Below are 72,089 nucleotides of genomic sequence, written 5' to 3'. Positions count from 1 at the left end.
CTGCAACTGATTCAGAAGAAAACAAAGGCTTAAAGCAATAAAGCAAAAATACTCTAGGTAATTGTGAGTGAAAGAATGAAATGAAACATCGAAGAAGTTGCTCGAAATGCCTGCCATCGCTTGCAATGCAAGCTTCAGTACGACGTGCCCAAGAAAACCGAAGTCGATTCAGAATTCGAGCGGCGTTTTAAACGTAATGAGACGGTGCACCAATCATGAAGGTATCACATTTTTTGTCGAATTACTAGAGGAAGTTCCTCGAATAATTCTGGCAAAACTTCGTTTAAAAATTGAAGACAACTGTCTACATTCAAACGGCGCGGCGAGGTAAAACATAGGGACCTACGAGGTGATTTTCAACAATCCCAACCCACACGTTAGTTAAAATGACTCCTGGAAGTGACGCTCGCGGATTTCGCCAGGAATGCGGTCTTATCGTTTTGTAGTAAGTATGAATTTTATTAGCAAAGGTTTAAAAATTGGTTGTAGAAAAAATAGTGTTTGTATTTCGTGCGCAAGATGATTGTTTTGTTGGCGCATGAGAATGAGTTTTTGGTCGAGACCGTCAGGTCGAGACTTTAAACTCATTCTCATGCGCCAACAAAAAACAATCATTTTGCGCACTTAATACAAAAATGACTATTTTTCACCAACCTAAAACTACTCTCAGGGTTCAATTTCAAGTTGAGTTGCATCGTCGTAAATCCCTCGTTGCTATGACGACGGCGCAACCTTATGGTCCATAACACAGCGGGTGCAACTTTGTGACTTGCAACCTAACTTGACATCTCTGCGTCAGACCACATTTTACCTACACATCAAACGAAAGATAGTTTTATATAAGTGATCTGACGGCAGTGCATTAACCTGCTTTTTTGTTAGTGCATAAATTTGGAAATATGGTTAAAAAGTGGATAAGTTAATTAACACAGATTTTTTAATTGTTCAACTGCTGTTGCAAACAGATTTTTTTCACTATAACACTGGTTTACAAAATTTCACTTTTTGTCTGTTGCTGCAAATGTAATGGCTAAATATGAAAGCTTTTTAGGCTCTTTTTTATATCTGCCGTCAGAATATTATCAACAGCTCTAGTTTTCGTGATTTTTTCGAAAATTACTTCACATAATATTTCGGTATATTTTGATCACTGATCACTGTGTACGACTATTAATGGAAGTGCAGTTGGTATGAGTTCTTCAAGAAGGTTTTGCTTCAACGATCCGCAACATTTCTGCTACATATGTGGCCAGTATACTTTGGAAAATCTAGGAAAACTATTTCTGATTTTGTCATAAGTGCCTACTTTTTGTACTTTGCCATGCCTTTGGATAAAAATAACAAGTCGTGGGCTCCTAATTGTGTATGTAAATCGTGTGTCGAATACTTAAGACTGTGGAACAGAGGTAAAAGAATTACCTTTAAATTTGAAATTCCAGCAATATGGCGAGAACCCAAAAATCATCTAGATGATTGTTATTTTTGCAGTTTCAATGTGAAGGGTACAAATAAAAAAAAATCGCCATAAATGGGAATATCCAAGTGCTCCTACGTCTGTAAAACTTCCCACACAACGTTTAGATGATGTTTCAGTTCCGTCGATTCCTTTCACTGCTGAGCAAATTTTACAAACTTCAGTAGATGACGATTTTTCAGAAACAAGAAACAAGAAACGATTCTAAATTTGACTATTCACCATCAACACCTCAACGATTTTCACAAAACGAGCTCGATGATTGTTGAGACTGTAACCCCTTTGTTTTGTGTTGGGTTGTTGCGACAGAATTGGACGTTTTGTGCTAGACGTCTTTATTCTTGTCTTGTTGCGAGAGAAAAAAATTACTATCACTTTTGTTGAGCCCTTTATTTGCCTCTTACTGGTTTCTAATCTAAATCTTCTATCTAAGTCTAAATCTCTACTATTTACAAATTTTACACCTTATATACTATATACCTAGTTCTACGAAAAATAAGGGTGGGGATGTAAGCACCCGTCCAGACCTTCGTGGGTACAGTTGGTTTTAATAGAAATGCAACAATGATCTCGCAAGAGATTTGAACCTCTCAAAACAAGTCTCTGAATCGTTAACTTCATGATTGAAAGAGAAAAATCTGCTTGCACTAACAAAAGTATGAGTTATTTGTAACTCAAAAACTAGAGCTGATAATAGAAAAAAACTAGAGGCATTTTCGGCAACAGCAGACAAAAATTACTCGGAAACGGCAAAAAAATCTGAGGCAACAGATACTGTGTAAACTAGTGTAATTAAGGCAATTTTATCTTCAAAAGGAATCGGACAGGAATACTTAAACAGTCCCCTGTCAACAATAAGAAACTTATATTTCTTCCATCATTGGAGAGATTAAAATTTTTATTGTGTTTATGCAGCAATTTGTAATACATTCAATAACATTTTCTAAATCAAATTCGACTCCCGTTTCCGTAGCATATCAATAAAGTTGGATTTTAAAATGCGGAAACTCGCTGAGACTCAAATTTCAAAAAGTAAAAATTACATGAATCAAATCTTGTAATTCACGTAATGACGAAGAATAATGGTAACGTTCCATGGAATGTCGATTTAAAATTATTGTAAATCGCCGGGGTGCCTGTCGACCATATTCTATTCTAACCTTAATAAGTTGATGACAACGCAGAAGTTTGGCAACGTCGCGGTCAAAGTGTAGACGTATAAAATTATTTTCTTTTTACTATTTTCTGTTTTGTAAATTTTCCATAATGCCACAATTGTTTATTTTATTATCCATTTCTTCAGCACTTGTAACTGTGTACGATTTGACGTCGTCAACAGCCTGTTTACTCGCGGTCATGCAATGTTGTCATATCTATTTCAGGTAAATGTCAACTCTAGTCAAATCATGTATAATTTCTAATTTTCATTAAATATTTAAAAATAAAATAATTATGAGTATTGTTGTGATATTAATTCGAGATCATTACTATTCTCCCATTAGAAAAAAAATATGTTTGATTTAAACCATTTTCCCCAAAACAAAATTACATCACACAATTTAGCAAAATGTATACTAAAAAATAAACATTTTATGTATGCATTAAGGCCCATACACAATGGCGTTAACGTTACGTAGATGTTAAAACGTTAATGTTAACGTTAGATCTAGAAATTCAAAATTACATGTATTTCATGGTGGACCGTTCACAATGACGTTATGATGAAAATTAATGTTGCATGATGTTGTTAGCGTTAACGTTAGTTCTAGAAATGTTCTGGCTTCTTAACGTTACATTCTAACATTAGCGAACGGAAATAATTTATACAAAGTACTGAAATACATGTAATTAGATCTAACGTTAATATTAACGTTTTAACATCGACGTAACGTTAACGCCATTGTGAAAGGGCTGTTAGATATTTGTTGTAACAAAAATACAGCGGTGTTAGATGTGTTATCGAAGGAAAAATAGCAAGACTTAATTTTATTATCGGATAAATTTTTCAAATTTACGAAAACTTTTTGCTTTGACAATTTTACGAGTTGAATTTGGGCATCTTAATTCTGGTTAGGCCCGAGAGCTTTAGCTCGAGGCTTTAACCTTTGAATAAAAATGTCCAAATATTAACCAGTAAAATTGTCTAAAGCAAAAACGTTTAAGTGAAAATTGGGAAATTTATCAGATGTAAAAAATTAGGTCGTGTTATTTTTGGCAAGATTAATTCCAGAATACAAACTTTAATGTTAGGTAATTTATTTATAATATAATTAAAAATACAATTAGTAAAAACAATTTGAGAATCTGACAAGAGTAACATGCAATTTTAACCACTTTTGACAGATGACAGAGTAGTAGGATGTTTTTATCGCGATAAACATTTTTAATTGGATGAAAACAAGTGCTCTGATTGGCTGAACACGCACGTTTGATGTAGGTGGAAATTAATCATTGGTGTCAAATAATCGATAGTGTGAAGTGTGACATGCAGAAAGGATATTTTGGTAACGATTGCGTCAACAAAATAAGAGAAAAAAAAACCTGTACAAAAATGCATTATTTTCTGTAGATTTATCTGTAACATTTTTTATTATGTACTTATTTCTTTCAAAAAATTTTGTCCAGTCAAATCGCTGCCATATTTACATTTCTGCCAATGAAAAGCACTTGGCGCCAATGCATAAATATTCATTGTAATTGATGCAAGTCTAAATATGGTTCGATTGAATTTTTTGAAGGAAACAATCGTAAGAAATTTACTCTGTTGAATATTAGCAACTAGCTGACCCGACAAACGTTGTCTTGTCCAAATCTCAATACCTGTCCTAAATTTTTTTGTGATCGTTTTGTGAATTTGTGAAAAGCTATTGGAAATGTATAAACAAAGTAAAAATGAGGAATTTTACATGGGAGATGAATTCTATCGGTAAAGTATTAGTATTCTACATTGATGAAATACTGGAAATGTGTAATGTTCCAATCAGAATTTCATGTCAAACAAATGATTTATTTTCTTCCATTAAATCTGAAATCACAATGAATCTCAAGCAGTAATATTTAAATTTCGATTGCAAGATCGATGTTCAAGTACACAACCCGATTGGTTTGATTCACAATTTGACAACCAGCTGTCAAATGACATTTGTACATGAAGGCAAATAAATTTGTCCGAATTTTCCGACTTCCTTTGTAATTGTAATGTAATGTAATTGTCCCGAATTTTTTTTCGAAAACCCTAACGAACAAAGCAAAAAAAAAGAATTACCCATAGGCATCGTTCGAATCCTGAGTTATGGTCTTGAGTTCATACAAAAAAGCACTTTCAGTTTTTCAGAATTATTTTAATTTACTTTTTTCAGATTTTTCTCCAAATCTTCCAGATTTTTTTTCTATTTCCATCTCGAGAGCAAATCGAACAAAAAAAAACAATCATACATATGTCGTTCCCATCGTCAGTTATAATCGAGAGTGCATACAAAAATTATAATTTTTGCAGTTTTTCCCGAATTTTCCAATTTTCCGGGCAACTTTCCCAGTTTTTCTTTACATAAAAACGTCATTCGGACTATTACAAACATTTTCCAATTTTCCAATTTTCTGCGTAATTTTCTTAATTTTTCGTTCCGTAAGAACCTTCTACGAAGTATTAGAAAACATTAAAAAAAAAAGATGAATGAAATCGGTTAAGTCGTTCTCAAGTTATGCCGTGACCAAGGGAAATAGGGATTCATTTTTAGCTGTCATGACAATTTAATACATATATTTCAAAATAATTTTCCTGTTAAGTGCCACTTTCAAAGACCGCCCAATCAGTAAATAAGTCCAATAGAATTTTTTAAACATTTTTCTGACGTTTACGGTAGTCTCTTCTACACCGTAGTGCACCCTTAGTCCGCTATTTTTGGGACACCTGTATATAGATTTGTATGCGTATACAATGTAGACATACGAGTATATGGAGAGTAATTACTATTTGTGTAGGGGGTAAATTTTTTAATTTAATTATTGAAATATTAACGATATCGATTAATATTTATTTTAACAGATCTATTGGTGCTGGAGAAAATACTTTGTTGTTAGGTAACTTATTTACCTCAAATCACTTTGATTTTACCATCATTGGTACTGTAACATATTTGGCCATTATTATTTCATCATGTAGTATTTCCCAAGCTGCAATTCTTCCGTGGATGTAATTTATTATATGCGACGACTTATGTAATAAAACCTTTCATTCAATTATGTGGGCATTACGTCTAAAAATTAAAAAAAAAACGCTTTTTGATTTTACTTGAACATATTCAAATTGTTAGTAATAAACCAACATTTAACTTAAATATCTTGAAAACTTGTAATGAATTTAATCTTTTCTTTCCGAAAGTGTACTACAAACAGTACTTGCTTGTAGAGATGTTTTATAAGTGCGTAAACCCAGTCTAATCAGTGAAAAACTACAAATAGGAGTTTCATTATGAATAAATAACTATTAACTAATATCAATAAATACAGGGTTATTCACGTAAGATGACGAGCCTGACCAGGTAAAAATGCAACCCAAAATACAACTTATAAAGCTATCTCGATCTCTATTATATTATCATAATGTAGATAGCTTTTAACGTCAGCCTAATAAATGTCAAGTTCTGACAGAAAAATACCTCTCTCAACACAGTATGATTTAATAACAATAATAAACAATTAAAATCACATAAGTAATTGGTAAGTAGGATCATGTCGGTTCTGTCATCGTTCGAAAACATTTTCAAAAACTAAATATGAACGAAAAATGCAATATATACAGATATACCTTTCAAACTAATAGCATACTTACTTGCATTCCTGATTTAATTTTTAAATTTCAAAACACAATGAATGCTTTATAAAATGTATATACAGGGTGATTTTGAAAGTTGTGCAGATATTTTAATCACGAGCTACTGGCTTCATGTACAACTCGGAAAAAATATTTAAAAAATTCTGTCAAAAAATAAAATCACATTTATTTTTGAGCTACAATTTTTGTAATTGCTTTTAGTCTTGTACGTTGTCAAACAACCTCGCAGGTAAAATTTTGGCACATTTTAAAAATACACCCTGTATATCATATTTTATAAAACGTACACCAATGCGGTTTATTTGTTTTAAAGCATATTTCCTATAGGTTATTTCGCATTGGCGTACATTTTATAAAACATGATATACAGAGTGTATCTTTAAAATGTGCCGAAATTTTACCTACAAGGTTGTAGGACAACGTAGAAAACTAAAAGCAATTAAAAAAAATTGTAGCTCAAAAAATAAATGTCATTTTATTTTTTGACAGAATTTTTTAAATATTTTTTCCGAGTTCCCCATGAAGCCAGTAGCTCGTGATTAAAATATCTGCACAGCTTTCAAAATCACCTGTACAGGTGTCCCACAGTTGCGAAAAAGCTCCATAACTTGTTTGTTATTAAAGATATCAACTTTTACTTTTATTCTACATGATAGCTACGCTTCTACAGCACATTCGGAAAATATTGCGGTATACCTATGTACATTGTGTCTCAATATTATAAAAACACTAGTTATGTTTTTTTTAAACGGAACCTACCTAGTTTGATTTTATTTTTGAATTCTATGCGCAAATTATGAATCAAATTTATGCAGGTCGTTTTTACTTATCTGCCATCGTTTTTGATCAGTGGCGCTTTTTTTACCAGAAATTCGAATTGCAGGGCTCCCTTCGAAAATTCGTACCTTCCAGATCGTTGCACATAAATTAAAATGATTGACGTTGTTTGATTTCTCAATGTTTTCCGCATCTGCTGAGTGTTTACTCAACAACATGCTCGGTCGCATATGCCTACTGCGATTTTTTAAACATAACGAACTAAAAATGTCAAAAACTCATTTTTTTCAAATAGCACTCCGACACTGGTCGAAAGGTTTTTTGACAAGCTTTTGAACAATATAAGGTTTGTATAGCCGAATCTGAAAATCTAGGGTGCTATCCTAAAATCGCTAAATTTGGTGCAATTTTTCCGTTAAAAAGACAATAAAGAAATCTAGTAGGCCTAACAAAAGATAATCACACAATATGGTCACTCCATAAAGATGAATCAACCAACAAAACAGTGTTTAACAATTAAACATTTAAAAATTTTAGTGATTTTTTGTGATTTTAAGATAGCACCCTAGATTTTCACATTCGACTATACAAACCCTATACCGTTGGAAAGCTTGTCAAAAAATCTTTCGACCAATGCAATAATAAATGCAGGGTGCCATTTGAAAAAAATTAGTTTTTGATATTTTTAGTTTGTTATACATATTTAAGAAATCGCAGTAGGCATATGCGACTAAGCACACTTAACAAATGCGGCAAACATTCAAGAATCAAACAGCGTCAATTATTTTAATTTATGTGGAACTATTTCGAAGGTACGAATTTTCGAAGGAACCCCTGCAATTCGGAATTCTGGTAAAAAAAGCGCCACTGATCAAAAACGATGGCAGATAAGTAAAAACGACTGTATAGATTTGATTCACAATTTAGCATAGAATCCAAACATGAAATCAAACTGGGTAGGTTCCATTAAAAAAAAAAACATGACTTTAGTGTTTTTATAATATTGGGACATCTGTATATATGCCGCAATTGTCCGAATATGCAGTAGAAGCTAGAGTGTTGGTATATAAGAGAAAGTAGGCTCGAGCGTGGTTCCTAGGGGAGTGTTTGAGAGTTAGATTTCAGTTGGCAACCTGGTTTTCACAAAATTCGTGAAGGTAATTCAAACAAATTTAAATAGTTAACATAATGTTTATATTTTATTTTCACTCTAGAAATATTTTGTTAATGAACAATTTTATTTAAACGCAGATAATGATAATTTTGACAATAAAAGTACAGCCAATTGTCTGAATTATCAATCGAAAAACGCCCCTAGGAACCAGGATGGAGCCAACTCTCTTTAATATACTAATTTTAGTAGAAGCGTAGCTATCATCTAGAAAAAAGTAAACGTTGATATCTTTAATAACAAACAAGTTATGGAGCTTTTTTGCAACTCTGTGATACCTGTATATTGCGTTGCATTTTTTCTGGTTAGACTCGTCGTCGTAAATAACCTTGTATTAAATCAGTATCAAAAAATGTTTGTGTTCGTATTTGTTAGTAAGCTTGATGGCGCTCTACACTAGTCCCAAAGAGCGTTATCCACGATTCCTTGCCTCAAATAATTTCAAATGATATGACATTGACCTAAAATTATTAAAATTGACTGAACAATATAAAACTTATCGCGAAAAATCGATTTACAATAGCCAATTGTAACAATGATCAATAATGTTATTGCCGAGATGGATCGTGGTGGCCAAGCTCTGGTACAAAGTAAACATCACGATTCGAAGTTGATCTCCGAGAGATCTAGGCTCTAGTCTGGAACATCTAGTTAGGTCTTTGGAGAGATAAGTCGGAATGAGACAAGACCATCTGGTGGAATCTTTGTTCCGTCATGAATACTTTTTGGAATCAAAAGAACTGAACAAATGGATTACGGAAAATCTCTAGCAAGCATTTATGGATAAGGCTACACCAAGTGGATTAGTTTCTATAAGTCGCAGATTCAAAATATGCATAAAACCATTAGTTGTGAAAAAAAATCAGATTATCTACATATTTTATTTGGTGCAAACATGTAAAATCATTGTTGCGATATGTCTGCAGGAAGTCGTGGGCCAGATAGTTGAACAACTGTGAGAATCGCCTGCTGGCGGCGGCGGCGGGTAAAGTTCCACTTCCATCATGACGTAATCGACGCTTTACAGAGAATCAACGAAAAGAAAGCAGTTTTGGGCACAGACTTGAACCACGACTTAAAGCCTTCCATACGCGCTCTGGAAATCCCCAGAGGAAAAACTGCGCAGTCCTGGCCTTCTGTCTTTTTGGAATCGGCCTGAATACCCCCTCCGCCATACATGATCCGGAAATTCGATGAAGAAAAACTGTGCAGTTTTGGACTTCGGGAATGCCTGAACGAATTCTCCGCCACCGACTTTTCCAACTACAAGTGCAAACGATTTTAGTTCTTTTCTACGATAAAGCATTTAGTTTATAATTTGCAATTGTCTCCCTTTGATTACACATTTGACAAAAAATTGAGAATAATTAAAAAAGTCCATTAACCTAGTGAATATTAATTAGATGTTTTTCTCAATTTTTGAATTTGCTAAGGCCAAATTCATTAATTTTTAGTTAGAAATTCCCAAAAAAGTAGAACGAATGTTTTATTGCCAGGTTTTTCCCCATGAACTTGTACCCTCGACCGGTAAAGAAAAGCCAAGGCCATCCAGGCACAGATGCACTATTTGGTTCTCTCGTTGTATTTAGCCTGAGGATAGCAGCGGAAGCAGGCAGTGTAACCATTCTCATTTGCATGAATGCGGCAAATGAAGACCATACAGGGTGTTATTGAAAGTTGTACAGATATTTTAACCACGAGCTACTGGCTTCATGTAGAACTCGGAAAAAATATTTAAAAAATTCTGTCAAAAAATAAAATGACATTTATTTTTTAAGCTACAATTTTTTTAAATTGCTTTTAGGCTTCTAGGTTGTCAAACAACCTCGTAGGTAAAATTTCGGCACATTTTTAAAATACACCCTGTATATCATGTTTTATAAAATATACGCCATGACATGAGATTCGATGGCTCCCACCATCCGCTGCCGAATCCCACGAAAACCCATGTCATTCCACCGGTTTACCATTTGACCCCATAAATTTTCTATGGGGTTCAAGTCTGGCGATTTTACTGGCCACCATAAGCGTTGTATGAGTCCGTCATTGTCTTCAAACCATTCATCCAGACCAGACAACGTGCTCTGTGGATAAAACAGTTAGTTATCTTGCACGAAAACAACAGGTCCGTTTCTTTCCTTCTCCTCTATAAAGACGGCAAAAGAATATCCTCCAGGACTTCTATATATTTTCTACCTTGGAGGCGTAAACCGCACTACTTCCCCTGCTCCAGCATGATGCATCCAACCCCAAAAGTCTACTGGTATTAGTTTGTATAACATGTTCAATATTATATGGTGCGTGTTATTTGGCCGCCATAACACCAACTCTTGAGAACTCATGAAAGTCTTCTCATCAGAAAATATGACTTTTCTCCAGTCTCTGTTAATATTTTGTTGGCAAAATTCAACTCGTGCTGCTGCCTGTTCTGGAGAAAGTCTACTTTTCATTCCTGGTTTACGACAGTGAAGTCCACTTTTGAAAGCGCTTCTTATAGCGTCTAGACCACAGTTTAATTATAGTTGTTCTCTAACGACTACTGAATTAATAAAGGGTCTAGTGGCAGCCATGTTTGATTTCTTGAACATTTTCTTCAGACAACACACGAGGCCTTCCAGGTCGCTGCGTTTTTAAATCTTCTTCTTCATTAAAACGATCGATCCATCGCTTCACTTGTCGCTGGAAAAAAATTATTATGATAAGAAGGAAGTGGAAATGTATTGTTCTTGTTTATATGTGGCGTTATAATGTTTAAACCAAGAAAACAAATATCGCCCTCTTATTTAGAACTTATAATACCTTTCGTTGTTTGAACGAAAGTGTTTTGTTCTGGACTAGTCTTTTTTTAGGGACACTTGTATAAAAAATTAGGTTGTGTTATTTTTGGCAAGATTAATTCCAGAATACAAACTTTAACGTTAGGTAATTATTTATTAATAATACATACTGTAATTAAAAATACAATGATTAAAGACAATTTCAGAATCTGACAGAAATAACATGCAATTTTAATCACTTTTGACAGATGACAGAGTAGTAGGACGTTATTATCGCGATAAACATTTTTGATTGGATGATGAACTAAACTCACCGACGCCACGTACACTCCGATCGGCCTGATAGTTTGAGACTGCGCAGTTATTCAGAATCGTTTCTTTTTCTCAACCGGCCGCCTGAACAGTCCGCCAAGTTCGTACAGTTTTCTACCACACACGCTCCGGAAATACGGAAGGGCAGGAGTGCAGAGTTTTTCTTCTGAGGATTTCCGGAGCGTGTATGGGGCACATTACGCGTGCATTGTATTTCGAGGACCAAATTTTCATAAACTGATTTAATATTACCGACAAAATATTTACAGTTTCATAATTCTTAGAAATTAACACATTTATTATTTCAACGAATTCATGAAACATTCACTAGACAACTGTATTTGTATAGATATAAGTCCGAGCTGTTTTAGTGTTGAATTATATTCATGTATTGCTGTAGTAATGGTTAATCATTATTAACTTATACATTCAATAAAATGGTTCTCCTATTCAAAACTATATTTGAATGTAGGGAAATTAATTTATAATGTTAAAATTTTTATCAGTCAGAATAGGGTAGACATGCGCAACTAATGTCAATTCTTTGTCAATACATTTTTTTTTTTTTAATTTTAACCTTTATCCAAATACGAGTGTAAAAATATGGGGCCATTTAAAGTATTGTCAGTCACGAAGAAACGATTGCAAAATGGCAAAGCAAAATTCAGTAATTTCGATTTCATGGATTTAATTCGGAGTTTTACAATAGCACTGTATTTTTTGTGTTTATTTAGTAATTTTTCTTAATCTTCATAAACAAACATTAGAATTTGTTAAAAAAAATACATTTGACCTTTAATTGTCACGATCTTAATTAGCATTAGCATTAATTAGCAACAATTGAATATGTATTAAGAATCAATTTATTATTAATACGTATACACAGTTTCTCACTGAGAGTCCTTTCAAACAATTAAGAAAAATTTTGTGTCATTGAAATCACGAAAACGCCGCCAGTTTTTGAAATTAATGGAATTTGATATTAAAATGCAAAATTTACCAATGATTTATTATTAAATTAGGTCACTTCCACAAAAGAGGTTGTCATGGGTTATTCGTGGTACCTTTTAGGGACTTAAGAATTATTAGAAAAGTTCTCAACAGATGTTTGTTGGCTGTTTACCAACAATGAGGCATTTGTTTATGACATTGTAGAAATCCTGGCCATTTTTCGCTGTTAATGTTAAAATTGGAATAATTCAAAAACTAATAATTTTCTTTTGATGCGAATTTCATGAATGTGTTCTTTGCATTAATTAGCGTTATGAAAAAACATTTTTTACTCATAATTGATTTTTAAATTTTATGGTTCTGAACGAAGTGATACGGGAAAAGTGATTGCCCACATTTGAAGCCTTATATTAAGGGAATGTAACCCTAACGTTTCGTTATTTACAAACTTTTTATAAGTTTTATCGTGCGGACGGTGAAACTTGAATCACCTTGTACAGTTGAATGTGTTCGATCCTGGTTTAAATTTTAGTTCAGCACTGCTTATAAATTACAAAAAAAAATGTTGATAAAGATAGGATTTACTTGTCAAGAAAAACTTCAAAGGAGCGCTGAATTTCATTAAAAAAATGTAAAATCCGTTAAGCTGCTAAATTCTTTGATACTTCAAAAATGCTTTAGTTGCTGGTCCATGATTGGCTCAGAATCAGTTATTCTTGTAAGAAAGACGTAAAACTCCCCAATCAGCTTCAAGTTTGGGTTAAAATGTTTCATGAGCTATCGTGATTTCAGAACTGCAGCGATTTTATGGGAAAGTACCATTGTATAAACGTTAACGACACCGACAATAGGTTTAAACCGCAGGTACAACCCCTAATCGTAAATTTGTTCAAGTACAACCCTGTAAATTGACAGGTTCAGAACAAAAGACGTAATAATTACTATTGCCCTACCATAAAATGGAGGCACTCGAACTGCGCAGAGATTAGGAACAGATACTAGGTAGTCAGGTCATTAGAAGGGTTGCTTAATCCTCAACTGAACTGCGCTCAGTACTTGCTAATTATGTAAATGGTAGAGTTCGACCAGAAATATTTTGCCTTTATGATTTTGCCTTTTAAAGGACTTTACGGTAATCCGCTCATAAAAGTAGGTAAAACCTACACAGCTGCACAATGACAGGAATGGCCAGGATTGTATTTTGTAAAATTTGCAAACAAACATATTTATGGCACCCTGCGGTGAACCCTCATAATCATTGGTAAAAGTTAACAGGGGATTAGAGTCATAACATAAACCCAAAATATCGTTGGGCAGACTTTACATTATCAATTTGCAAAAAGGGCATAACTATCAGGGAGTCAACAGATTAAATTTTTCACTATTGGAGCATTCACACAGGAGGGCCAAGAAGGGCGATAGGCCAATAAAAAATTTCAAAATACGTTTACTAACAGCTGGAAGGAGTGGTAAAAAGTTGACAAAAAATGTAAATGAGTAAGTTATAAATAACTAAGTTATTTGTGAATTTTAATTTTAATAAAAACAAAATATATAATTAATCAACTTAAGTACATAACATTTTTGTTTTATTATACAAAAATTTCCGATAATAATGCGGAATCTGGAAAAGTGCCCCGAATGCTTGCAGCGTTTCCACGTTGAATGGCAAGGGAAATCCTCTCAAAATTTCTTTGATTTTGAATCGCATGATTCCGCAATAAGTCAGTTTCCGATGACATTAATGAAATCAATGGCTTCTTTGCACCAAGGGCCTAAGGTTTCAAAGGCTAAACCTTTAAATATGTAATTTGACGAAATAATTGAACTATATTTGCTATGTTTGCGTGTGCAAGCCACTTCAGCGCCAAAACCTGAAACTTCAGAAGTTTTCAAAACGTAACTGTCTGCAAGTGTATCTACAATAGTAACGTCCCAAACTAAAGGTTTACCTTTAATCCATGGTACTAAAGTCATCCCATCTGGGCGTTTTCCATCATCCCGAGACAGTCCGTTTGGTTCTAAAGTTGAATTAACATGAATAGAAGTCAAAGACCAGTTGATAATAGAATTAATTTCAGTGTGTCTGAAAAATCTACCACTGCTTTATGAACAACTTAGACCGTGGATGGCGATTTCGTCAACTTTCGAATTCCATTTGCAAATATGAGGTGAACAAAGATTATAACCCAATCTTAAACCAATACAAACTTGGAAGGAAGTGTTATCTAAAAGAGTACCAATATTAGGAGAAGGTATTGCATGTAACCAAGATCCTGATTCTCTGCATTGCAAAGCCTTAAAACGAACCAAATCTCTAGGTGAATTAAAGGTTAAGTCATTGTCAATTATTCGTTTGATATTGATATTATCCCAATTCTTCTGAAATTGTGGAATTGTTTCTCTTTCGTTCTCATTTTCTACATCCCAGACTGCTGAAGCTTCATCATAATGGTGAATAATAAGCTCATTATCCTTTGAATTTAATAACAGAAAAACAAGCTTTTCAACACCATGAATTGAAGATAGGAAAGCAGGGAGGCTGCCACGATAATTTTTGAATTTTGGGTCGGCGGTTGGCAATTGTTGCCGGTAGCTCAGTCTTGGGCGGGGTAAGCCAACGAATCAGCCAGACCCGAAAGACAAGAGAGTAAAGGGCGCCAGGATCCTCCGGCACTGATGCTTATGGAGTATCCGGATCCAGTGATACTCCGGGGCCGATACCCGAAATGAAACGCACGTGTCCCAGTTAACAAATTTAATCAACTTATATCCCCTGGTACAATAAATATTTACAATAAGTGAAAATTAAAAGGATAATTTGTACAATTGATTGTTGGTAAAAAAAAACTAAATTACTGTTCGATGTTCGATTGCAGCAAACAAACAAAAAAAATTCAATGAACGGTCCTGACCGGTAACGCACAAATTAAATCTGAACTAAAAATTAAATTCCCGCGAGCCGCCGACGATACTTGTACAAGCTCGGTGCGACCGCAAAACAAACGGTATCGTTTTAAAGCGCAACTCTAAATTTACCGGCGTCGGATTTACAAACAATATTGTCAAAAAAAGGTTTGAATTCCGAATTACACACACACACACAAGACAAAATACGCGACAGAGAGAGACGGTAAAGCGAAAGAAGTTATCTCCCTGCCGAAAAACTGCTGCGGCACGAGCACCCGACACGAGCAAAATGGAGGCTCTGTTCCTGTAGGTGCGATATGATATTCGGGAACGATCTGACCTGAGCCTCCTGCGTCGTCCTTCGGCGTCCTGCGGGGTTTGCCGCTCGGCGGTCCTGGTGCCGTTGAGGCCGCTGCTGACTCCGGTGGAGACGAAAAAAAAGAAGGCCAGAAAAACAGGGAACTCGACGGATCCGCTGGAACGGGTCCAACAAAAGGTCCTCGTAATAAACGATCCGCTCAAAAGACCTCAGTCGGCGTGAGGTATTTTTTTTTTTTGGGCGACGAAAAGCAAAAAAAGTCCGTGACTCCCAAGATCCGGAAATTCCGATAGAGTTGGGGTTCCAAAAGGTACGCTATCCAGCACGAAGCGGAGAACCACGCAACTCTTCTGACGGGCACAGGAGACTTCGTGAAAATCCCGAAAATCGGTGCGATCCACAAAAAAAAACGCTGACACGAAGTTCACCCAGTCACGGTACTTTTTCGAAAGAGGAAGAGTGGCATCGAAACGCGAACTTATCGCCTTGCCCAAAAAAGTCTAACCAGTCTCGGTGAGGGAAAACAGACCTTAACAGCTGTCGACAGAAGGAATATCGAGAACCGACAGGTGCGTGTGTGGTCGAATTTTTGACGCGCGACAGCGGGACCGAGATAGGTTAGAAAAATCAAAACAAAGGGACCAAAAGGCCTACGCCGTCGATCATCGATGAGAACCGTCGATCGAGACCGTCTCCAGGTGTTTCGGGAGATGAAGAGAATAGGACTGAGAGGTCCGTGAAAGAAGGAGAAAAAAAAATGTCCAGGGGCGAGAAGGTGAAGGGAATTTATGGAGTTGGTGTCTTAAAGAAAAGGGAAAGGTAAGTTAACGGTACATTCAGAAGACCTACTCAACTCCGATAAACTCTAGGCCGTGAAGAAAGAAGAAGATAGGAAAGAGCGATTTTTTTCTGGCGAAGGGCCAAGGTTCGCGACCTGACAAACCCGACGGTATATAGCTACCGTCCCGCTGAAATTGTGAGGATAAGGGCACGATTCCAGCTGCCTCTTCAGCTGGGGCCAAACGAAAAGAAAACGAAGAAAAGCCGACAAGGAAAACCAAAAGAAAAGGCAAGGTAGAAAGGATTAACGACAACGACAAGCGAACGGGAGGATGAGGGATCGGGAAGGAAAAAGACACAAACAAAACGGTCGCGGTAACATGCGATTACTCTCGGCCTAACTGTGAGCCAGAGTTTACTGAATTCGTTACTTTTAAGGTTACTTTCGAGGTGTTCGAGTAACGATGGTGCATCCCCAAGCATTAGTGGAACCCATGGGCCTTCCACTCCGGCCAAATCCGCAAAAAAACGAAAAACGAACGGGATGAAATTTTCGAACCGTGACAAGGCAAATATCGGAAATGCGGCGAATTCCAAGACCACCAAATCTAATCGGTAAAGTGGACTGACACCATTGTAAATCAGTTAAACGTAAATTAAGTATTCTTTCTAAAGAAGATTTTAAAAAAGAATCAATTAAATTAACATAACTGTAAAATTTCCAAAATGGAGTTGTTCTTAATAAAAAAATTAATTTTGGTCCGAAAAGACAGTTCTTGATTAAAGTAAAGATTTTCAACTGTAATTATAGTTTTTTCAACAGTGTTTTTGAAACCTTGGTCAAAGATTGGAGAGCCTTAAAGAGATAAACTTCCTCGGTCACAAATTTTAATACCTGGTTCTAAATTTTGAAATTCCTTTATGACTTTTAAATCTGTGTCTCCAGAACAGCAAAAGATCTCGCATTTGTTAAAGTTTAATTCAAGACCAATTTTTCTGGATAAATTGATAACTTTCTTAAAGTCAAACAAAACTACTTCTGAGTAATCAACTAAGGTTCCATCATCTAAATACCAAATATTCAGTTAAGAATCCAAAGATAAAATAACTGGTTGAATGGCAAGACTAAAAATCATAGGACCGCAAGGATCTCCTTGCTGGGCTCCAACAGAAGAAGAAATTAATTTTAATTGAAAGCGTCGTAAACATTGAATAGTTTGATACTGTGTTAAGTCAACGTGGACAGTTATTGTTAATTTTTGAAAAATACAAGTTTCGAAAATACAGAGTGTTAAAAACAAGTGAAAAAACAGTTTGGCAATACACAAAGAAAAATTGTGTGATTGTTTACTTTAGTTACTTGTCGAATTATCGCCTTTTTTCTGGCCAGACATCCTCCTACAGCGTTTCCCACCACTCAAACCTTGTGCAAATGCCCTTGTTTTTCTCTCTTGTTGTGTTTCAAGGTCGCGTCAATGTGTAGTACAACTAAAGGGCAAGGAACATGGAATTGCACAACATTTGAAAATATGGGGGATGATCAGCAGACACCGTAGAACACGTTGGGGCCTATCCCAAGTCGAACGCGACCAGTAACTAAAGTAAACAATGGACCTCGGTTTTTTCAGGAGAAAATGGTACTCGTAATAACAATTTTGAGGATGAATTATTGGTAAGACAAAAAATCTGTAACTCCGTCAAGAGAAAAGCCCAAGAAGATAATTCTGCCAAACCAAGATAATACTGAGCGCAGTTAAGGTGTTAGGAAAGCTCAGGTCAGATAGAGAAAATTTCTTGAGCGTTGAATTAAGGCTCTATAATGGGTTTTGTGCACAGTTCAGTTGTCTCGTATAAAATCACTGCAGTTCTGAGACCACTATAACACCGGAAATATTGATTAGATTGAATTGAACTTGCCGAAAAGATTGTATTAATGATAATTTAACAGGAAACGACTTGTAAGTTCGAAAGTGCAATAAAATTACTGCATTTAAACGCGAAGGAGGTCAAATTTTTTGTCAAAACCTTGAAAACTGGTTGCATAAATGTTACTTTTATACTCATAGCCTTAAAATAGGTGTTTCGTGGTTATCCTCAAAGTGCAGGAATAGTATATTACGAGTATATACGAGGTGGAAAATGTTAGGCTGCAGCGGAAGGATCATGTTGAATGACCGAGACCATCGACATATATTTATATGTCGATGACCCAGACGTGTAGCGTCAAGGTAAGTCAGATCGCGACGCTGGCGCTGGAATGAAACTTGCACCGAGCATATTATGTATACCATTCACGATGTTTTGGCATAAGGGGAGACTATGATTTCATTTTTTAACGTTGGATACATGTTTGATTTCTGTCATCTCTGCTGTCACTAAAGTGCCTGACATGTGGACCCATCAAAATGAACGTAACATGTTACCGAATTTACTTAAGGGCCCTATACACCTAGCGTTTTGTTTGCAGGATTTGCTTGCGCATGCAAGTATGTGATACAAGTTTATCAGAAACACACACTTTCTGGCATGTTTGTCAAACTTGTTTTCGTAAATTCGTATGAGATACAAGTCTTGTCCACACACGAATGAAAATTTGTATGACAGCACACGGTTTGCTCAAACAAAATTTAGTAAAATCACAGTGAGTGACCAATTTTTGTCGGCCGTGATGGATGTTCATACAAGTATAAGTCTATCAAACGTGTTTGATATTTTTGCGGTGTGGCTTAACTTTGGGTGTGCGGTCGAGATTTTAATAATAAAAAATCTAGTTGTCTTTCCATACAAAATAATGTATACAAGAACATATATTAGCCACACACTTGACAGCATGCATGAATAGAATGTTAGTAGTACACATGCGTTTTATCAAATCCTGTAGTATGTAATCATCATATGTATTGGAAACATGAATGCGCATACAAGTACTGCAAACAAAATGCTAGGTGTATAGAGCCCTTTAGAAAAACATAACCTAATTCAACAGACAGCTTTACTGCCAACTTAAAAGCACTTTTTCCATGGCCTCCCCTTATGCCAAAACATCGTGAATGGTACGGAGTGATCAAGAATGACTGAGTCTGTTGGTAACAATGAAATTTGGCAAATTTAAAATTTACCAACGAAGGTTCATTTTTGTAATAGTATAAACATAACCTGCATAACCAAGAATGTTTTTAATGTCATCTCAAGTTAAAAAATTCGGCCAGTGCGTGGTCAGTGCCAATTACTAGACAAAAATCACACGTATTTTCAATTGTTTCATTGCCAACAGGCTCAGTCATTGTTGATCACGCTGTATTACGCATTCACGATCTTTTTTGGACCGAGTTGGCTATGACCTTCTAGTGATTTTATTGGCAGTACCTCGGTGATAACTAAATTCCCTAAAGAAAATTGACACTTTTTGTGTTAGGTTAAGTTGTTTTTAGTTTAGCGTTATATTTGTACATTGTTGCCGGATCTCTTAAATCTGGTCTGTCCTTTTTAAATTAAATTAAATCGTTTAATAGAAATTTTTTTGTTCGACACTGTCAGAATTTGAGAATTTTCTCCTATGTGAACGGATTTTGATAAATGTCACAACTTGTCAAAACGAAACGTCAAGCTAATTTTAAAGGTTTTAAGCGATTTGGAGCCTTTAAGGGGCTCGTCGAACAAAAAAACGTTGTAGTCAACTCGTTCGTCTGTAAATTGGGCCTTTTTTGGTACTCGTGGGCCTTTAAAACGCTCGTTTCACTCGTTTCACCCGTGCTTTAAAATGGCCCATTTTTTATTTGATTAATTCAAATTCAAAGGTAACGTTTAATTTCAATGTAGGTCCTAATCATAAAACTTTGCAATAGTTTGTTAAATATGTAAATAAAGTTTGAGTTCGTGTTAATTACTAATAAATGTCCCACTTACCAGATGTCATTCTGATGTTCTAATTTTTTTGATGTTATTTTTGGCAAAATATATTGCTGTTATTCTGTTGGAAATTCGTCTGACGTCAACACGTCCCATTTAAAATATCAAAATAATAAAAATTAACCTCTTGTAAACGTTGAATTGACAAAATAGTTATTTGTCAAACACTAGAGTGGAAAATGTTTTTTTCCACTCGAACTCGAGCTCGAAGTTTGACTCACGAGCGTAGTTAGTGAGTCATTCGAGCGAGAGAGAAAAACAACTTTCCTCTCGTGTTGGACACAACATTTTTTCTACGACATGTTGCAATTTTTTTCTCTTTTTCGTCTCGTGAATATGGCTTATGAATATACAATACATACTGTCAACTGATGCAGACTAAACACGATGACGGATGACGCGGGCGGCTGACATATATAGTAATGTCAACAAGGCATTACTCCCTAGGTTGCCATAAATTTGGTTAGGGAGGAAGCTATGTGGTTTCTGGTGACAAACAAAAGATATCGTAACCATATCAAAAATGTAAGTATTTAATCACGAAATATATTTTTTTTAAACAAAATGGTAAATTTACAACATTCAATGACAATCATGCAACACTACATTTTTTCCTCTCTAGTGAGGAAAAACCAACTTTCCTCACTATTTTGCGAGAAGAAAGTTGAGCTTTCTGGGCATGTGTCGTAGAAAAATGTCATTTTCCGACCAAGAGATGCAAGTGTTGAACTGTCATTTTCCAACCAAGAGGGCGTTTACACATTATCAATCGCTTACAAATTAGGCAACCAGCAAATAAAGTACATAGTATTGAATTTGATTCCCGACGTCAAAATACTTTCGACGGGGTCGCTCATTTTGACAAAATTATAGCAGAAACAGAAAAATGATACCTAGAACAAAAATGAACTGACACCATCAACGCTTTAAATTAATAAATCTAGTAATCGGCGCGGAAAGTGCTACCAATCTAATTGTAAAAAAAAGTAACTACTATTTATTATTATTTTTTTTTTAATTTTAATTGTTAAATAATTTTGCGTTATTCGTTACAAAAAATATTGTAGAATACCTACCTAACTTTTTTGCGAAGAAATTTCCGGCAGCACTCCGTTTGGTCGTGCTGCAAAATACTCCCGGCGGAAAATTTATCTTCTCCCATATGTTAGGTAATAGTATATTGTTATATAAGTGAGGAAAGGGATGCATTGCTAAACGAGAATGACAATTGGATCACGAGCGGTAGCGAGTTGATCTAATCATTCAAGTTTAGCAATGGACCTTTCCTCACGTATATAACATACTATTTTTTCCAACGTCAAGAGCTTTCGGTTTATCTTGCATAGGTATTATCAATTTATTATTTTATACAAATCAACATAGAAGTAAAATTTGAAAATCACGTTTCCATGCTCACAGTAAACAATAAAATTTAATTAATGAATGTCGAGTCGTGTTTTTACCAAAACTTGAAAATTACTCAGAATTTACTAAACAAATAGTGATGGAAGTAGAAGATAGTGTTGTAAATTTACCAAATACAGAAATTAAAGAAGCGGCGAAGTAGGTATCTTTGGAATTATTACCTATAAAATCTCGAGCACGCTACGGAAAGGAATACAATGCGTTACTGAGATGGAGACAAGTAGTAAGAAGCGCTAGTTTGGCGTCAACGTCAAGCTCTGTACCGACACGTTATTTAGAAAAAAAAAAATCAGGAACATTTGGAGTTTTAATTCGTGTAAAAAATTGTACATTTAATTTCTATAATACTGATAAAAAAGTTAAGTATCTTTGTAAGTGCTAATTGTTAATAAAGAATTCTGACAAATGTATATATATGTATATTTGAACGTTATTTTAAAGAAAGTATGTACATACCTAAATGGGGATCAATTTTTTTTTTTACTTTCCCCACTAGTGAGGGAAGTGATTTACTTTCCTCACATGTGATGCAAACGCCTACTTTCATCTCTAAATTGAGTGATGGAAATGTCATTTTCAGACTTGACGTTGGAAAAATATATATATATATATATAATCAATACCCCTTTTACCATTTGGTGTAGGGGTTCATTATTAATTTTACTTGTTTTATAAGATCTTAAATTATTTAACTGTGGACAAATCCGGACCAGCTTCTTTTGTCTTGCGCTAGCTTTCGCGCTTCTCTCCAATTTAAACCTCGTCTTTCCATAACTTTGGCAACTGTTCCGTTCCAAGACTCGGGGGGCCTTCCTCTTCCTCTTTTGGTGTTTATTCTTGCGTCCCATATTCTTCTGACTTGCCTTGTATCTGCCATTCTGGTTAGGTGTCCATACCATTTCAATTGATTTTTCTCTATTGTTGTTGTTATCGGTTCTATTCCTAGTTCTTCTCTTATGTCATCATTCCGTTTATGGTCTCTTTTTGTTATTCCTAGTGCTCTCCTGTGGTATTTCATTTCGATTGTTTGTATTCTGTTTTTTTGTCTCTTTGTTATTACCCACGATTCACTTCCAAATGTCAATACTGGACGAAATATTGTTTGGTACACAGTCATTTTGGTCTTTCTGCTGATTTCTTTTTTTCCTATGAAAGTTTTGCCTAGTGAATGGTATAGTTTTGTCGCCGCCGATATCCTCTGGTTTATTTCTGTATCTTGTTTCCCCTTGTTGTTTATTGTGACTCCCAAATACTTGAATTCATTGACTTGTTCGATTTTTGTATCTTCAATTTCAATGTCTACCGTTTTCTCGTCTTTTGTTATTACCATTATTTTTGTCTTTGCGATGTTTATTTTCATCTGTTGTTCTTTCAATACTTTGTTCCATGTGTTGAGATTTTCTTGAAGTTCTTTCTCGGTAGAACCAAACACAACAAGATCGTCGGCAAAAGCACATTCAGAGATTTTAACTGTTGCTAATTTGTAGTGTCCGATTTTAACTTGCTTCACTTTTTCTTTGGTCTTTTTGATTATTTCGTCCATCATTATTATGAATAGTAGCGGGCTCAGCACTCCTCCTTGTCTAAGTCCATCTATGGTTATGAATTCCTTCGATCTGTTGTTTTTACTCCTAACATAGTTACGGCTATTTTGATACAAACTTTTTGTAGCTGTTATAAGTTGGGGGTCTATTCCTTTTTTTCCTAAGCATTCCCATACTTTTCCCCTCGGTATCCTGTCGAACGCCTTTTCTAAATCTATGAAGCCTAGATATAATTCTGAGTTCTTCTGAAGTGATTTGTATATGATCTCTTTAATTGTGAAGACATGGTCTTGGATACTGTGGCCTTTCCTAAAACCGCTTTGTGAATCTGTCATTTGTTCTTCTATTTCTCTTCTAAGTCTTTTTTCAAGTATCCTTTCGTACGTCTTTGCTACTACACTCAAAAGTGTGATACCTCTGTAGTTGTTGCAGTCTAATCTGTCCCCCTTTTTATATATTGGTATCAGTACTCCTATTTCCCAGTCGTGTGGGATTTTGCCTTCAGCCCATGCTTTCCTGAATATCTCCAGTAATATTTGGGTGCCGTTTCCTCCTAAATGTTTTATCATTTCTGGGGTGATTCCATCATGTCCTGCTGCTTTTCCGTTTTTTATACTTTTTATGGCTTCTTGTACTTCTGTTAATGTGATCTCGTTGTCGCTATTTCTCTCGTTATTTATTTCTGCTTTGTTCTTCCTCCCTTCTTTTACTGTTTTTTCTGTTGATTCTCTGTTTGTCTTTGTAGGGTTTAGTAGTTCTTCGAAGTGTTCCTTCCATCGTTCCATAATCTTATGCTCTTCTGTTAGTACTTCTCCTTCTTTGTTTTTAATGCTATTGATTATTATAGGCTGTTCTTGTTTCGCCGTTTTCAGATTTTTTAGTACACGGTAAAAAAGTTTCTGATTTTCATTTTTATTATTTTCCATTTTTCTTCCAAAATCTTCCCAGGATTTCTTTTTTGCTTCTATGACTAATTTTTTCATGTTAGGTAAATAACTATTAAAAATATGGTGGAGTAATTTTTGTTGAAGTATTTTTAAGGTTTTCAAAACATAACAATTACAATATTTTTGTTTACTTAAGTGTTAATTAATTATTTCATTTTTAAATACCCTCTACTGCGAATAATTACTAATTACATTCGAACTCAAGGCAGGGATTTTCAATTTTTAGGCAAAAATAAAACGTACTTTTCATTAAATATTGCGCAGAGTGGAAAGTAGACATATTGGTAAGTATATAATATCACAGATAGGTACCTAAAATTTCGAAATACTAGTACAATTAAGGCAACAGTCAATATTGCTCAAGTGGCTGCAATTTCCCCCACCACGGAGTCTGCACACTTAACTCTTAATTGCACTCAAATCGTAATCGATTCGACTTCGACTCGACAAAACAGACAATAATAAATATTCAACTGTCGGTTGAAAAACAATTACTTCGATTCTAATAAACTGTCGTCAATTTAAAATTATCAATTTAAATTCTGTGTAATTTATGTGTAATGTAATATGCATTTACGTTGTGTTAGCATAATGGAAGGCCATGTAAATTTTGAATTTAATTTAATAGTAAAGCTATCTGTTGAATTAGGCCAAATTTTTCTACCTTTGAGGTTATAAATAGCGTCAATGTCTAGTAGTTTATTCAACTCATTCGTGTGTAAATTGGGCTCTTTATGGCATTTATCAAAATCCGTTCACACAGGAGAAAATTCTCAAATTCTGACAGTGTGGAACAAAAAAAAATCCACTACAAGGTCAGTACTGTATGGAAAGAAATATTTTTTTAATTATAAGATTAGTGCATCACTAAATTCCTTCATGTGCAGATATCCTTGATGGCCACAAATTTGCATCAGTCTTAAAAGTCATAAACTTGCAATGAACACTGAAACTAGTTCACGTTAGCTGATTTCGAAATATACTTTCTTATTTTTCAAAATTCTGCTTTCTAATTTTTGCAATTTTTGCTTTTCCGACAATGAAATTTTTTAATGCATTACATAACAGATAAATTCGTAAAAAATCGGTGTGCAAAAATGCAAAAAAGGATTTCTGCTTAATATTTTTTCTCCAGTACCTATAATTTATTCATCTTGCAGCTGTCTCTGATTTCCTGGTTTAAAAATGCGTTGCATGATGTTTTCAGCTAACGTAATCGCTGTGGTATCGGGATTACCTTCTTATAAGTGAATATATCAGTTCCACAATGTGAGAATAAGAGAGACCAGATTCCTATTCGATTCTTGTTTTACCACTTTTACTTTTACGCGATGACGAAAACTCAACCCAAATTCGATCGCTGTTGAATATGCTGTTTAATATCTGAATTATGTCAATACTGATTAATAATTAGTCAATTGTTCGAAATTATGCAGAACATTATTTACGCACAAATGTCTAACAAACGGTGTCATAAAAATTACCCCCCGAAAAGAACAAGTGAATTTCTGTTGGTAAAAGTAAACAAAAAGCATTGGAGGGGGGGATTTAAATAAATGTCGTGCACGTCAAGAAACATATTTCGATTTGGTAGCCTCAAGTGAAGTTAGTGCATGCAGTTGTTGAAAACTAGTGACATCGAATAGACTACCACTAAAGTTAGTCACCATGGTGCAAATGATCGAAGATGAAAATCCTAACAGGATTGTGGAACTATTTAACGACAAAACAATCCTCATAACCGGCGGAACTGGATTTTTGGGCAAGGTTCTCGTCGAGAAATTGTTGCGCATTTGTCCAAACTTGAAAAAAATCTACCTTATCATGCGCGAGAAAAAAGGCAAAAATATCGAGGAACGATTGCAAGAAATCTTCAGCGGACCTGTAAGTTTTATTCACATTTGTCTCCTCTTATAATCACACAACCCCATAAGCTCTTCGATATGCTAAAACAACGTCACGGAAAATGCATCTTCGAAAAAGTGGAACCCATTCAAGGGGACATTTCAGTCCCGAATCTGGGCATTTCCGACGCGGATCGCAGGAAACTAACCACCCAGACTGAAATCATCTACCACTCAGCCGCCACGGTCCAGTTTGATGATCCCTTCAAAAGGACTGTTTTGCTCAACGTCAGGGGAACAAGAGAAATGCTGGCTCTAGCTAGAGACTGTAAAAAATTGATGGTTTTTGGCCACCTGTCGACGGCTTACTGCCAGGAAACTCAGGAGGTGCTTTACGAGAAGACGTATCCGCCACCGGCTGATCCGCACCGGATCATAGAAATCTGCGAATGGATGGACGAGAAGACTTTGGACATTATTGCCGATCAGTGAGTGTCTCAAAAGTCAAAATTGGCAAATTGTTCTCGATTGTTTGCATTTTCTAGTATTAGAGGGCCAAGTGCTAACAATTATACTTTTACTAAGGCTCTCGGAGAAGGTTTGGTTACTGAACAAATGGATAACCTTCCTGTGATAATCCAAAGACCTTCTGCCGGTGAGTTCGGATGAAGCAAAATGCAATTTAGCATAACTGGATTTTTAGTGATTCCAATTTGGAAAGACCCACTTCCTGGCTGGACGGATAATATCAATGGACCTACTGGACTTATGATTGGAGCAGGGAAAGGAGTTATTAGGACAATGTATGGTCAAAAGGACTACTTCGCTGATTATGTGTCCGTTGATCTTGTTGCCAATTGTCTGATGTGCACCACATATGATTATGTAACTCACAAGTAAGTGGCGAGTTAAGTTAATTCTTACAAAATAAAATACAAAACCAATTTCTATCTGTTTCGACCAGGTCAATTAACTAATTAATTCAATTTTTTAATGACCTAAATACAATTTTGCATTTACCTTCTTATTCTCCAAAACTACATTACAAAGTTCAGTTTTTATACTGAAACCTGCTAAAGATTCTTCAAAGTGTTATTTATGCAACTTTACATGTTGGGCCACTCCCTCCGGTCAATTATCGAATGAGCTGCATTACATAATTTTTTTACTCCGATATCAAATTCTCAACAACCTCTTACCATGCATGCACTTGTGCTCTTGGCAATGGACAAAAAAGGTGCAGATTTTCATGCAAAGACGTAAAAGAACAAAATATTGTTTATTGACTCAATAGGCCAAGGAATGTCAGAATTGTCAGAAGATTAAAAAATCATTGAACTTAGGCTCAGGTGTAGTTTTTTTACCTCAAATGGTTCTGTAAAAAATATAAATGTAAAACAAACGACCCCGTTACATCTCTGGGCACATAATAGCATATTATACAGTGCGTTCGTAAAGTTCGGAATAAATTCGATAAAATTGTAAGTATTAATTTCTGAGAAAAATCCTCGAAGAGGTCAACTTTGTTTTTAAAAAGTGCACGTTATTTAAGTTGACAGCTTGTCGTCTCCTAATAATGACGTCATGAATAATTTTTTTAAATGACAACCCTCACTTTTTTCATCTTTTTCTGATAGACCTTCTTAGTACTTAAACGACTAATTAAAAAAATTGATACCTTACGTAACAATTTTTTTGAGAAAATGAAAATTTTACTTAAAAAATTTTACTTAATTTTTAATGTAAAAATTTTAATTGACCTCAAACAAAATCAAAGAAACATCTCAGGTTAACAATAAAATTTAACGCAAGTGTTGAAATTGCCTCCCGCCAACTATTTGGCACTTACCGACACTTTGTACACTGCGCTCAATAATGTCAGGGCTTATTTGTTCCGTTTCAGTGCGAATTCTCTACCGCAAATCGTTCTAAATTGTTTGGTCTATTAAAATAAACCTTCCATTGTAACTAAATCTATTGAAAAAAAAATTAAGTTAAAAATAAAATTAAATTTTTTAAGTAAAATTTGTCATTTTCTCAAAAAAATTGTCATGTAAGGTGTCTTTTTTTTCATTGATTGTACGAAGGCGTACCAGAAAAATAAGAAAAAAATGGGGGTTGTCATTTATAAAAAATATTGATGACGTCATTATTAGGAGATGAAAAGCTGTCAATATAAGCAAAGTACTGAGCAATATGCACTTTTTAAAAATAAAGTTGACCTGTTCAAGGATTTTTCTCAGAAACTAATACTTACAGTTTTATCGAATTTATTCCGAACTTTACGAACGCACTGTATACCCAGGGAGTAAAGTGAGTGTTATGAAGCGAGGGCAATAATTACTTGACGGATTTAAAGACATTTTAGTGTCCTGCTATTTTTGCATTTCCGAATAATTTGAAATAAAAATTATTGAAATTTTAAAATATGATGTCAAAGTTGCAATTCATATTTTTAAAACAATAAAATTCAAATCCTAGTTTCTGATGACTACAAAACATACTCGGTAAATTGGTAATTTATAAATTAATATGGCTAGCCATAAGGCAAAAGTTTAAAAAAAGATCTGCTGAAGTATGTAACATTTTCAGTAGTATTTGCAAACTGAATCTAATGTTTAACTTCATTTCATGAGTTACTATAACGTACTTACTCGTGATATTTAATTTATAATTTTTAGATTTGGAAATCTTGCACATAATTGTATAATTTTAAATTCAGTTTATATAACATTGCTCGAAGGCTGGAAAATTTTTAAATTTGTTCACCTTCATTTTCGCGGTGAAAGTTGTACCGTAAAAATTTCACTCTCTTGTCTTTCCTAATGATCGCATAAATTTCAGGTGTGTACAATGAATTAGATAACGTTAAAATGTAGATCTTTAATAGCATAAGTTGAAAATGTTGTTACAAGAATATTTCCTCATTGCATTCATTGCTTTACAGTGTTTTACTTTTGGTTTTCCTCTTTTGTCAATTGTATTTCACTATTTCTCAAAACTATTTCATATTTACGTCATTTTCACATTTAATGGTGATAGGAAATAGTTTTGAGAAATAGTGAAATACAATTGACAAAAGAGAAAAACCAAAAGAAAAACATTGTAAAATAGCGGCACGTGGTAATCAGTAAATACGAAACATGTAACAAGTTATTTTACTATTTTCACAATTATTATTTTTGTAAATAACTTCGCAAATAAGATAAATAATATTCTAAATCACAAGAAATATGCAAAGACGATAATTAAAACCTTCTTGAAATTATTCGAAATTAATGCCTCAGTCTCAATAGCCTTATAACTTTACATACATTTTTTGTAAGATTTAGCAAAAATTAAATAATAAGTATTTTTTGTTTGGTTGATCGTTTTCTCTTTCTTTCTGGAAGCTTTTCATCTTCAGTAACCTAGTAGTTCCATTCCTTTTTTTAGTTATTTCCAATTAAGTTCTCGAAATGCATATTAAAAAAAAAATCAGTAGTTTGTCGCGATCAATAGAAATTAAATACAATTTTTTTTCTAGTAAAAGTCTTTTTGTTTTTTATAAATAAAGCATTGAAATTTTCTGGAAATTTTCAGTATCTTTTTCCTTTTTTCCCAATTACTTCAATTCAGTACCGTACTGGAAATTTCGAGCAAATTTTCAATGCTTTATATCTCAAAACCAAAAAGACTTTTATTACAAAAAAATTTGTATTTAACTTCTATTCATCGTCACCAACTATGTACTGATTTTTTACATGTATTTCGAGGCCGCCTGTATAGTAGTAGGAAACGATATTTGGAACTCATTATAAAATAAGCCGATTGCCTCTTGCAAAGGTTATCTCTAACGATGTCGTAAATAATATTTGATTTCGGTCGCTTCGGCACGCTCCGAACGCCTGATGGTCAGTACTCGAAATTTTAAAATATGTACCAGGAATTTCGATTCTTTCGATAACAAATGGATTATTGGATTTTCCGGGCCCTTCTAGGTACCTACCTAGGACCACTATTTAAAAATGGCGCATAATATTTATATCAGGCGAATCTAACACACAAAACATTTTAACCGTTCCAACCCTCATAAAAGTATTAGTACCTGCTTAAGTCGTTCCCAAATATCGTTTCCTACTGTTACAACTGTCTGTAGTGAAGAGCTATTACTACTATGTACAAAATTGTTTTGTAGAAGTCGAAGGGTCTATAATATGACGGCTTCCGATGAAATACGGGTAACTTTTGAAGAAATTATTCAGATGGGAAGAAACATTATTGACACCAGAGTGGCTTTCGATTGGGTTCTATGGTATCCAGGAGGAAGCATTCACAGTTCTAGAATTATGCACCTCATCAACTTCTTTCTGTTTCAATTATTGCCAGCATTTTTTGTCGACATGATTCTTTTCATGTTCGGATATAAACCCTTGTAAGTTGTTAAACAATGTTGCAATCAAATTTCCTGGATAATATAGATTAAGTTTGCAGCTTGTTGAGAGTTCAAAAGAAAATTTGGAGAGGCTACAAAATATTTGAATATTACTCGAATCGACGATGGGAGTTCAAACATAACAATGTTGAACAGGTTCGGGATTTAATGAATCGAACGGAAAGAAAAGTGTTTAAAATGGATTCAGAGGGTTTTAATTACTACGATTACTTTACCAATTGTACATATGGAGCTCGGCGTTTCCTTATGCGAGAACCAGACGAAGGTGTTCCTGCAGCTCTGAAGCGTATGAAAATGTAAGTACAAGACGCTTATGTGTAATGAGTGATCATAGAAATTTTTATTTTAGATTGTGGTTTGTGGACAGATTAATTAAAACAATATTTTTTATTGGGTTGACATATTTACTGTACAAGAATGTAGCTACATTCATATTTTGAAAAATGTACTACATATATAGCCAAACATTTTTATTACAAATTAGATTTTAATAGGAGTACATGATACTGTTTGACATTTACGCCGTTTTGGTGTAGATTGGTAGAATTTAAATCAATTTAGTTTGGCTAAGGTTCAATATGTGCATTGTGATTTTTTGTTATCTTCATTAGATTTAACTTCTGGATTTTAAGAAACTCTGGTCATTGTTAGATAAGTAAGTAATATTAGAATGTAAATATTATAAGTATACAGTGTTATCTAGGTTATAAATAATCAAATGTACCTTTAAATTTCAATAAAATTAAAAACAACTTGATGTGAAAAAAGGACTTTACAGAAAACACCAATTGCGTAAAAGCATTCAGCCCAATTTGGGTCCTTAAAAGAATGTAAATTTGTTTTATTTGTCTTTGTTGCACAATTATTATTATATAGTGATTGTTGTGTTGTAAAATGACGCTCTCGCGACTTTTTCCACATATATTCTACATATATTCGCTCCTTGGAGCTCTCGTAGTCAAGGACGCTCCGCCAGTGTCTATCGGAGTCAAGTAGCTATGGTTCGGCGCAGAGCAGAAAACGAAGCCACGCCACCCATGAGTGGGAAAATGGATCGTCGATAAACATCTGACAAGCGAAAATAGTTTCTCATAATTCTGATGATACTTTTCCTTTTTATTCTTGCTGTATTATTCCAGACTTGACCGAGAGATGCGAATCTTTTTAGGATCACATACTTTGATTCTCAAATTCCTTAACGCTGTTTCATCCAAATATATTTTTTTTTATCAAATCTATTAATCACAGCAATATGTCAGATTCAAAAACGAATTTGTTAAAATTAGCTAGTTTACTTTATCTGCCACTCGTCAGCGGAGATAATAACTTTATTTGCCGCTCGTCAGCTCGTCAGATGCCATGGCAATGAAGTGACACTTTAGCAATATCAACCCAGCCGTATAATGTCATATTTTACTGACGTTTGCAGAAAAAAGGTAACGATTGAACCAATGATGTCTCATACAAATGTTGATATTTTTCTAGAAAAAGGGGCTCAAAGTTTTTCAAAAAAAGTTTGAGAGCCACTGAATTTTATGGAAAGATGGGTCAAAAATAAATCAAAGTAGATTTTTTTTTGTCATTTAATTCAAAATTAAGTCATTTTGACAAGAACATCAATCTTAACCCCAATTTAAATTACAAATGTCTTTAACTGACCTGGAGAAAATCGATATGGTCTTTGATCTATGGCGAACATTCAGAGCTAGCACGGCAAATCTACAGTGAAAATTTGCTTCAAAGGATACTTCGCAATGCACCAACCTTTGTAAACGTTGCACAGCATCTTCGCGATTGGGCGAATCTTGGCAAACTTTTGCGAATTTTGCAAAATGTTATAGAGAAAACTTTCATAAATTGCTGAGTTCTTCCACTGGTTAAAATTAATACACGTATGTCAGATACACCCTGTATATTTGAAAAATGTTTTATTAAAATTCTCATACATATATCAATTACAATAATTCGTGAGTAATTCCGGAAAAATTAAAAGGAAATTATGATTTTTTCGTCACTGGTACCTATTGAAATCAATTTTTCGTCACTAGTTTGTCTCAAATTGTCCACACAGTGCTAATTCTTAATAAAGTTACTTATAAATTCAATTTATTGTTAACATATAGAGTACCAGATATATCGGGCGTTCAAATGAAATCCTGGGCTGAGTAGGCGTTGGAAAAATTAAACCGTTTAGAACAGTGTAAAGTTTGAATTTCCCGCCGTTTTTTCACGAATGATATTTGTTTATGTTTAATCGGGACATAATTGAACATGTTTGTTTTCAGCAAAGGGTGCCCTTAGATATTTGCTTCGAGAATATGAATCATTACGTTATTCTATTTTTGTTGTAAAACATTGCAAAGAAAGAAAAAAAGAAACATTTTTTGGCTCTAAATTTTAGATTAGCTGTCAACATGCTCCAATTAATCTACGTTTTAAAAAAACACAATAATTGACGGTTTCCAACGCCTTCCCAGGATTTCATTTGAACGCGCGATAGTATTAACCTGATTTACGTAATTTGACATTTATTTGACTGTTTTTCAAAGAACTTGACGTGGTGTAGGCTTAACGTTTTTTGCCTTAGTCTGCTAAGAAAATGTTGCAAAATAAGTGAACAATCGATTTTCTAGATGACATCGGCAGATAACACTTTTCCTTCTCCATTGATCAGTTGATCACTTTAATCCTTGGTACACTTTCTCCGTTTAATATACTGAACAATTTGTTTATTCTTCAAGCAACAGTTATGAAATTATATAATTAATTAGGAGTGAATATTGTTTTTTGTTCGACACTTTAAACATTCGACATTTAGAAAATTAGCTTGACGTTTCGTTTTGACAAGTTGTGACATTTATCAAAATCCGTTCACACAGGAGAAAATTCTCAAATTCTGACAGTGTCGGACAAAAAAAAAAAATTATAAAAAAAAAACAATCCAAAAACAAGAATTATTTTACACAATTTATGAACGCTGAATATCTTGTAAAACGGTTAATTTTCTTGGCATTGTGAGGAAAACTACTATTTTCTCAATTTGGTTGTTGGTCGGGCCTTTAGAGTCAGAAAAATGAACTATACATACAGGGTGATTTTGAAAGTGGTGCAGATATTTTACTCACGAGCTACTGACTTCATGTAGAACTCGGAAAAAATATTTAAAAAATTCTGTCAAAAAATAAAATGACATTTATTTTTTGAGCTACAATTTTTTTTAATTGTTTTTAGTTTTCTACGTTGTTGGTAAAATTTCGGCACATTTTAAAAATACACCCTTGTATATCATGTTTTATAAAATGTACGCCAATGCGAAGTAACCGTCAGGAAATATGCTTTAAAATAAGGAAACCGCATTGGTGTACGTTTTATAAAAACAGGGTGTATTTTTAAAATGTGCCGAAATTTTACCTACGAGGTTGTTTGAGACGTAGAAGACTAAAAGCAATTAAAAAAAATTGTTGCTCAAAAAATAAATGTCATTTTATTTTTTTGACATTTTTCCCGAGTTCTACATGAAGCGCCAATAGCTCGTGATTAAAATATCTGCACAACTTTCAAAATCACCGTGTATGTAGCTAATAAAGAATTCTTCCTTTTTTACACCGTAAGCATATCATTTAAAAATTGTTCTTTCTCTTTGTTGAATTATAAAGGTTTTGAAAATTTATCATATTTTCTTTGCGGGTTAGTCTAGTATTTTAAACCTCATGACGCTTCTAAATACTTTTTTATGTTTCTAATAAATTGGATACTACAAACATGACTTGGAATTTTTCTGATGTGTACGCTCATTTCGGATATTTCTTTAATATGTCCTAATTTCATTTCTGGAGGTCAGGTTGTAAATAAATTAAAAATAAAAATAAAAAACGATATGATTGTTTTCTGTTGTTTCGAAAGCATTTCATGTTGATATTTGCATAGAAAGAAATACAAACGAATTTAAAAAAAATCCCATTGAAAACTAGTTAGGTATCTAATAAATTATTAATTTGCTATAAGTAGGTTACTTTGTACATATTACAAAATCCCGGTGTTAATTGTTTGCTCGTTAAAAATACACATACACACGAGTAATTAAATTAGAGTAAACACTTGACCATTATGTCGACAGTAATGTAATAGATAAAGAAGTGCCCGTTCCAATACATTGTTTTATTTCCACCTTCTAAGTAAATGACACTTTATAGGTATTTGTGGTAACTAAGTAAATGGGTAATTACAGGCAGAGCCCTGTAATATTTAACAGGCACGTAGAAGAGACCTGTAATAGTTATTACAAGTCTCATCAAAAAATAAATAATCAAAACTATGTTTATTACAAACACAAACAAATTTAACTATCAATTGTTGCAATTACATACGTTAATAATGCATTTTGATCCGTTTCGGAAGTATTTTCATATCGCTCCTGGGATCGAATCAGTAGAGAGCCGCACTTGCAGCGTTGGTAATTCCGTGATTATTTTCTTGCATTTCAAGAAAATCGCCTTCAAAGTCTTCATCGGGCATTAAAGCCATTCTTTCTTTTCTTTCTTTTTGCAACAAATTTCACAAAACTTCTGACAGTATTTTTGTTGTTTATCTCAACACCATGACGACGTAGGATAATTGCCCCACCGCCTTTCATTACAAAATTTTTATAAACATAAATAACAATTGAAAAACGAAATTTAAAGGCTGAAGGTGGAAATAAAAGTTTGTATGCAACTCGCTTAGCAATTAATCTTTACTGGGCTTACTGGCTTATGGGACTCGCTCCTTACGTCGCTCGTCCAACAAGTGCCAGCGCGCCCGTAAAGATTAATTTACTAAGCTTGTCACATAAATAACTATTACAAATCTTTTTTTCGTGTTCGTTTCCTAAGATATACCGGGTGTCCCAACGGTTTGGCAAAGTAGATTTACTAAGTTAATATAAGTTTTTTGAAAAATGTTATTATTTCATGTTATACATACAAGTTATGAGCACGGTTTAAAAATATTTTAGATTATACAGGGTGTTTAGTGTAGCGGTGGCAACACAAACTTATATTTTTTTAAATGGAACACCCAGTATTTTTTTGCGTTTTTGGAAAGGTCTCGTCAAAACAAAGAGGAAGATACCACATTTGATAGGTCTAATTTCTACTGTTAGTAAACTATTCGCTCTTTTGTGTCCGGACAAACCAAACTTTGAAAATTTGTAAAAACAGATGATAATTATTTAGATTAGGTTTTTTTAGAACATTGTAAATATCGTCAATTTTACTGCCTTGTTGAAAAACATTACGATTTTTACTTAATTACGTAGAGGGCGCTTCAAACGCAAACTCTTTATTTAGTCAATTTTTTTAAATGTATTTCGATATACCGTTGGATAGCTCTTTCAATGAGCGTTCAAAAGATATAAGGTGTTTGGCATCTAAAATAAATTGTTTATCCACACATTTTTTTTTTTTGAAAAGTGTACAACCGTCGCTGTTCTTTTTATTTCTTTTTTTTAAGTTAATTAAAGATTAAATTTATTCTCTTTTGAATTATTTTGTAAATCTGTAGTAATATTAAACTCGATGAAATGTATTTTTTTGGTTCAGTTAAATTAAAGAAAAATCTGAAATATTGATATTTTAAATGAAATTTGTGGATAAACTATTTATTTTAGATGCCAAACACCTTATATTTTTTTTCTAATACTAATATCTTATACTGTTTCCATGGTGCATTCGAGCTCACACCTTATGTTTCCCATAAAATACGCTTTTCTCCATAAGACACGTCGTCAATAGCAACGTGTCTTATAGAGTCATAAAATACGCTCACACATATTATTCAAGTAACATTTTATTCATCATTTTTACAGTAATTATCACAAAAGTGAAAAGTACAATTATTGAATTGGAACTGCCACATTAGCTTCGTGCTCTTGTTCCTAACATCTTCTTCAACTTCTGCTGTTTCATCCAATGCAAGTGCCCGGCCATCGAAAACTGGCAATCTTTACATTTTCTTCAAATGATTCTTGCCGTAGTGTGAATTAACTTTTAATGAAGTTCTAGACACTTACCCCTTATCAAAAAAAGCCTCCGTGATGCTTTTTTTATTGTTCCGACCTTGAAATGAAACATACACCTTTTCGTATGCACTTTTAGACTTCATTGGTAACAAATTGCCCCTTTTTTCTTATTTCTTCCTGAACGTTTTGGCACATTTCAACGATGAAAATTGTTTTTTTCCAAATTTGTTGATATTATTACCATAGTACCCACGGCAACCTCCGCATTTTGTGTATTGTGACGCGCCTCGAATAATTTCTGAATTTATTAAAATTTCTGATAAGATGTTAGTGTTAGAAAAAATCTTGAAGACAACGCGTGTTTTATAGTTTAAAAATCTCGATCTATTAAATCCTCGCTCCCTGCGGTCGCTCTGATTTAAACTACGATCTCGATTTTTAAATCGTCTATAAAACACTTGTTGTCTTAATAGCTATTGAACGCTCATTGAAAGAGCTATCCAACGGTATAAAAAAAATGACTAAATAAAGAGTTTGCGTTTGAAGCGCCCTCTACGTAATTAAGTAAAAATCTTAATGTTTTTCGACAAGGCAATAAAATTGACGATATTTACAATGTTCTAAAAAAACCTAATCTAAATAATTATCATCTGTTTTTACAAATTTTCAAAGTTTGGTTTATCCGGACACAAAAGAGCGAATAGTTTACTAACAGTAGAAGTTAGACCCATCAAATGTGGTATCTTCCTCTTTGTTTTGACGAGAGCTTTCCAAAAACACAAAAAAATACTGGGTGTTCCAGTAGCCCGAGTTAATCAAGGAAATAAGTGAAAAAAAGAGACTTTCATAACGTGTTGTACACACTATTTTTTTGCATATCGATGTACAGTCGCGAGCATTAAATTTTGATCGTCAAGGTCATTCTTTGACGCAATCGAATATGCTCCATTGTAAAACAGTGGTAAATATCATAACCTATCATCATGTTGTATGACATTAATTGTCATTTTTTTCTCATTTTTTGACACTTTGTTGACATGGGCATAATCAGGCAGGGAAAATTTTTAAATTTGTGACAATCTAACCAAATTTGGAAATGACATTGACGACCAAAATTTATTGCTCGCGACAGTAAGTTGAAAAATTTGGCCCAAAATTAAGTTCTTTGAAAATTAAATGATAAAATACGAATATGTTAAATTTATACGTAGAATCAAAATTCTCTTATTGCGTGCGGTTCCAGTTAAAACTTCACAACCAGTAGCATTGCGATGCATAAACTTGATGCGTATTCTTGTTCCATAGACTAATGCTTCCTTTGTATTTAAGTTACTGATGAGTAAAACGTGCAGTTAATTTTCAATACTAACTTATGTGGTGGGAAACCACTAATAGTCAAAGAATTTTGTATTTTTCACTCCGAAGATATTTTTTTATAAATAATCTAAATAAACTCCCCTTGGAGTGGATTTCACTGAGGGGGGGATTAAGCATAGACGATAGTAGCGTTTTTTAACTTTTTTTTTTGTATTTTTGGTATATACACTGGCGGCCATTAATTTGGAAACACCGGCCTAATCTAGTTTATTGGATATTTCTAATATTTGATAGTGTAAGCGTTATTCATGAACTCATGTCACTCATGTCATCGTTGAGCGCATTCAACAGACTGTCGCAGCCGAAATTGATATGTCAATAACATTGTCAAAGTGACAAACAATTTTAAATAGAAAAATCTTGGTGTTTCCAAATTAATGGCCGCCACTGTAAGTGTATACTTGTGATACCTACATTGCTCTTTTCACAATAAAAATCTCTATCAGAATGTAAAAAAAAATTATGTGTCCGCATGTGAAAAAAGAATATTTTGACAGTTCAGCCTTGAAGCCTATGTGACTATTAGGGCTTTTTGTAGCCTATTCCCAAACATTTAATTTGGTGTATAAATAATTAAAATCCTCCGATAAATAAGGGAGTTATAGACTCGTCTTCTTTTTTGGGCACACCTGTATATTACAAATACATAAAATTAAATAAAACATTCATTTTATACGTTCATACTAGTGATGGATAAATGACCGGTCATTTATTTTTGGTCAAAGTTGACCGGTCCTTGAGCGGTCGTCAATTACCAGTCATTATTGGTCAAGAGGTAGGAACTAGTTAAACATCACAAAATGATTATTTTAATACCAAATAATGGTTCTTAATTCCATTTTTTATAATATTTATTGATCAATAAATTATTTTTTATTATACCTGAATCATAATCCCTGTTTTTGACACTAAAATGCGTGCAAAAAAGGGCCTTTAAAACACTAAAGCTTTAAGGGTTGCTTAGGTAACAACAAATTCACCTACATTTTTAACAATGATAAATAGACATTTATACACAATTTATGATAGCAACGAAACAACAACAATTGACCATTTCTATATCAACGATTAATGACACAGATTACTTCGGAAAAGGTATTTCAATTTAATTTTTTTGTTATAATTTTCAGTCTGTAGTGCAGGTATAATAAAAAATAGCGTATGATACACGTTTATAAGGGCCTTTAAAGCACTTGCGACGTTAAAAGCACTCCGCTATGCGTCGTGCTCTTAAACTCGTCGCGCGTGCTTTAAAGGCTTCCTTATAAACTTGTATCATAATATACTAGTTCTAAAATTGTGTAAGTGAGGTTAAGTTTGAATTGTTTGAAGTTATACTTTGTTTTTTCTTTAACATATTTGCTTGAATTTGAACTTTTTTTTAATTTAAAACTCTTTAAAACTTTCAACACAAATGTGTGTGTGTATTTTCGGTTTTTTAGTTTCTTTTAAAATACTTAAACATTCGTTTAGAATTTAAAAAAGTAGGTACCTAAGTACATATTTTATGAAAATAAAAATATATCGTATGTCATGTTAAGAAGACACAAAAACGATCAAAAAACAAAACCACTTATTCCTATTAGATAAAAAGCCTAATCGTTTTCCACGATGATCTTTATTAAAGTTTTAGATGTTTCATTGTCATAAGTTACTTATTTATTGTCATAATCGATTTCATCGTTGTCAGCAGCTACGTAAATGAAATCAGACATCCCAACATAACCTCATCTCATTAGTCAAACAATCATCATATCCGATAATCTTCAAAATTATAAGCGGGAACTATAAATTTTAAAAATGACTGGTCAAATACGTCAAGTCATTGACAATTACTGACCGGTCAAATGGGTCATTGACTAAGTCAATTACCGGACCTCACAACACTAGTTCATACACTGTAAAAAATCAGCGGAGTGAATGATTTGTAATTGATTTAAACTGCACTCTGCGGAATCTCATTATGTTATTACATATTTGTCATTTGTTTTTCCAGACAGCTTAATTAGTTTAAACATTGTAACGCAATGAATTTTGATAGCTTCTCGCTTGGTGCTTGTCATTTGTTTCAAAATGTAGTGTTTTTTTTGAGGTTATACATGGCATGCATTGCTGTTTTTTGAATAAAGATCAATCAGAATTACTAAAAAAAATATGTGTTCACATTTGGAAAAAAATAAACTAGGCAAAAATGAATAGGGAATTCCACTGTTTTTCTTGGAAAAGAAAATAATTGCCCCAATCCTCCCACGTATTCGTAAACACTAGATAAATTTAAAATGTTACAGGTACTTGAAACATTACATTTAATGTGTATATCTATATATTTCTAACACATTTCATTTCAAATTTTAAACTGTATTTATAAAAAATTCAAAAAAGGAAAAATTCCCTATTCATTTTTGCTGAGTTTATTTTGATAGTTTAACCTTGAAGCCCTTGGGACATTTAGTAGGCCATTTTGTAGCCTATTCACAACCATTTAATTTGTTGTATAGATCATTAAAATCCTCATGATAAAATAATAACGGAGGTATGGACTCGTCTTTTTTTTTTGGCGGATACAGGCTGATTCACGTAGCCCGTTCATTAGAAACTTTCTGATTTCCCCAAATCATATTAATATGAAAATTGGTAGTTGACTATAATTGACTACTCCAAGTTGAAATGAAATATTTTCAAAATGGTGGCACTTCCGGAAATACCGGAAATCGACGCTATCTTTATTTTTTTAAATGGAAAGGCCTCATTTTAACTACACATTTCGATTCTACGTTAAATTTTGAGTTTAGAACGTCTTTTTGTCAACACTTATCTGTCATCGTTTTTGACCTATGTCATCTTTTTTGCAAAAAAGCGAGGTTGCAGGGCTTCATTAACAAATTTATAACTCTTGAACCATCGAAAATAAATAATTTATTTTTTTTAGTTGAATTCCTAAAGACCTGGCCGATCTTTTCCGCCATTAGTGAAATTTTTTTTATGTTTCATTCGCCTACTGAAATTTTTCAAAATTGCTAATCAAAAAATGTCAAAAACTTCCTTTTTTTAAATGGCAACCACCATTTGTAACACTAGATGTAAATGTAAATTTTCATTCTAAGCCTACTTTTATTCACGTTATGTATGCTTATTCCCAGCCGTTTTGTCGTAATTTCGATTTTTTGAGTAAAGTATTCTTTTTTTTTATCAAACAATTGTTTTATTTGCATTTTTATTCAAAAATCACATGCAATAAACAGTAGATAACAACGAAATAATAAAAAATAAGCAAATTAACAAAAAAATATTTTCAATGAAATCATTTACATTAAAATATTTTTTTGTTAATTTGATTATTTTTTATTGTTTTGTTGTTATCTAATATTTATTGCAATGCTATTTTTGAATAAAAATTCAAATAAAAAATTGCTTATAAAAAAACAGAATGTGTCGTAAAGACGCACGATAGAAGTGAAACTTTTGTATTACAGGGAAACATTGTAATTATTCATCAATCACTTTTAAATAGCATATTCACAACAAAATTGTATATTTTAATGAAGAAAATAAATTATAAACAACGATAACACTAAACAATATCGAAATGCCTCCAAATCAAAGAGAGGACATTATCGATAAAGGCCGTGAGTGTGACAAAGACAGAGACACTGCTTCCACTCGACCCAATAGTGTTTACCCCCACCACTTTTCGTCACACAAAAAGAATTTCAAGACCCTCCCATAAAAAGTTTCACTTCAAAAAGAATATTTTATTCAAAAAATTGAAATTACGCCTTAACGGCTTCAAATAGGCATACATAATGTTAATAAAAGTGGCCTTAAAATTTAATTTTACATTTATATCTAGTATCAGAAATGTTAGTTGCCATTTAAAAAAAATGAAGTTTTCGACATTCTTTGATTATCAATTTTAAAAAATTGCTGTAGGCCTATGAAACATTAAAAAAATCTCGTTGATAGCGCAAAAAAGCGGCCAAATTTTTGGCAAGTCGTAAAGTAAAAATAAATTATTTATTTCTGATGGTTCAGGAATTATACATTTTTTAATGAAGCCCTGTAACCTCACTTTTTTGTAAAAAATATGACATAGGTCAAAAACGATGACAGATAAGTATTGACAAAAAGACGTATTAAACTCAAAAGTTAACGTAGAATGGAAATGTAAAGTCAAAATGTCGCCTTTCTATTTAAAAAAACAAAGATGGCATCGATTTCCGGTATTTCCGGAAGTGCCGCCATTTTGAAAATATTTCATTTGAACTTGGAGTAGACGATTATAGTCAACTACCAATTTTCATATTAATATGATTTTGGGAAATCAAAAAGTTTCTAATGAACGGGCTACGTGAATCAGCCTGTATAATACATACAGTTAATTTCAAAATTATCGAGTACACCTCAAAAATCAAAAAGTCGATTTATTACAGTTTTTTCCACATGTAAACATGCCTTTTTGAAATTTGAGCGTCATATTTTTTATATAGGTTAGGTAAGTTTGACAACATAAAATGTCGCTGATATTTTAGAACACCATATTAGTGTCTGTTTTATCCTCTGCACGATGCTCTTCGCGATGTTATAATACGGAGCTACCTCTGGATCGACCATACTTCTTCTAATTTGGAAAAAATGCGCATTTTCGCGTTTTCGGTTAGATTAGGCATTTTGTTTGTCAAAATTGACTTTGATCATTGACAAAAAATGTAAGTGCAATTCACACTGTAGAAAATTAGGTGTACTCTATAATTTTGAAATTAACTGTACATTCAAGGCGGTCTTATACATTTTATCTTTCTGCACGCCTTCTCCATATAAACTTTAACTATGCTAAATCTCACACTCCTCCATGCGCGCAATTTGCTTAAAAAGGAGTACAAAGGGTTTCCTTCACGTATTAATATACCGGGTGATTCAGATTAGTGTTCGCGGCCCTACATCTTTTTTGTTTTAAGAAAAAAATCTAGCAAACTATATATATTTGTAAATCGTTTGTGAAACTACAATAGTTGACGTTGATAAATTTTCTCTACGATTACATATGTCAAAGTTAAGACACCTTTTTCTTTTTAAATAGTACACTATACATTTTTTGGTCTCTTCTTGTAAAGCTTTTTTTTCTACATTTGAATGTGTAAAAAAAGTTGACAATTACATCAGAAAAAAATCGAGAAAAATAAAATATGATTTAATTTATTCGAAAGCGTTATTTTCTAAAAAGAGCTAGTTAGCCATGGAGACAATTGAATTTTGACATTGTCACATCCAAAATACCGTTAATTGTTGCGTTGTTTTGTGTTTACAAACTGTTACTGAACAGGTACGTTTCTAAAATGGTAGTTTACTCTAATCAAGAAAAGTTAGAAATGATACTAATTTATGGAGAGTGTCAAAAAAATAGTAAAGCTTCTCAACGCTTGTATCGTGACCGCTTCCCGAATAAATCTGTCCCTTCATACAAAATGTTTACAAAATTGACGAAAAATTCAGGTGAAATCGGATGTTTTGAAAAAAAGAGAACTGTTTTTAAACCTAGAACAGCACGTGACGAAGAAAGGGGATGTGGCCTAGTTGCGTAGAACGATATACGCCGAAGCCTGTTTCACAATGAAGCAGGTTCTTTCTAACAAATAGGGAACCAAAAATCTTGAAAAAAAAAATTTGTAATACAAATCGAAAAATGTGAAGGAAAACAAACAAACATAAACACGTGGTCAAACTCCCGAAGCGAGGTCAAAACGAATGAGATTCCGAATGCCGTCAAGTAATCTTTGTGGATGTACATTAGACTTTCGAAAATCTGCGCACGATTTGAATAAGCCAATTGGAAGCTCCTATTTAAAATACGTGGGCACTAGGGGGCGGTTGGTTGGCCGGGTTAGACCAAATGTAACTCCTCTGGATGCAATGCATTATTTTGAGTAAAACTTTTATACTTATTTCTGTGGTATGAAACACGAATAAAAATAGATTGTTCAAAGATTTGAACAATTAAAAACATTGCTAAAATTTTACATTTATTACCTTTTATCACTATGACAATTATTTGTTATTGCAACAGATCACAAGAATGATTACATACATATAAAAATAAATAAAACTGTTGAATTTTATTATACACATTAAACAAATACAGAGCTATCAGTAATAAATACAACGAATTATTACGCGGTTCAGAGGATAATCATAATAATAAATAAATAAATCAAAATCATCAACATAAAAAATGTTTGTTTTAAAATTGATCTGTCTTGATAGCTCTGATTTATTTTTTTCTTATTCATACAACACGTATAATTTGCACTTGTTTTCGTTTTGAACTGTGTCCTACTTTTGACATTACTATTTCTTTTTCAGATTACGAATCAGTCTTCAGAATGAATATGAACTTCATGTCTGTTTGTTTCTTCTCTGTGACGCAATGGGGGGATGAAGCGTCCTAACCTTTGCGTTAGGCTTTTTCTTATCTCCTGTGTGATAATTAAGGTACTGTGTGTTTTTATAGCTGGAACAGTTCGAATCGGCTATGCTTCGACCGTCGCCTTCATCCCTCCGAGACATCTCCGAAAACGGTGACAACCTCTTCGGCTCATTTTCTTTCGTCTTGGTTTCAGACCTGCGTCCATCTTACCGTCAAATATGCATCACCAAAACTCTACAAACTTACCGCAGTCCTTTCTTGTTCTTCACCTCTCTTTCGAGAATATCCGCAGTGGTGAGATCCGAACTCTGTATTTGTTGTAGTCCGCCTGCTCCATCCGACATCCAAGGCTTGGCCTTACCCTTGCATCCGCAATCTTCCATTTTGCAGCGAATACACTGGTGCGATTTCATCTCCTCTCCCACGTCTGACTCCTCCAGAATCCCTAGAGTTATTTTTTCGAGAACGCTGCCGTCAGTTTGGGGAGCAGAGCTGGAAGCTTGATTCAAGAGTAACTTAGAAAGCGGCGGAGCTAGTCCCAGCCCGATGTTCCGTTCGTGATAGACCTCGGAAATTGTAGGCGTCAACTCCCGATTGATGTGGCGCAACTGCGTGGCTAAAATCGTATCGTGAAGAGTGGTCGACTGGCTCTTGGCATCGCTCTTGCTGAGTTCTTGAGCCGCTTCGTCTTTGTCGCTCGCTTTCATCTTCTGTGGAGTGTTATCTATGTCGTTTGGAGAGAAGTAAAGTAGTCTCTCATTAGCTGGTAGAGTTTCTTCGCTGGGGAGTGTGATCGGTTTTCTGCTGCTGCTCTGATTCACCATATTTTGCGGCGGTGTCAGCTCAGTTCTTACACTCAATCGATCCAAGGTCGACATCGCGTTCCTCGACTTCCTGTAACCGATTTTGCTTCGGATCGTTGTGTTGAACAATTTGGCCTCCATTTTCTCGAGTTCGCTGTCAGAACTGTTTTCGAACATCCTCGTCGGTAAATTGTTGTAGAGAGAGAGATCCACGAGAGGTTTGCTCCTAGATGGCGGTAGTGGCGGAATTTGGTTCTGCGTCTGCCGCCGTAGAACGGTGGCGTGTCCGTTGTCCCAGTCGGTAACCGAGCTTGCAGAACTTGAACTGTCAGGTCTTAAATGATCGTTTTTGCCGTCGCTTTGCGAGTAAAGATTCTTGATTCTTGTCTGGTGCGCTAGTGACAACGCCATGTTCTGGTTTTCTGGTTGTAGAACGACTGGGGGACTAGGCGTGAATGCAGCTTCAGTTTCTCCAGGTCTGCTGATGTTATTCTTTCTAGTTTTGTTGTCCAGAACTGTTTTGGTGGTGTCTGTTGGATTGGCAGTGCGACCGTCTGGTTCACCTCGACGTCTAACGTAACTAGTGAAAGCTCCACCTAAACGTTTGCTTGGTAGCACAGTTCTAGAAAAAGTTGGAGGCATTCTGGGCTTATTTTGAGGAGATTTGGGTGCAGAACACATGTTTAGCTCGTTGTCAGAATGAGAAAAATCATTATCGACAGAAGCCAAAGACTCCAAGCTGCTGGATGAGTCTATGGTGAGACTTTTAGGCGCCTCTTGAGTATCTACAAAAGTAGGGTTAAAACCGAATTTGCAATTGTTCCCAGTATAATACCAAAAAGAGCCAAGAGGGCTTGCAGAGTAAACTGGATATTACGCCTGTTCGCTTGTTTTCCAGTTCTCAGGGTTACTTTGTCTTGTCCAACGTCAGATAAATCGAAACCTAGTGACGCCAGTAACTCGTGACAGCCAGGAATACGCCATAACCTTCAAAAAACAATGTAGATGGCTGCGGAAAAACTAACTGGAACTGACCTGACGTTGAGAGCTACTTCTACGCTATCCGTATCGGAGCCCTTTGCAGAAAACTGAGCTAATGCCGATTGTATGACACCTATGATATCGTCAGCAACATCAGCATTGAGAGTCAGCTTCGACAAAGCGTGGATCGATGTGTTACTTAAGCCTAAAAGAGCTTGAAGGCTTGCTGAGCATTGAGTCAACCTCTCATCGGGATCAGATTGAGGGAAAAAGACACTGCTAGGTATGCCGTTAGAGGCGGGTTCAAATCTGAATCCTACTGACATTAGCAGTTCCCTCCAGCCACTCACAGAGCCCACCTAGAATATTGCATCACACCGCGTCTAAATTCTTCTACTACAAACCTTATTTTCAATGGACTTCTGAGTAGTGTACATGGCATTCTTCTGACCTCGGTGGATTCGTTGAAGACTTTTTTCCACCAAATGCAGCGTCACTCTCAAGGCATCTCTACACTTGTCAGGTATCTGAAGGAGTTCACATAATGCTTGACCCATCATCGCTACTTTATTGGATAACCGGACATTCAATCCCACCAATAGAAAACCAGCCCAGTTAGCTGGATGAGCAAAGTGTTTGGTGTGTTGCACAGTCTGCATGGCTTCAGCTAAAGCTCTGGAGACAGATTGTAAAGTAGAGAACAAACGAGATAAATACATACTTAGCCGCTCTAGTGCCTTGCAGCATAGCTGAATAGAAAGCTCTGAGTAAAATCTTGGATGCAGTTTCTGGAACCGGCCACAGCGACACTAACACAGCTTGAGCTCCTGCTGCCAACAGGGATCGTACCAGAGCCACCAATCCGTCAGAAGTGGCCCAGCCTTGTTGGTCACGGGTGTGAGACGAACTCACCTGATTCGTAATCATTGAAACAAAAACAAATGATTTACAAGATTGACTTACCACAACCAATCGTGCCGACAGTCTCAACGATAAAATATCGGCTGCACTCAAGAGAAACTCCGATAGCGGAGGTAGTTCAGCTGTGGTGGAAAGCTCACTACTCTCGTCCTCTTCAGTTGGGTCGCTCAAGTACAATCTCTTTGCCTGGCTTTGGTCCAAGACTTCAGCCGGACTCAGCACTAGCGACGATAATTTCCAAGAAACATGCGTAGAGAAGTGGACACATTCCGCGTCTTGTATCTGGTTCAAAATTTGTTCTTTTGTGGCAGAACTGCCAAGCAAAACTTGCGCTTGAAGCAGTTCCGCAACCATCGTGGCCTCTTGCTCGGCTTGAGGTATGTCCTTCCAACCCCAATGCTCTGTGACAGCGCTTGGAAGCTTCGGATTGCCTACAATTAGGCTTCTAACCGCTTGATCGCCTTCCTGTTTTCTAGTGCGACCACCACGTAATGAAGACACGTTTGGTACGATCAAAAGCGAGAATCTTTCGCACAAGTATTCGGAATTCTCGCTGGAAGAGCGAAGCACAGGGAAAGGGACGAGATACAGATCGCCCTCAAGAACCAGAATAAGTTCGCGGCGGTTTGTATTGTCCTTGGTAGACGAAGCTGAAATTGGATTCCTGTATTACCGACGGATTGAGCAACATGTGGTGAAAAGTGAAGCGGAAGGGGAGAAAGAGGCAGAGAAAATTAGAGAGACTAACATAGAAGAAGAGGAGAAATACCAAAGCAAGGTAGGAAGGGGTTAAAAGGTATGGGGAGGAAGAAAACACTCAAAATAAAAGAAGTATTAAATAAACGGAAAACAGCGACATCTAGGAGACAAAGAGCAAGCCTATGAGCGAAGAAACCATCCAGGAAGACAAGAAAAGAAGGAAAAGAATAGGGAAAGGCAGAACAGAAAAACGTGAAGGGGAGGAAGAGAAGGTTTTTAGGACAAGCAAGAAAACAGCAAAATCACCGGAACTAGAAAAGAAAGCAGGCACGGAAATGGAAAATATACTGGAAAAACTGGAGGGAATGGAAGTGGAAATAAAAAATCAAACAAAGGAGCTGCGCAAAGAGAGGACCAACACAGAAATAGAACGACTAAAAGGAAAGAATTTAAGAATAAAGAAAAGAAATGCGAGGAAGAGAAAAACAGCATGTCTGACGGCTGGAAAGGAAAATTAAAAATGAAGAAAGAAGAAGAGGAAAAAATAACATAGTGATAACTGGATGCAGAGGTGAAGGAAAGAGTAAGCAGCAGATCAAAGAGGACATAGAAAAGTTTATAAAAGAAGACATAGAGGAAGCTAAAGTCAAAGATTGCTACAACATAAACAAGGATCAACTACTAACGGAAATGGAAGAGTGGAGTGGGAAGGAAAAAATGATGAAACAAAAAGGAAAACTGAGAGAAAAGGAGGAAACAGAGAAGATATTTCTTTATACAGGATGTCTTAAAATTCCGGAATTTCGAAATCAGAGTGTTGTAGGGGATCACTTCGGTAGTCCAAATATGGAAATTAAAAAAAAAAATCGGGACTCCCCCCACCAAGATACATTGGTCTGAAGGTGCACTCTTTGAACTGCGTTTTTTTTTTCAAATGCAGGCTGAAAAATTCAGTGTTTATTGTTATTTATGGTTCTTAAAAATGAAACGGCAACATAGCTAGAATACTCGTAGTATTTTGTTACAGTGCTACTATGAATTGAACAAAATTAAAGTGCTTATATCTTCTTCAGGAAGAGCGATTTTTTTTTCTGAGTATTTACGAGCTCCACTGGGTCCTTCCCTATCACGTTTTGAATTCGGAATTTTGAAACACCTGTAGATAACGATCTCATAAGATAAGAACGAGAGCTACAAAAAAAAAACACGATCCATCGCGAAGGGGGTACAGCGGAGATAGAATGAAGAAAGGGGAAGACTAGAAGTTTTTCAGTGGAGGAGGGAAGATGGTATGAAGAAAACGGAGACAACGGTAATGGTCAAAGGACAAGGAAAAAGGTAGGTAGATGGATAAAGAAAATGGAAACCAGAAAAGAAGCACAAAGGAGAACACAAGGAAGAAGAAACGAAAGTGAGGGGAGAAGCAAAAGTGGGGGTACTATACTGGAAAATACCGGAATTAAATAAAAAAGGAGAAGAATTTTGGGACTACGTAAGATAATTCGAGATAGTGGGTCTGGTAGCAACATGGGTTGAGGAACGGAGCTGGAAAAAATAGAAAAGTCGCTACCAAAAGAGTTCCAATGGGAAGGTGAGGGGGCAAAAAGAGAAAAGAAAAAGGGAAGACTTGCCAGGGGCATCATAACAAGGTTAAATTCGGGATTCAAGAAAAGCGACAAGAAAAGGGAGAAAGTTTGGAGCGAAAGCGGGAAAGAGAGCGGCAAAGTTTGAGCACAGAATGGGCGGAAAGGAAGAGGGCAGGATACTGCCTGAGTGCTATAGAGAAGATAAAAAGAACGCGGATGAGAAAGAAAGAGAGAAGTACCACAGGAGGAACGGGTATGCCAATGAGGAAGTGGAAAGAATGAGAGCAGAAGAAAGAATGATGAGAGCAAGAGGGACAAAGACACGGACAAGCAAGAGAGAAGAGATAGAATCAGAGAATCCAGTTACAACAGGCAGTATGGGAGTGTGACAGAGGAAATTCCGGAGAGGGTGCGAGAGAGAGAAAAATGATGGCGAGTTTCAGATGTGGGAACGGGGAAAGAGAGAACAGGTATTGGGCGGAAGGAGAAGAACGAAGGTGCAGAATGTCCCGCGAGGAAAGTGAGACGATCGAGCACATGTGGAACAGAAACGGCGAAATGAGAGGGAGGGAAAGGAGCGGGAAGAAATACTGAGCGAAGACTGAAGAGAGATAGGATGGATAAAAGAGATATCGAAGAGGAAAGGATGTAGAAAGAGCGGAGTGGGGAATAGAAAGAAAAATGTTATAATTTTTTTATTTTAAAAATACATGCAGGAATCGAAAAGCCCGTAGGGCAAATAAAGCAGACGATGCTGAAATTGGTTGTTGTAGTTTTAAACTTGCCAGTAAAATACTTACTTTTACTTGGAAGAAAATCTTCGAAGGGTTGGATCAGTAGAGTGTACAAAGCGTGGAGACAGGATGGACCTTTCCAAGCTTGTCTCGTTGCGACTCTTGTTGATCCTTGAGCACTGGCGCTGGATCTAGTGGATCCTTGTAACGAAGCCACGGAACCTCCGACACTCCCCAAAGAGAACAAAGAACTCAACGAATAGTTGCTACTGTTCAGCAGGTGCTGACGGTTAACCATTCGAAGAAAACCTGTTCTTTCACTGAGAGTGTCATCAGAGTACTGATCCTCAGCGATGGTGGTGCATGGTGACAATTCCACTCCTAAGCTATCACGAACTGAGGTGACTAATTTTTCTAAAATGCCTGTTCCGCTTGGTATTGGGTCGTTGTTATCACAGGTCTCTTGTTCATTACTCTCGTTCAAACATTTCGAATGAAATTTAACAACTCCTTTAGTAGGAACTATTAACCACGCGTAAAGAAAACCAGCTGCTACGCTGTAGTAAAGAACAGACGCTCTCTGTCGATTTACTATATCTTTGATTTGATCCAAACTATTGGTGATAACGTCGTCGAATCTGTTATGCTTATTTTTACTCCTTCCGTCATTAAGTCCTTGTCTTTCTAACAAAAGATCCACAAAAGCTCTATTTCTTCCTCTTTCGGCCACTACCAATGCTTCATCTTGGCGGTTTAAGCCAACTAAAACCCTCTGTAACACTTGGTAGCTGGATGATTGCAATTCAAACAGAGATAACTTGTAATCAGGTGTATTCCTAGCTTCACGCCGGATAGTTTCTAGGAGATGCGTCGCAGCCTCTAACTGTTTCTGAGCTCCGTCTAGGTCGCCATTGGACCACAAAGTTAACCCGAGACGGTTCCGTATGCGAGCTTCTTCATCTCTTCTGCCTAGAGCTTCAGCGATACATAGACCTTGAGTGAGATAAGCCACGGCTTGTGTTCTATTTCCCAGAAGCTGGTGAACTCGTCCGAGAGAGCTGTACGCTACTGTTTTCGCCAATTGGTCGTTAGTACTAGCCGCGATGGACAAGTGTTGTTCTTGGTACCGCACTGCTTGCTCCAAATTACCAAGAGCTTCATGAACTGCTCCTGTTTAATAAAACAAAGGGGAGTGTGTGGTAATCGGCAAATTGCAAAACTTACCCAAGTTGCCACAGGCTCTGCTTTGCAACATCGGCATTCCGAGTTGTTCGGCAATGTCCAAGTCGTTTTGGTGATACCTTAACGCCGTGCTGTACTCACCCATTTGTTGGTAAACCGTACCCAGACCACAAATCGAATCAGCTTCCATTATTTGGTCGTCTAAATTAGAGCAATTAATAATTTTGTACAAGAACTGGCAAACAATTTACTTAGTTCCCGGGCAATGGCCTTCTGATGATCCAAACAAGAAATCGCCTGTTCTAGATTGCCCAAGGTCGCGTGGAGTTGTCCCAGCTCCCCGTAAGCGGCCGCTTTAGCATCGGGGCTTCCAAGTTCATGAGCTACGACTAGTCGCTTCTCCAAACACACTAGAGCTTGCTGGAGATTGCTTAGAGCTTTCTGTGCTTGGCCCAACCCCCTGTACGCCCTTTCCTGGTCCCTGATGCTTTTCAATTTCAAAGCAATTGCCAGATGTTGCTCGTGGCACTTGGCTGCCTCTTCAGGATCACCTAGAGCATCGTAACAATCGCCCAAATTACCAAACGCTCTTCCTTTGTCGAGCTGAGCGGTCGCAGAACTTAGTCTTTCTAATGTTGCTAACTGCTGCTCGAAATATCCTATTGCATCCTCGTAATGAGCCATATTCAGTCTGGCAATTCCTAGATTACCGTAGGCTTGAGCTTCGACGGCACAATCTTGAAGTTCTTGAGCGCGTTCTAGTTGTTCTTGGTAGCATTTGACGGCGTGAGTGTAATTTCCCAGCGCCATATGAACCGCGCCTAAATGTCCGTGGGCACGACATTCGCCGGAAAGCTCCGACATTTCTTGCCTCAACGTTAATTCCTGCGTGTGGTAGCCTAATGCCTTGTCCAGACGCTTCAAGAGTCTGTGGGCTATGCCCAAGGCCCCACATGCAGCTGCTTCCATTCCCCGATCTCTGTTGCTTCTTGCTAAGGCTAACTGTCTGTGGTACATCTTGACAGCTTCCTCAGTCTCGCCCATTTTTATTAGAACGTCTCCGATGTTGCCCAGAGCTCGAAATTTACCTAAAGAATTACGATTAAAATCATAACAATACAGCACTACTCCACTACCAGGTAGATTGTTGGTCATATGAGCTATTGCTAAAAAGTATTTTTGGCATTCTAGGGATGTCTCTAGTTGACCTAACGCCAAATGGGCTAAGCCTAGGTTGCAGTATGCTCTCCCCATGTTCATCTTATCTTGTAAGTCTTTGGCTAAGGCTAGATCCTGGTCGTAATACCTTACAGCTTCTCTGTAGTTACCAATGCAGTAGTGGGCATATCCTTGAATTATATTTGCAATTACAGAGCTATTTACGATTAAATTGTATTACAAATACCTAGAAAATGACAAGCTTTGGCTTCTCCCTCAACATCAGCAAGCTCCTGAGATAACATAAGGTATTGTTCGTAGTACGGGATGGCTTCTGCGAATTCTGATCGTGAACTCAAACAGTTTGCTAAATTTAATAGAGCGCACGCTTCTCCTGCAGTATCTTTCAACTCTCTGGCAATACCTAAATGAGCTCTGTAGTGCAATAGAGCCATATCGTGAGCCCCTAGAGCTTGATATGCCACAGCCAAGTTGCCATGAGTACTCGCTTCAGAGCTTCTGTCGTGAACTTCCTTGCTTATCGTCAGCTCTTGCTTATGGTATTTGATTGCTGATTCGTAGAAACCCGCCGCTGAGTACGCGTTGCCAATGTTGCCATAGGCTCGGCCCATTCCAGCTCTGTCTTGTAAGTTTCTAGCTATAGCCAAGTGAGCTTGGTGTAGCTTTAGAGCGGCGTCATATTCACCTAAAGACCACAAACTATTTATAGAGTCTGACTAAAGTTCTTTTGACGTACCTAACAACTGATACACTATTCCTAAATTAGAACAAGCTCTTCCTTCTCCTACTTTATCTCTTGTGGCTAGAGCAACATCGAGTTGTCTCTCGTGCCACTGTTTTGCCTGAACGTAATCCCCAGCACATCTAGCGGCATGTCCTAAACCGGCATAGGCTCTAGCTTCTACCGACTTGTCACCAATTGCCTGCGCCAGTCTGAGAACTTTTTCATGATAAACTATAGCCTGGGCAAAGTTTCGTTTGTAATGATGACTAGAGCCTAAATTGCTGTAAGCCCTGGCTTCTTCAACCTGATTTCCTAGACGTCTCGCTATTCGTAAGTGTTGCGTGTGGCAGTCAACAGCCGAGTCGAAGTCGCCCATTGCCAAATACACAGCTCCAACATTGCCTATTTCCCTAGCCTCTTGTAACCTATCACCCATTTGTTTGACCAACTGGACGCACTGTTTGTGAGAAGCTAACGCGTTTGGGTAGTCACCAATAGCAGTGTATACGTGGCCTAACGACGTCAAAGCAGCAGCAGCCGCTTGAGTATCCTACGACAACCTTGTGTAATTGAAAACCTAAGAAAAATCACACACAAACCTTGCACTTCATTGCTAAAACTAACTGGTATCGATGAGCTGTTAAGGCTTCTTTGTAAGAACCTTGACTGAAGTACGCTGAACCCAGGTTACCGTGAGCCCGACATTCTCCAGCAGTATCACCCAAGCTTTTAGCTATAGCTAAATCCTGTTGCATGAACCCTATAGCTTTATCTAGCTGGTTTAGTGCCCAGTGAGCTGAGCTGAGGGCACTAAACACAGAACCTCTTAATTTCAACGAACACGACCCTATTCTTAAAGCCGATTCTAATACTGTAACTGCGGAATGGTAGAGACCAGCTGCCAGTAATTCCTGTCCGACGACGGAAATTAAAACGAAGGGACTCTGGTCTAGCTTCATGATTTCTAGTTGTTGGAAAGTGGGTTCTAGGTTGTGGCGCAAAGGCGACTTGATAGAGGCCTCGACCAGACCCGACAGTAGTTGCTGCGAAGTGGGGTCTTGGGCAAGGCCTTGGCTGAAAGCTGCCAAGGCGTCTCCGTGTCGGCCGAGGCATTGTAGAGCAACTCCTTGTCTGTAGTACGCTTTAGGCCAGGTCGGACAGAGGTCTCTGGCCGTGATCGCATCTTGGAGGGCTTGAGCGAAAAGGCCTTGTTTTAGTTTGGCGGCGGAACGGTTCGAATACAAAATGTGGTTGGTGGGATCGAGCTGCAGAGCGTCGGTGTACAAAGCAACTGCTGTGACAAAGTCTCCATTTTGACAAGCGGTATTGGATTGTCTGACCTTAAAATGTAGCACTTGAGTAACCATGAAGAGAGTCGTAGCATGTTCAATCAACCAAATTTTATTTTTTGGTAATTGTGAACATTTTGATTATTTTCTGATTTAATACATCAATATTGGAATTGTCATTGTCATGTTTCTTATTTAAATTAATACTTTTGTATATTTTCCAAAAAAATTTTCATACACAAATATTATTTCTAAAATGTCCAATAAGAATTAAATTAGAAAACGCTAGAATAAGGACTAATAAGAAATTTGGATCGCCATTAATACGGGCCTCCAGACAGACACATCAGAAAAACTCTACAAAGTAATCTAATCCACACATCTGCTGTCAACATGACAGCACGGTCTCTGCAGCGCCAACGGCCAAACAATAAATTACTTAATGTAACACTGCAGAGTCTCACTAACTGAGAATTGATGATTCGTCAAAATTTTCTAATTGTCACTTTATTATGTTATTATTTATTTAATGGTACGACAAGCTAATCAACAATTTTTTAAACGTAAAATGAAAGCAGCTTGAGGCTTATAACTGGGAAAGAAAGGGTCATAAACTTTACTTCACATCAAATTGCGATATTAACACCAAGGTTAAGTGCAGTATTATAAATGAATATAAAATATCTGTGTTTATGAGATTACAAATGAGAACCGTTTAATGGTTATGACAAGGTTGTGAGTATTGTCCATTGTTGGTAAATCGATTAGGATTAGAAGGTAGACTCATAATGTTATTACCTTTTTAAAGTGCCGATTTGCATTATAATCGCATTTCAATATAACAATATGGAAATGCTTTTACATACACAGATATTTGTCACTAGTCAAGACTACTTTCCTGTTATTGATCAAGTAAATGTTTTTCACATATTTTTCTTATTTTATGACATACAATTGTCAAATTTTTACAACAAAATTTACATCAGTATAATTGAAGAATATATATTTGAAGATAAAATAAAATTTGGTTGACTGTACAGTTCAATAAATGATACCTTTTCCAGAAAGAGGGCTCGATTAGCTGCAGGTAGTTCCGACGTGCCTTCCGGTTCAACCTTAACACAAATTTAACTCTATTAAAATTTCAAAGTAGCAAAACATTTCAAAAGTATGTAATCACGTTTGTAGAAAAAAAATGGGAATAGGACTTATACATGAAAATGGTAAATTGTCAAAGATGGAAAAGAAGTACTAAAATAGAATTAAATATCTAATCCATTAGCGTTGGTGAGGAAAAATATCACTCTGCGTTTAAATGAATAAATCGACTGGAATTTTTCAAATTCAATTATAAGTTTCTTGCTAAAAAAAATTTTTTCGTAAAAGTAATTTTATTCTTAAAATTATAAAAACCGTTATAACTTTTGTTGTTGTAATTTGATAGTTGATATAATGAAAAGGAGTAGCACCAATTTAAAAGGGGCCGTTACAAAAAGTTTTCTTACTTTTACATCATTTTCCAGCCGTCTGAATATTCCGCCAAATCCGCGCAGTTTTCTACCACAGACGCTCCGGAAATACGGAAGGCCTGGACTGCGCAGTTTTTCCTCTGAGGATTTCCGGAGCGTGTATGGGACGCATTACAGTAAGGAAGCGGTAAGGCCTACTGCTTTTGAAACAAATCGGATCAGGTGCTTTGGAAATATCCACTCTTTAAATCCTTTGTTCTGATTTTTAGTTGTCGCATACCTATGTGGACTGATATAATTAATTGTCACAGTAGGCAATGGCAGAAAGGAAAAAGAAAGAGAAAATTGATCCGCGGTATGCCGTTTCAGTAAAAAAAAAAAAAAAACGTTGGACTACATTTACATAAAATTTATTCCAAATATTGGAGCAACTTCCTTATTTACCATATCTGGCTCCGAACACTTAATTACCTACTTCTTATCGTCAAAATTAAAAGAACAATTTCCTGGTACATGTTTTTTGGACCAGGTAAATGAGTGGCCTCCGGCACTAACAAAAGAATATTTTTGTAAGAGATCAAAGCACTTTATAACATCACAGGTAAGAGTATCTTCAGGTGACTACATTGAGCAATAAAATTATTTAAATGTCCATAATCTTTTATTTCTATGTTAGGGGCAATAAAGCACCCCCATACTGTCTACCTTTTGATTTATGCTTTAAATAATGTTAGACACACAAATTATTTTGTTATGCTACACCTACAACTATACATACAGGGTGTATCTGAAATCCGTGTGTTAATTTTAACCAGTGGAAGAACTCGCCAATTTATGAAACTTTTCTTCTTAACATTTTGCAAAATTCGCAAAAGTTTTCCAAGATGTTTTGCCCCCCTATTTTTACCAAACGAGTCGTTTTTTGCGATTAACTTGTCTCTGTTTTTTTTTATAATTTTAATTATTTAATTGTTTCTATAACAATGTAACTTTTTTTGATAAGGGTTCGTTTCTATCACAACAGAAAATTTTAGTTCTTACCCATAGGTGAGTATACATTTTGATGGCTAATTTATTCCAAATTTTAAATCAATTTGTAACGCTTTTTCGTAAAAAATTCAAATAGAAAAAACGTTTCATTTAACAAGGTCTGCTGTGTGTTAAAATTAACACACACATTTTAGATACACCCTGTATATGTTTATCATAATTTGAATGAATTTTTGTATTTAGAATATATTCGTACATCAAGGTTCAAAGATTTCGGATCTAATCACTTTTGCACAGTGGCTTGTTAAGTCTTTAGTTAATTAATCTCTCTCTATTCAAGTAAAATATTAGCAAAATCCGTTCAGTTGTCACAGTTTCACAATAATTGTGAAAATAATAAAAGATTTAAAAAAAAGCGTTTAGAAAAGAACGCCATTGAAAACGAAAGCCTCTTTAAAAAGCCTTAGCGGAAAAAATATCCGTGATGTAGACAGAAAGGTTGTGAAAGACAGCCATCCAGCAAGAAATTATAACCAAGATGATGTTTTTTTAATCATCGCATTAGTATGATCCTGCATTTTGCATAAATAAGCTCAGTGCACGGTAGGTGTGGCAATGTTTTTCGTCAGAAAAAACAGAAAAAAACAAACACTAAAAGAAAGATTATAGAATTTATAATTGTCAAGAATTTTATTACATATATTCCTCTCTCATGAACGGAACAGATGGAATGCCCTCATCTGAATTCATCACGACCGTTGCAAAAAAGAAAAATCGATAATATTTCTTACAACAATCATAGATTTTTTTCGGAATTCTGAACGATTTTTTTTTTTATTTGAAACATCACGGTTACCAAAAAATATACAAATAACTATTAAACTTACTAGAGTAATCAAGGTTAGGTCAGAATTTTTATATGTTAAATCTATGTACTTTAGTGACTTTATGACTAACATTTTAAGACTATCACCAAACCTCCGCAAACCACTTTGTTTGGAAGCACGCGATTGGCAGAGTCGAGTTTATTAGTTGTTTTGCATTTTCGAATGTGACCATTTGAGTTATCCAGATAACGCATGCACTTGTGCATACAAAACATTGCGTAATTGCCGACAAGTAATTAAGTTCATTTCTTGCAATAAGTCTATAACATCCTGTACGTTTACAGAGAGCAAGAATTAACTTGAAGAGAAAATATGCAAATTACTAACATAACAGTACATCGGATAATAAAAATGTTTGTTTATAAATTATCTAAAATCTCATCCTACGAGTACCAGAAACTTTACTGTGTTGTGGAAAGGATTAGAAGGTGCAAAAGAACATCGCGTCTTACGTTGTGAAGCTGATTTATTATCAAAATATAAATAAATGTCATATTTCACTATGAAGGTAGATTTCATGAATTTGAATGCTTAAACAAATACGTAGGTATTTACAAAGTTTATGAGAAAGTAAATTTAACAATTAAGAAATTTACTTTTTCTTTAAACGTCCGTAAAATATGACATTGCACTGCTGCATTGATAATGCTAAAGTGTCACTTCATTGTCATGGCATCTAACGAGCTGATAAGCGTCCGTGAAGTTATTATCTCCGCTGAGGAGCGTCCATGAAGTTATTATCTCCGCTGAGGGCGTCCGTGAAGTTATTATCTCCGCTGATGAGCGGCTGTAAAGTAAACTCGCTAAATCCTACCTGATTTCTTAACATGTCTTAAATAATTTGTTATGAAGGTTTGAAGAAAAAATAGTATATGTTATTCGGAGCAAAAATGGTTTTATGTGCTTCGGCCGGTTTGTCTGCCTCACTGCGTTCGGCAGCCAATCTACTAGCCGCAGCACATAAAACTTCATAACATAATATACTATTATTGACGAAACAGGTACTAAAAGGAAAATTACTTTGGAGCATTAGTCACTTATCTAAATGTTTAGAAAATTATTCGCTAATACACTTGTTTCATAAATAAACAAAAATCTCTTTAATGACAGCGCCCACAAAAAGTTCATCATAATTTGTTGTTTCTTCTTTCCTAATCCTAAACATCTTCATTTAAAAGTTACACTATTCGTACTTTACAACCAATGGAAGAGGCGAGACAATTGATGCCAAAAATACGAAATCAAGTTACATAAAAATTAAAAAGTTGCATATTGTCAAATTTGAAAGATTTAATCATTGCCGGAGTAACGAAATACAATAATTCAAAAATTAAACAAATAAAAAAACATTAATAACGAATAAGTGTTCAAATTGCCTTCCATTCTGAGCCAAGCATAGCCCAACACGCCTCAGACGCTTTAATATTTTCGAAAACCAAACGGTTATGTCTTATTTTATTTGCAGCTTGTTGAATTCGATTACACAAATACAGAGTGTCCCTGAAGTGCGCGGCAAAATTTTAACCACGAGCTACTAGGCTTCATGTAGAACTCGGAAATAGTAGTTTATTTAATGAGTTGGGTTTTTGGCCCACGAGTGCCAAAAAAAGGCCCAATTTACACACGAACGAGTTGAATACAACGTTTTTTTTGTTCGACGAGACACTTAAAGGCTCCAAATCGCTTAAAATCTTTAAAATTAGTTTGACGTTTCGGTTTGACAAGTTGTGACATCTATCAAAATCCGTTCACACAGGAGAAAATTCTCAAATTCTGATCAGTAGGAGAATTTGATACTGATTTAACTATATATTTTGAATACAAAGTAACTTGATATAACAATTACACTTAATTTAGAGCATGATGCCTCATCGGTTATTTTTCGACTCCTCCAGTTCTTGAAGGATGAAATTTAGGAAGAGAAATATTTCAAAACATCATTACTAATGGACGTAGCAGTTACCATTTAAGAGATTTTTGTTTATTTATAAAAGAACCTGTATACTTTCCGTATTAATTTAAGAATTGTGGAAGAATTCATATACTTTTTATGTGGCAACTGTGTGGGTAATTTCAAAATATCGGGTGTGTCAAAAAGGACGGACAGCCGTTTTAGTAGTATAGCATAGCATAACACAGACCCCGATTTTGTACCCAAAACTGTTCTGCAGCTTTCAGTTAAAGAAAAAACTCTCAGAAAGTGAAAATGAAAATGGCAGCAACGCAATAGGTAATTAAAAACTACCGTATGTAGTTGTGTTGTCATGGTTATTTGTTTTTCTCTTAATCGTTGGTCAAAACGCCAATTAAGATTCACACTGGGATGCCTTCCGTTAGGAAAACGTATCTTCTGCGGCACCAAGAGCTAAATACAGTAAAACATACATCTTAGGTAAAACTCATTTTGAAAACAATTTGAAAACTGTCACAATTTTTGGATATCTGTTGAGATTTGAGATTTGGCACATAAACTAAGTTTCCACATCAATAACAGGATTATTTAGTTTTGCATATAGTTTAGTTGTAACTTCGAAAAGCTCTTGCGCGTTAACGAAAGGGCAAAACCAAAAAAAAAAATTTCTTCCTGTTCCCTAATTACCCTAAATTGTGTATCTTCTTTGGTGTCCGTCCTTTTTGATACACCCGATATAACCTTAAAATACAATTTAACAAATGTGGTTTTCTTTTGTATTTTCCACAAATCCTCGTATAATTAAATGACGGTTTTCCCATTAATAAAGCACTTTCCTATTTCGAACCAAAAACATTTTCGATGAAAACATGTTATGGTTAAGCCACAATGCGCAAATAAACGGAAAGATGCTTTTGGTTCGTTTGTTCGGCACGTGTTACAGCCAAAAACGCAACAATTTGTTTTATCTATCTTATTTTTAGTCATTTTTAAATAATAACTTTCAATTAAACCGTCGTTTTGTTTTAAAAACAGAAACTAGCCACCTACTTGAGCATGCCTTAATTTAGTTCATCAAATCTCACTAATAAATGGAAGCAAACGAAAAATGTTTCATTGATCAGAACAATATTTCAAATAGAGATATCCTGAATGTGAAAAAACCGGAATTGGCACTTTAATAAAACTGATTGTTGCTAAACTACATAATAAACATGCACAATTAGAAGGATTGCAATCTGTGAAAGTTTATTATGTGCCGTACCGAAAAAACTACACACGACCAACTACTATTCAAGCCGATTTGAAATAGAAAGCTAGCACTCCGATAACCTCCCGTGCTGAAATGTACGTAAAAAGTTTGTGATCATTTCTACAACACGTAGGTACTGACTACTGAAGCGAAGATATCAGAATCGGGAGATGAGGCCAAAGGTGGTGTTATCTACTTTCTCGATTTAGTTGTATTAGATGTGATGTACCATAAATCCCTCTTATAAGCTTTTTACAACCAAATTACTTTAAACGTATAATTAAATATTGTTAAGAACTAAAAAAGAAAGCTAGGAACAATACATTATATTATAAATATAACATCATATCTCATCTCAACAGCTTAATCTAAAATTGCGAGAAAATGTGTAAATCCTAGTCTGGATACAGTTCCCTTGTTCTCTTTTCCAAATAGATTGGAGTAAAAAGATGCCAAGAGAACCGGGTCGCGTTATAAACAACACCACTACAATCCGAGTATATCTACTCGTAATTACGTATATGCGTACTTCAAAATTCTCGATGAAATTATCTTTAGATCCGTTGTAGCAATCGCAGAACTTGAAAATGGTGTTATGTGTACATAAATTCCAAAGTTTCCTATTACAATCGATTCTTTAACACAAAATTGACCAACTACAATTCATAATGAAGTTTTCAATGCTACCAAAGTTTCATTTTCCCAAATTTTTTGCTAAAATCATTTTTATATGACACTCTGAAATTCAGATCAGACAAATTGTCAGGCAAATATGAAAGAATTCATCATTAAGAAATTTTTAACAGGGTAGCCCAACCAATATTAACCGAGGTAGGTACAGTTAATTTCAAAATTATAGAGTACACCTGAAAAATCAAGAAGTCGATTTATTACAGTTTTTTCCACATGTAAAGATGCCTTTTTGAAATTTGAACGTCATTTTTTTAAATAGGTTAGGTAAGTTTGACAACATAAAACGTCGCAGATATTTTAGAACATCATAATATTGTCTGTTTTATCCTCTGCATGGTGCTCTTCGCGATGTTATTTTAATACTGGGTTACCCTCCGGATCGACCACCCTTCTTCTAATTTGGAAAGAATGAGCACTTTCGCGTTTTCGGTTAGATTAGGCGGTTTGTTTGTCAAAATTGATATTGATCATTAACAAAAAATGTAAGCGCATTTCACACTATAGAAAATTAGGTGTACTCTATAACAGTTTAGTTTAAATCTGTGAAAAATGTATTTAATAAATATGATGTTAGCGAATTTTAGTGTGGGAAAACCACTGAACATTTATTACGGTGTATTTTGTCAAAAATAAAATCAAACCGCTGAAGCGGAAATAATTTAGCGTTAAATTCTCAGAAAGTTTGGATAATTATTGTCTTTGGAAATAACATGATATTTACTAAATGGTTTTGTTTCAGGATGTTATCGTTCATAGCCTATTATTATAACGGCTGTTCAAATGAAAAGTCAACAAACTGCCTATGACTTTTTGATTAAAGAGAATTAAGCGAAAAAGAGATGACTCCTTCTTTGACAGGTGTCAGTTGTCTTTTGCGAGTGTATGAAACGGCGAGTTAACAGTTGTATCCAAGCCAGGTGTTTGATTCAACTGTTAACTCGCAGTTTCATATTCTGTATTGAATTTTGAAGCGCCACTTTGACAAACCAAATCAACCAATAAATGGTCTCACGGAACTAGTAGATTATATCATTAAGAGTAGAAGTGAGTCTTTTTGTGCTAAGCCCAGAGATTGAAGACCGAGACAAAGTCGAGGTCGACAACTGGGCGAAGCGCAAAAAGACCTTCTACTTTGAATGACATACAGGGTGTCAATTTGTGAAGTAATCAAAGTTGTAATAACCACTAAGCATTAAAAACCTTACTGAAAAATCAGATTCGTTTTTTGACGTTTAAAAAGTGTCGAAATGTCAGTTTAAAAATATTCATTTCAATACCATTGGTTCATGCCACCTCCATGTAACATTTGTTCCAAAGCTCCCTCTCTTTTGATAACCAACTCCCCTTCAAACAGCATTCTGATTGGCCAACTTAATCGTCCTCTAGCTCTTAAACCATTGGAACCTGGACATTTTTTTCTGCAGATTATCACTCAGAAGTTAATGCAGAACACCCCCTTCAAGGGATGGGCGCGAATTCTGGGACACCTGTATACTATTTTATCTTCAAGCAATGTACTCGTAGGTACTTTCTGCAAATTTCCAGATAAAACTTTTCCAAAATGATGAATTTTAGTATCCTGAACTTTAACTAAGATAGCAGAGCCCAAATCTTCGATATCTCTCATTGTCAAGTTGGTGATTTCATCATATCACAAGCGCCGGTCAGACATGATAAATGATAAATATTTCGTGTAATTGATAAATCAATCGTGACAAATCCCTGTGGACACTTCTACTCCTAGGATTTGAAATATTCCTACTCCGCTCAGAAAAAAAATGCCACTTTAACCGTTTCTATGGAGATACACAAAGGCGCGATTTTCGACCGCTTGAAGATATGACGATCCAATGCGAAAATTTTTAACCAATTAAATTGCAGCATTTTTCAAATCTAGACCAATCAAATTGACTTCATAGTAAAAAAAATTACCCTACTGATTAGTAGGACTTTTTCGTGAAAAAAATTATGTAAAAATAAAATTCCAAATTTATTATGTCAAAATGAATGTCAAATTCAATTAAATGAGTTTTTGAAATTTTTAGTTTGTTATATTTAAAAAATCGCAGTAGGCATATGCGACTAAACACGTTATTGAGTAAACACTTAACAGATGCGGCAAACATTCAGGAATCAAACACCGTCAATTATTTTAATTTATGTGCAACGATTTGGAAGGTATGAATTTTCGAAAGGACCCCTGCAATTCGGAATTCTAGTAAAAAAAGCGCCACTGATCAAAAACGATGGCAGATAAGTAAAAACGATCTCTGTAGATTTGATTCACAATTTAACATAGAATGCAAAAATTAAATCAAACTGGGTAGGTTCCATTTAAAAAAACATAACTTTAGTGTTTTTATAATATCTGGACACTCTGTATATATACGGCAATATTTTCCGAATATGCAGTCGAAGCGTAGCTATCATCTAGAAGAAAGAAAAAGTTGATATCTGTAATAACAAACAAGTTATGGAGCTTTTTCGCAACTCTGGGACACCTGTATGTATAAAAATGAATCGCCGTTCGTTAGTCTCACTAAAACTCAAAAACGGCTTGACCGATTTGAATATTTATTTTTTTCTTTTGTTCGCTTTAATACAGGGGTGGTTTAAAAAGAAAAAAAAATTGGCAAATTTTTTTTTAATGTTCGTAATAATCCGTATGGGTTTTTTATGTAAAGAAAAACTGGAAAAGGAAGCCCGGAAAATTGTAAAATTCGGGAGAAACTGAAAGTGCTTTTTGTGATGGATATACATATTTTTTTTTTTTTGTTTTGTTTTATAGTCGTGAAAAAGTTTTCAGGAAAAAAAAAATCGGGACAATTACAAAGGAAAGTGGAAAAATTCGGGCAAACCTCAAAAATGATAATTTTTCTATGCATTCTCGATCATAACTGACGATAGGAATGACATACATATTAATTCTCTTTTTTTTTTTTCGATATGCCCCGGGGTGGAAATAACTCAATTGAATGTTTTCAATAGAAAAAAAAATCTGGAAGATTTGGAGGAAAATCTAGAAAAACTAAATTAAAATAATTCGGGGAAAACTGAAACTGCTTTTTTGTATGAACTCAAAACCATAACTCAGGATTCGAACGATGGCTATGCGTAATTCTTTTTTGGTTTTGGATAAGTTTTCGGAAAAAAAATCGGGACAATTTTAAAGGAAAGTTGGAAAATTCAGACAAATTTCAAAAATTATAATTTTTACATATTTGCTTGATGCTTATTTTTTTGTTTTCAATTGAAAAAAAATCTGAAAGATTTGAAGAAAAATCTGGAAAAACGCAATCCAGTAAATTAAAATAAAATTACATTTATGTGGCAACTGTATGGGTAGGATAGATTTGAGTTTTCTTTGACAGTTCATAGTCGCGCAATTTTGAAAGTTGTCAAATCAATGTGTAATGGAATTAAAAAAATCAAATGCACGCTAATGAAATGTCATACAAATGTCAACTCTATCCCATTCACACAGTTGCCACATACATTTTCGTACATAGTTGCAATACTTATTGACAATCATTTTGAATCACCCAATAAAATTGCTTGAGGTGATTTCAAATTTAATCGAAGAAAATAAATAATTTGTTTGGACATGAAATTCTGACTTAATTAAATTGTGGAACAAATTCTGGAACAAAACCGCATGGTTCTAACTCGATCACATTCCAGGCACATCACACATTTCCAGCATTTCACAAATTCACAAAACGATCACAAACAAATTTAGGTATTGAAATTTGGACAAGACAACGTCTGTCGGGTCAGCTAGTTTGGTGTATAAATAATAATTAAAAACCACCGATAAATAAGAGAGTTATGGACTCGTCTTTTTTTAGGGACACCTGTATATGATTACTTCCCACGTACATCAAACGTGCGTGTTCAGCCAATCAGAGCGCTTGCTTTTATCTAATCAAAAATGTTTATCGCAATTAAAACGTCCTGCTACTCTGTCATCAGTCAAAAATGATTAAAATTGCATGCTACTCCTGTCAGATTTTCAAATTGTTTTTAATAATTGTGTTTTTAATAACTGTATTATAAATAAATAATTACCTGACGTTAGAATTTATATTCTGGAATTAATCTTGCCAAAGATAACACGACCTAATTTTTTATACTTGACAAACTGCTGTAAAGCAAAATTCATGGGGCTTTCGGATGGTAAAGTAAACCACTTTCAGATGGAAGATACGTAAACGGAAATAACCATATTACATGTCCTCCTTGCAATTCATTGTATTTTCACCTTCTAAGTAAATGACAGTTTACAGGCATTTGTGGTAACTAAGTAAAGGAGTAGTTACGGGTAGAACCCTGTAATATTTTACGATGCTCATCAAAAATAATTAATCAAAACTAATTAAATAATGTTTGAAAAAGTTTATTATAAACACAAACAAATCAATTGTTGCAATTACATACGTTAATAATGCATTCTGATCCGTCTTCGAAAGTCATTTTCATACCGTGGGTATTTTCTTGCACTTCAAGAAAATCGCCTTCAAAGTCTTCATCGGGATTAAAGCGATTCTTTCTTTTTGCAACAATTTTCACAAAACTTCTGACAGTATTTTTGTTGTTTGTCTCAACACCATGACGACGTAGGTATCATTGTGCCACCGCCTTTCATTACAAATATCATCTTTTTATAAACATAAATAACAATTAAAAAAAGATGTTTAAAGGCTGAAGGTAGAAATAAAAGCTTGTATGCAACTCGCTTAGCAATTAATCTTTACGGGGCTTACTGGCTTATGGAGACTCGTTCCTTCGTCACTCGTCCCACAAAATCCAGCGCGCCCGTAAAGATTAATTTACTAAGCGCGTCACATAAATAACCTGTCTGTTTGAGATTAAGCGCCACAAAACATGCCTTTTTCGTCTTCTCTGGACCACATATAACTAATTTAAACAAAAAAGAGCCACTTCTTTGTTGTGTTAAATTTTATTTCTGATACAAAAGACACCGATAAAAGTTTGCGTCCGCTTAGTAAACAGTGTCGAGATTTGGAGCAAAAAAGTTATCTTAGCAACAGTTGGTGTATTGAACCCAAAAAAACCCAAAAAGTGCAATTTTTTTCCAAAGAGATAAATGCCTTTATACATTTTCTTCTTTAATTTCGTTGCAACTGTGAAAAAAGCAACATGAACGTTGATGTGCTTGATAGGCCACAAAGCCGTGGAGTGTTCTTAGCAAAGATTCAGATTGCCACAGACCGCAAGTAGCCCGAATCTTACGATAAATGTTACTCGCGCTGCCATAAATAGGGCCTGAATAAGGTATCAAATCTATGACATATATAGAAGACAACCTTATTCCCCTCATGCAAGGGCAACTTGCGAGAGAGAATACAGTTTGATAAGGCTTTGGGCCATCAGAGTACGCAGAAGTACTGCTACGACGCTCCAAAATTAGATGGTAGAGACGACAGGAACCAGAAAAACAAACTATACGGAACCGGCTTCATGAACATGAGTTTAACGCGAGCAGACCAGCTAAAGTACCCCCTTTAAGCCCTGGACAGCCTAGAGCAACAGGATTATTTCCTCAAGAACATGTTAATTGGAACTTGGAGCAGTGCTTTTCACTGACGAATCCAGATTCTGGTTGCTTCACATTGATGGACGAGTTCGAGTGTGGAGACGCCCAGGGGAACGGCATTTAGACGAGACCCTAGAAGAAAAGGTTCCATTTGGAGGAGGGTCCATAATGGTTTGGAGTGAGATAATTTTCAATGGACGCACGGAGCTCGTGGTCATTCGTGAGGGGTCTATGACTGCTCGGAGGTACATAGACGAAGTTTTAAAACCACATGTGGTACCGTTTGCACAGAATATGGGTCCAGAATTCATTCTGCAGCAGGATAATACCTGTCCACACGTAGCCAGACTAGTGCTGGAAGTGACGCTCTTGGATTTCGCTAGGAATGCCTTCTTCTGCAACCAAAATGCGATCTTCTCGTTGGCGGTCAAGATCACGCTTATTCAGTTAGAAACGACCGAAATCACGAAGATGCTGCACAACGTTTACAAAGGTTCGTGCATTGGGAAGTATCCTTTGAGGCAACCTCTCACAATAGATTTGAATGTCCAGGCGCTTCGCCATAGATCAAAAACCATATCGGTTTTCTCCAGGTTGATGAATGACATTTGTGATTTAAATTGAGGTTAAGATTGATGTTCTTGTTAAAGTGACTTAATTTTGAATTAAATGACAACACAAAAAGTCTACTGTGATTTTTTTTTGACCCATTTTTTCATAACATTCAGTGGCTCTCAAACTTTTTTTGAAACATTGTACACTGACCGGCACCAAAAACGACTCATTATGATTTCTTTAATAAATGATCTTGAAATCATATTTGTGCTTATTTCCCTTTATTATACACTGAACTCCAAAATTAACGCATCACTTTGATTTTTTTAATTAAAAAAGCAAGTTTTGAAATATTTAAAAAAATATGTCAACAACAATAACAGCTGAACCATGGGAAATATTTTCAACACATTTTCTTACAAAAAAGAGCACATAAATGTAAAAAAAATACAAAAATTCGAAAAGGTAACATCACGAGTAAAAATGAGAAATCAAGAAAACCATCGAAATTTAAAGATTATTTTCCTGAAATCTTATCTAGCGTTAATTGTAGCTCAATAACGTAGTGGCATGTTAAAAATGAGGTTTCTGTTATGATTTTAGCCTATATTTTGCCAAATATCCAGAAGTGCTCTTGTTAGCTGACTGAAGTCATTTGGACGTCCTTACATTGCCTGTAACATTTTTTCCATATTATCCCATAAGTGTTCGATTGAGTTGAGGTCAGCGTTACGTGCTGGCCACTTCATAACTGATATTTCAATAGTCCTAAATTAGTCGGAAATTACCATTGCAATATGTGGCTGTCTATTATCGTGCATATAAATGAAGTCTTGCCCTACGAATAGGGCATAAGGTACAACAACAGGTTCCAAGATGTTCGTGCTATATCGATGTGCATTCAAATTGCGTCTAACTAAAACCACCAGCTCTGTAGCTACGTCTAAAGATATTCCTATCCATACCATTATTGACCCTCCCCCAAAACTCTCTTTAGTAACGCAATTACACTGCGCATATCACTCACCAGGTCGTCTATACACTATTACCTGTCCGTCAGACTTGTATAGACAGAACCTGGATTCATCGAAGGCCAAAACTCTGCGCCAATCTTGTTCGACCCAATTGACATGTTCTAATGCAAAGTTTAAACGGGCCCTCTGAAGAGCTGCAATTAACTTGGATCTAGTGGCTGGTCTTCTCGGATGTATCTGATCCTCCTTTAGTCATTTTCTAACAGTATTTTCACCCAGGCGGAGTGCATATTGTCTAACATGCGATCTTGAAGTCGGAGAGTAGTGAGAAACCCTTCCCTAATGCTTATTAATCATAAGTATTGGTCCTGGTGAGGTGTTGTGATCCGTTTTCGGCCTTGTTTCCGCCTCCTTGTGTGCCGTCCAGTCTCCCGATGTGTTCTTAGAACTTTAGATACGGTAGATTGGTTCATACCAAAGTGATATGCTACAATCCTCCGACTCTCTTAATTCTGGGCTAACAAAACCACTTGCACGGACTTTTTAAATGCGAAGTTGTTCCTAACATCACCCATATTAAAAGTAAATGAAGATTGATGTCAATACTGATTAAATTTTTCAACTGTTACTAAAAAATTATTTTCGAGTAAATTTAAAAATTGAGCAAAAACGATACTTTTGCTCATTTTTGTACACAGTGGCTGGAAATTTTATTTACTCTTGTAGAATGACCTATGTTTTTCCTCTATTAATTTTCAGTGTGTATAACAATTTTTTGCTTTAAAGTAAAACTTTTCAAAAAAACCGTAAAAATACAAGTGATGCGTTAATTTTGGAGGTGAGTGTAGATAAATTGGGATATTTTCAATGATCTGGAGTGCTATGGTCACCATGGCAACCGACTTGTTTTGTTTAAATAAATTATTAGAAAATTTGCGCTACTTTAATTTGACAATACGAGATACTAATCCAAAATGCTGTTCAAATTTTGGCAATTTTTCATAACAAAATTTTTTCTAAAAAATTGCTTTTATTTTTTTTCATTAAAATTTTATTTGCTGTGTTTAATGTTTTGTTTGCCGGATATTCTTTAGCAAAACATTACTTAAATAACACTTATCAATACAACATGATATCAAAAAAATGTTGTAAGACAATGAATTACTTAATTATATTAATAAAATTCAAAGTGAGTCGTTTTTTGTGCCGGTCAGTGTAGTTCCTTTTTGTCGAAAAATATCAACATTTGTAGGTATAAGGCATTATTGGCTCAATCGTTACTTTTTGTGGGGTTCTATCACATGTTCAAATATCTGCACAACCTTCAAAGTCACCCTGTACATATTCGAAGTATTAAATTATTATACGGTGCGATCAATTAAAAAATAAATCGAGTCGGCGTGTTACCTATGGCAACCCATGCTATAGCATAGGCTCCAAAGCAAACTCGATTTATTTTTTAAATGATCGCTCGGTATTAGTTTACTCTAAACTTCAGTGGAATGGATGTCGAAATCTGCTCCTTGTTTTATTTTTATGTAAAAGAAAATGTACGCAAAATATTCACTTAGGTATATCAATGAGTTATTGGGTGTAAGTATATCGGTTTTGATGGCCTTGCATAAATCACTGACGGAAACATCAAAACCCCATGTAACGATGTGATTTCTTGCGGTTGCACTACCTGACAAGACGCCACTTACTACACCCACTTCTAGAAGAACTCCTATGTAAGTACCAAGGCATACATTGTTCTTGCAAGACAGAACCAATTAGCTTCAACTCAAAACTTAAAATTTTTCATATTTTTGAGAGAAAGGTCATTTTAACATCTGCCATAAATTTTTATTATTAAAAATTTATTATTACTATTAAAATTTAAAGACCTTTCAAATAATTTATCACACGACCTCTCTTGCTATTTGAAATTTCAAAGTGCCTTCTTTACAGATTGACGCTTCAGTTTTAAGTTGTAAAACAGTAAACTTGATACCATTTCATTCATTTTTTGTCCCATGTTTCTATCTTGCCTGGTTCAAAAGTTAAGCAGGGGGAGAGAACTATTTAGCTCCGATTGTAAATCTAAGTATATATTTTAGTGTCCGTAAAACACATTTATACTTGTAATAAAGTCATTTTTCATTACTTTATATCGATATAGATACAAATCAAGACTGCGACTTGGAATTCTTCATGTTAAATTTTATGAAAGAGTTTTTTAAGAGCATTCTTTGAGGGCATTGTCACTATGAAATAGAAGATTAGTAGTTACGAAGAACATTACTTCAACTTTAGTTTGAAATGAAATGGGAAGAAAACGCCTAGGCCGTTATTATTGTAAACGGCAAAATATGTTTGTTACATTCCATCCTGCCGTAAAGTAAAATTTTTGTTTTAAAAAGAGAATCCACTGTGGATATAATTAAGTCATTAAAAAATAATTCCAGTGTGAACTAGTCTTCGGTTTATTATCTCCGACATTTTTGACGACCTGTCGCTATAATTTGTCAAACGCCAAATCAGATAAAACTAGACCGTTTCCTTTATGTTCCTCTCCTACTTTGCAATTAAAATGAAAATTAAAAATCAATTTTGTCAAGTTTTGTTGGTGACTTTGGAGAGTTCAATGCCGGGGTCATTCTCTGATTTTGCGTTGAAATCACCGCGAAAACAACATTTTCCAGACGTCGTCGACTCTACCCCCCAGAAAATATTATTTCAACTGATTCGCCCTTATAAGAAGCCCCCCAATCTTGACTCACAATCTGGTACAAAATTATACAACTCGTAAAGAAATTTATACATTCACATAACCTCATTTCGCTTATCCTCTCTCAAAAACCCTGAAATCTCCATCCTGTACCTACCTCCGTAAAATCCCTGTGAGACATTATTGGAAAACTCGATTTTCTTGCACATCCTCACTGAAACACGCAAAAAATCACTTTTAATTTTTAAATCACAACCGAATCATTTCCACCATCGTCACCAGATCACGCCGACTTTTACAAAACAAATGGCACTCAATCACGGCCCGTTGCACAGATTTCAGATTTTGGTGAAAATTTGTTAAATCCTCGGAAAACAAGTGCACAGAATCTAACAGTTATTTACCCGCATTCTTCGAAACGCCATATTGGAATGCAGGTACGAACCGGATGCGCGGTCATTCCACCAAGGAGGTACATTTATGCGGAATCCCTCCAAAACGTAATAACTGAAAGGCCGCTCTACGCGCGACTAGTTTTTCGCTTAGGAGATGATTTCTGATTAGGTAGTTTGGTAGTTGTGGTTTTAATGGTGGTTTCAGTTCAGCGGAATGCGAAAGAGTCTCGGTGTAAATTTGAGCGTTGGAGATCTCGGACTTTGGTGGAATGATCGGCTTTCGTGGTCCAGGTTGCAAGTTTGACCTTCAGTGAAAAGGAAATAGAGAATAAAAGAAAAAGTGTAACATCATATATCTAGTTGAAGTGAAGGATTATGTCCATTTTTCTTTG

General features: G+C 35.2%; 2 protein-coding genes across 6 annotated transcripts; one reads left to right on the top strand and one right to left on the bottom strand.

Moving 5' to 3' along the window:
- The first annotated feature begins 25,680 nt into the window (after window positions 1-25,680).
- Window positions 25,681-31,272, top strand: LOC138127938 (putative fatty acyl-CoA reductase CG5065). Of its 2 annotated transcripts, XM_069044063.1 has the most exons (7): window positions 25,688-26,014; window positions 26,065-26,462; window positions 26,520-26,629; window positions 26,678-26,870; window positions 30,152-30,388; window positions 30,448-30,705; window positions 30,759-31,272. In XM_069044063.1, the coding sequence occupies exons 1-7, from the start codon at window positions 25,799-25,801 to the stop codon at window positions 30,847-30,849; spliced, it is 1,503 nt and encodes a 500-aa protein (XP_068900164.1). In that variant the 5' UTR covers window positions 25,688-25,798; the 3' UTR covers window positions 30,850-31,272. The 2 variants fall into 2 exon arrangements, with proteins under 2 accessions (XP_068900165.1, XP_068900164.1); XM_069044064.1 differs by lacking the exon at window positions 30,759-31,272 and having other exon boundaries at window positions 25,681-26,014; window positions 30,441-30,643.
- A 12,516-nt stretch (window positions 31,273-43,788) lies between these two features.
- LOC138128052 (tetratricopeptide repeat protein 28) lies at window positions 43,789-71,743 on the bottom strand. 4 transcript variants are annotated; one of them, XM_069044251.1, is made up of 17 exons: window positions 71,573-71,743; window positions 71,460-71,516; window positions 55,359-55,418; window positions 53,614-54,354; window positions 53,027-53,564; window positions 52,517-52,975; window positions 52,245-52,460; window positions 51,363-52,199; window positions 51,154-51,312; window positions 49,996-51,099; window positions 46,953-47,560; window positions 46,711-46,901; window positions 46,394-46,664; window positions 46,044-46,348; window positions 45,844-45,995; window positions 44,452-45,793; window positions 43,789-44,400 (listed from the first exon to the last, which is right to left on the bottom strand). In XM_069044251.1, exons 2-17 carry the CDS (start codon window positions 71,481-71,483, stop codon window positions 44,175-44,177), a joined length of 7,233 nt encoding a protein of 2,410 aa, XP_068900352.1. In that variant the 5' UTR covers window positions 71,484-71,516; window positions 71,573-71,743; the 3' UTR covers window positions 43,789-44,174. The 4 variants fall into 4 exon arrangements, with proteins under 4 accessions (XP_068900352.1, XP_068900351.1, XP_068900353.1 ...); XM_069044250.1 differs by having other exon boundaries at window positions 71,460-71,743; XM_069044252.1 differs by having other exon boundaries at window positions 52,248-52,460; window positions 71,460-71,743.
- Between the last annotated feature and the right edge of the window lie 346 nt (window positions 71,744-72,089).

This window comes from Tenebrio molitor, chromosome 4 (genome assembly GCF_963966145.1).
Source record: "Tenebrio molitor chromosome 4, icTenMoli1.1, whole genome shotgun sequence".
Classification (NCBI taxonomy): domain Eukaryota; kingdom Metazoa; phylum Arthropoda; class Insecta; order Coleoptera; family Tenebrionidae; genus Tenebrio; species Tenebrio molitor.
The sequence above is the reverse complement of the archived record's forward strand: the minus strand, read 5'-3'. Positions and strand labels throughout refer to the sequence as shown.

Excerpts from the sequence above, each read along its gene's own strand:
- LOC138128052 (XM_069044250.1), bottom strand. The coding sequence starts at position 71,483 with ATGTCTCACAGGGATTTTACGGAG. Across the intron at positions 52,461-52,516 it reads CAAAGCTTGTCATTTTCTAG|GATATGCCCACTACTGCATT; the intron begins GTATTTGTAATA and ends ATATAATTCAAG. Across the intron at positions 52,200-52,244 it reads GACCAACAATCTACCTGGTA|GTAAATTTCGAGCTCTGGGC; the intron begins GTGGAGTAGTGC and ends GTAATTCTTTAG.
- LOC138127938 (XM_069044063.1), top strand. The coding sequence starts at position 25,799 with ATGGTGCAAATGATCGAAGATGAAAATCCTAACAGGATTGTGGAACTA. Across the intron at positions 26,871-30,151 it reads TATGATTATGTAACTCACAA|AAGTCGAAGGGTCTATAATA; the intron begins GTAAGTGGCGAG and ends ATTGTTTTGTAG. Across the intron at positions 30,389-30,447 it reads ATGTTCGGATATAAACCCTT|CTTGTTGAGAGTTCAAAAGA; the intron begins GTAAGTTGTTAA and ends TTAAGTTTGCAG.